Below are 72,089 nucleotides of genomic sequence, written 5' to 3' on the forward strand. Positions count from 1 at the left end.
TCACAGATATAGAAAAATATTGGTATTGTTACAGATTTAAACCTCCACTAAATGCTTCCTACTGACTGGTGGAACCCATGGCCTCAGGAGCAAAGGGGAACACAGTAAGTGGCCTCCATCTCTCTCGACCTCACACAAGAAATGTGCAAGTCCCTTGACTGAACTTATGGGATGCTGGGTTAGAAAGCCTTCCAAGGGGGAAACCCATACCACTAAGACATTGAAGAAATTGCTTTTGCTTCAGGGTCTTCATCACAAGAGAGCAAGAGTGAGGAAGCTCTTTAGTTTCATTGCTTGTCCTGGACAATTTTCTTTCATGCTCATGAGGACTTGGACATGAGAAAACTCACCAGGCTACATGTCTGCATCTCTGCACAGATGGGTGCTGTGGCCTGAGTCACACCTTACACTACACATGAGAAGACTGAAGTGTGATCCTGGGGTGAGCTTCAGTCTTACTGAATGTGAGCTCATTTCATAAAGGAAAGCCCAATGTTCATTAGGAATTGAGAAAGTAACAACCAACTGGTTAACATTTTTCAAGCTAAAAATAGATCTCAACCATAGAGGGTATAACCTGAAAATGGAAATTTCAACAATACAGCTGGACACTGTAGTCTACCAGCAGCAGGGACCTGCATCCTCCTCAAGGCATCTCCAGGGCTGGGGGAGGACAGCTATGGTGAGGAGCACCGTGCTGTGCAGGTGGATGGGCTGAGACAAAGAGACCCATGGGAGGCTTTGAGAGGAAGGACATTCCCAGGGTGACTGTGCTCTGGAAGGCATCAGCTGTGAAATCTCTGGGTCTTTTAGCTGCTTTTAGACGTGGAACTCAGTGAAGTGAGGAACAATTGGGAACACGCAGGAGGAAGGGGAAACTCCACATCAATCTGGAGGCCAGAATGGATTATCCTGGGGAAAAACAGCCCTGCTGTCAGTGCATGTCAGTTCTGTTTCTTGTGAGGCTCCTGATGTGACCACCCTGTGAAGGGCAGAAACCAATGGCCAGCTGTGAAACTCAGTGTGTCAGGCACTGTGGTCTCTTCTATCTACACTGTCTTGCCTGGAGCTAAGAGACACCATAACCACCACATTCATGGCACTGCTCTGCATTGGTGAAAACTGAGCCAAGGGATGGGAACCCCTAGTCTGAAACCCACAGCCAGACCCTTGTCCATGAGGAGACCAGAGGCTCAGGGGGCTCCTGGGAACAGAGGACTTGCTCAGGCAACATGGCAAACCTCTCACATGGAACTCTCTTCCAGAGCTGGGTCTGGGTCTCAGGACCCCAGTGCAGGCAGGTGATCATGTCCGCAGCTGCCCTTGGTCCCTCCTCCTGCTGGGACAAGAGGCCAACCCTGGCCAGTGGGACTGGAGCACAGCAGGTGTGGGCTGGTCCTGGAAAGTCTGGAGAGTTCTGGGGCTGAGTGCAGGGATCTGAGGAGAGGAAGAAGGTTCTGAAAGCTAGCTGTGATTTCCCTGCAGGCACAGTGCCCAAATCCAGGCTCTGGGCTGAGCCAAGATCTGTGATATTCTGGGGTAAGCCTGTGTCCCTCTGGTGTGAAGTGAATGTGGGAGCCCATATATTTGGTCTGTACAAAGAGGGAAGCCAAGATCCCTGGACAAGACAAACATTACCGGAACTCAAGAACATGGCCATGTTCTCCATCCTGTTCGTGACAAAGAGTAATGCAGGGCTACATCGCTGCTACTATGACACTCTTTCTGGCTACTCAGAGCTCAGTGAGCCCCTGGAGATGGTGGTGACAGGTAAGAGGACACTCAGGGTCATAGAATCCAGCTCTGCCTTCAGGAATGGGCCTACTCTCATGGGGGACCCCCCCCTCACAGCCCAGCACTGGAGACAGTGTGGTAAACAGTGTGATTCCATACCACACACTGCCTCCTTCTCTCCTAGGAGTCTACAGCAAAGCCAGCTTCTCAGCCCTGCCCAGCCCTGTGGTGACTTCAGGGGGACCATGACCCTCCAGTGTCGGGCACAGCTGGGATATGACAGGTTTATTCTGACCAAGGAAGGAGAAAACAAGCTCTCCTGGACCCTGGACTCAGAGCAAGGCCCTAGTGGGCAGGCCAAGGCCCTGTTCCATGTGGGCCCTGTAACCCCCAGACAAAAGTGGATGTTCAGATTCTATGGTTGTTATTGGAATCAATCCCAGCTGTGGTCAGAGCCCAGGGACCCCTTGCAGATCCAGATCTCAGGTGAGGAAACCCCAACTTTTTCCTTTCATGACTGAGGACCTGAACTAGAGACCTTGGAAGCAGCTGGGGGTGAGATAGGTGAGGCACCCAGGGATGCTGAACTCAGTGACGGAGTTGGGGACAGTGAGACTAGAGATATCAGAACCAGGATGAGACAGGGAAAGTTCACATCATAGTGTCCAGAAGGGCACTATGTCTACAAGGGGCTCCTCAGGTGTCTTGCTCATCACAGATCAGCCTAAAACTTTTCTCCATGTAGGGCTTACTGTGAATAGTGAGAACACATCACCCCCTTTCACCTGCTTCCTTGCAGGTATCCTCCCAAAACCCAAGCTCCAGGCTCATCCAGGCTCTATGATACCCTCGGGGATTCCTGTGACCCTCCGGTGTGAGAGGACCTTGGGGGCCCAGCTATCCATCTGTACAGAGAGGATGGCCCAGAATTTTCAGACACACAGATGTCACCTGAACCAGGGAACAAGGCCAAGTTCTCCATCCCATACATGACAGAGGACAATGCAGGGCGATATCACTGTTACCATTGCAGCCCTGCTGGCTGGTCTGAACCCAGTGATGCCCTGGAGCTGGTGGTGACGGGTGAGAGGACACTCAGGGTCCCAGCCCCAGGCTCTGCCCTCAGGAAGGGGTCTGCTCTCAGGGGTGTCCTCCTCTCCCAACCCAGCCCTGGGGACAGTGTGGGAGGTGTGAGTCCATTTAACATGCTGCCTCCTTGTCTCATAGGAGTCTACAGCAAACCCAGCCTCTCAGCCCTGCTCAGCCCTGTGGTGACCTCAGAGGAGAATGTGATCCTGAAGTGTGGCTCATGGAAGGGATTTGACAGGTTCTTTGTGACTAAGGAAGGAGAAGACAATCTGTACTGGAAGCTGAACTCACAACCAGGCCCAAATAAACAGATGGTGGCCCTGTTCCCTATGGGCACTTTGAACCCCATGGAGAGATGGACGTTCAGGTGCTATGGCTGTTATGCTACCAAACCACAGGTGTGGTCGAGCCCAGTGATACCCTGGAGCTCCTGGTCTCAGGTGAGGAAGTCCTTTCTTTAACCCAATCATGTTTGAGTCCCCAAATAATTGACAGAGACCATTTTATGGATCATCTCTAGGAGGAGGTTGGATCAGGATATCTGGGCTTAATGAGGTGGTTTCAAACCTAAGAGAGATGTTGGGGTCCAGCCTCGAAGAGAAGCAGCACCAGAAGTGAGGAGCAGGGAGCCTGGGCCCTGACCTCCCCATTCTTTCTAGGAAGCCCTGAGTGTTAGTCCCGCACACCAGAGTCCAGAACTTGGGTGTTGAGTGAAGGCCCTGATGGGAAGGGTCCAGGGCAGGGACTGAGCTGAGGGGCTACGGTAGACTCCTTTGCAGATGCTGACTCAGACCAGCTCCTCTTGTGTAGGCCTCAGTTTCTCCAGGTTTAAAGAGAAGCCTGGCCCTGACCTTCAAATTCTTCTCAGTGCTGACCTTGCTGTGAGCCTTGGAGAGGCAGCTTCCCAGGAGAGCTCCAAGATGTGACTGCAGAAGTCCTGTCCCTCTGTGCAGTGACAGTGGCAGTGACAGTGCAGAGGGCGCCAGGCCGAGCATTAGCATTCAGATTCTCTCCCTGCAGCTCAGGAGCTCAGCTCTGGTGGGAGAAGGAGCTTGGAAGCCAGACTCCCTGGGCTCAGTCCCCAGATGCCCCATCCTTCTATATCACCCAGGACCCAAAACTGACCTGAAATGGCACCAACAGTTCTTCCTCAGGACCCCATGTCCCAGTGAGGCTCTCTGTCCCACAAAGTCACTTTGTGTCATGTCCCCAGCACTGGTCTGCCACCCCAAAACACAGTGCTGATGGAGGGGAGGGTCCACAGATGAGCATCTCCCGATGAGGAGGCTGATGCAGGCTGGAGCTCCTTGCCTAGACTCCCATACTGACGTCTCCCACAGAGCTAAAGGTCATGGAGTGACGCGAGGGGACACAAGTGAAATAGCAGAAAGTGGGACTGAACTGAGGGAGAGGATAGGGCCCAGCCCTCTCTTCCTGATGTCTCTCCCACAGAATGATCTGCTCTGCTGTCCCAGAGCCTCAGTCATGGCCCTGACATGTGAATGGAGAAGACACTGTCACCTGACCTCCAAGAGTCCTAGAAGCACTGCAGCACTGTGTGTGATTTTTCAGGGCAGAATTAGTCTCCAGAGGAGACAGGAGGGGGACACTGAGGGAGACCGGTGGCTTCCTGGAGTTCTGAGGACAGAGTGCCTGCTGCCCTGTGGTCAGCAGGGTGAATGCATCTGAGGTCCAGGCAGGAACCAGGGCCCTGGAGGACAGAGAGCAGCCTTAATGGGATCAGACTGCGAGTGAGGCTGAGCCCCCAGCACAGCTTCTCCTGCAGAGAGAAGCACCAGGCTGCAGACACTGCTGGGCACAGCCACTCCTGAGTCCTGGGGCCTCTGTGCTCTGTGCTCACCTGAGACTGAGGTGGGCCTGCACTGTTCTCCAGGTCACTGGGATCCCCCACGGGGCTTCTGGGCAATCCTGTTTGAGTCATTGTGCATTATCTGTTTGCACTCCTGTGCTGTTGCTCTGTCTTTTCAATTCTAAATAGATACTTTTCTGTGGAAATAGATTTACAGACATATGGAATTATATTTTAACTGACAATTGCCTGCATTTCTGTTTTCATAGGAATAGATTAGTTTTGTGTATCAGTTGTAAGGAATAGCTTCTTAATATCACATGTTATCTAAGATGCTTGAGTTGAGCTTTATTAATGAACTTTAGAAACATTTCAAAGTTGTATTCACAAGAATTATTAACATTTCTAAATAATGCTTAAATTGATCAAGTACTTTAATTATTTGAAAATAAATTCATTAATTTATATTTTCTGAATAATAACACTATAAACAGAATATTAGGTTAAAACCTTTTATTCTACACTACATTTATTTATTTATTTATTTATTTATTTATTTATTTATGGAACTGCAAATCAGGACCTTGCACTTGCCAGGAAGGTGCTGTGCCTCTGAGCCACATCCCCAGCCTCCATACTGATTTTTTATTCTCCCTTCTCTTCTCGTTATTCAAACAATGTATTCAGATTACTGATAAAATTTGTGTCCAGTTCACTACAATGGAAATTATATTTCTTAAAATCTCACTGGTCCACCAAAGTTCTTGCTTCAACTATGCATGCACATGGTTATACCTGTCTCCATCATAATCTAAATAGGTACTAATGCATAATTTTTCATGGATCCAGCTGTATTTATGTTTGTTATCTACAGCTTTTCATCTGTATTCTCAATGTTGCTCCATCAATACATTTTTTCTTGTTTATTATCAGTCATCCAACATAGATTTTCATTCTGAAAAGCAGAAGCACTGTTTCCATGGAGCAGTGATGCTACTGCCATGTGGAACACACACACACACACACACACACACACACACACACACACACACACTAAGTTGCACACGCGAGAATCTTTGTGCATGCATTGCACTGAGGGTGTTTCTAACTATGTGATGCTGAGTCGTAGAAGCCACAGGGAGGAGGAGGCACCAGGGGACCTGGCTGGCTGGGGAAGGGGTCCCCCAGACTTCACCTCTTGTGCTCATGATGCTCTGGAGCCCTGAGGACCAGTCCTCACACCTACACCCTGGATCCTCAGTTGATGGTGAGGAAACTCCTCTCCAGGGAGAAGTCACTCACAGCATCCTGTGTCCCACACTGAGCACAGAGCTCAAAGGGCTTCATGATTTAGGAATTAGAGATCAGACTTCCGGAGAACATGGCGGACAGATAGCAGCAGCTACGGAGGCTCTCTGAAACACCCAGCTTAAAATTCAGGAATGGTGCGGAGTAAGGAATCATAAGCAAGAGGAGATATGCTCTGGTGACCCAAGAATGATCTGGGCTGAGAGAAACCAACTGGGAATGCAATCCTGGTGCTATAACAGGAACAGATAAAGCCTCAGTGTGGAAGCTGGAGCTCACGCCATTGGAAGCCGCAATTTGGGTTTCCCGCCGCCGCTGCTGCGTCTGCATCAGCTCAGCAGGGAGAGAGACATGCAGAAGCTCTGAGAATGGGAATTGGTGAACGGAGTTGAGAGCGGGATGGGCGGGGAGCAGTGCATCCACCTCCGGTGAGTGAGGGAAAACTGGGACTCTCCCACGGTCCAGGAGACTCCAACAGAGGACATTCTGGGACCGGGCAGACTTGCGGGAACAGGGCACTGCAGTGACTTCAGTCACCAATCCCCCTCTCAAGCGGGATTAGTGAGCAGTGCCTAGCCCACGTGACACTGCTGACTGAGACCCAGTAGGCTAGCACAGCCCAGGTCCCAGCTCCTGAAGGTAGATTGACCTGGAGGGGCGGGCCCCACATAGGCTGCCTGGTCTGCAACTTCCTGATGCACCTCGGTGGGTGAGAACACTTAGCCGGTGCAATTCAATCAGACTGTGGCTGACAGGGAAGGAAGTTGGGCCTCCTATATATGCTTGCATATATAAAGAAAAAAGAATATGGGAAGAGGCAGCAACAAGAAAGGGTCCTTGGCCCCCAATCCTGAGAAAGAGACAACAGCAGACACAGCACCAATAGACATAAAGCGCTATCTCGAGAGCCTCATAGAAAAGTTCAGGAATAAAGTTATTAATGACCTGAAGCTAGACATAAGCAGAATAGTTAGAGAAATGCTAAGGACCACCCAAGAAAAAACAGATGGTGGAATGGAAGAACAGAAAAAGAGGGGATAATTGTTTAATGGAGAAAATAGAGAAAGCATAGAATATGTGAAGCAGGTTCAAAGAGACTACCAGGAAACTAAAAAGTCTATCAAAAACTGGCATAACAGCTTGAAAGAAACTAAGGACAGATTATCTGAACTGGAGGGCAGATGTGTAATATGGGAGCATGAAATGAAAAACTTCTTAAAAATAACAAAGAAACAAACAGCAATAATACAAAGACTAGAAGATGATAAGAGGGTCTATAACTTAAGAATTAAGAACATAAAAAAAGAAGTAGGGACACAAACAAATGAACTACAAAAGCTACTCACAGAAATAATCCAGGAGAATTTTCCTAATTTAGCAAAAGGTAAAGATACTCAGTTGTATGAAGCATACAGGACCCCAGCCACCTACAACCCAAACAGAGCAACACCCAGGAATATATAATAATTAAAATTCCAGAAATCCAATACAAGAACAGAATACTAAAAGCTGTCAGAGACAAGAAACAGATCACTTACAAGGGAACACCCATCAGAATTACAGCAGACTTCTCGGCACAAACCATCAAATCATGAAGAGCGTGGGGGGAAATAACTCAAGCTTTGAAAGATAATAATCTCCAGCCAAGATTGATATATCCTGCACAACTATCCCTGAAAATTGATGGAAAAACAAGGTGCTCCCAGGATAAAGAGGAACTAGGGAAATATGCAACCACCAATTCAACTCTACAGAGAATACTGCAAGATATTCTAAAAAAGAAAAATACGAAAAATCCAGAAGTAGTGGCAGAGAGGCCACAATGAATGGATCAGAAAACAAAATGAAGAAGACAAACTGACAACTAATGACAGAAAAAGAGCTCAACAGAAATGAGGCAGAGAAGATTGGATGATAGGATCAGCTATTTTGGAGAAAATGACATCTTAAGAGGTAATACTGATTTAGTATCATCTTGTTTTGAAGTCTCATCAAGCTTTTGTTCTTCTGTCTCCATTGGTCTAAACAGGTGGTATCTTATTGGATTTTATTATATATGATAGTATAAGCAAAACCTTTTATAGACAAGGAGATTATACAGAAACCATTGTTCATTTTCTGTTAGTTGATTCTAAATACCCTGTAATACTGTCATTCTCTTAAATTGTTTTACATTGTTTTGATATATTTGATGCTACAGTATACGAAGTTATACTCAAAGATTTCAAGGAAAGAGACAATATGGTAACTACTTTTATGTCGAGATAATCTTGTGGTGAAACACTATTTTGCTTAAATGGTTATGTTTTGATCTGCACTGATTTGCTGTTATGCCCTCTTTTATCTCAATCTCCATTTTATTATTTACTTTTTTTATCCTTTTAATTAAGGGAAAGATAAATTTAAAATAGCAGGATATATTATAGTAACCCACTTTGACTTTCCATTATCTTGATTTAAAGCCCTGTATTGCTCTCACCATCTTGTTTTGACTGATGTTCCTCTATTCTGTTTTGCTTGATAGCATCAGGTTCGAAAGTTTAGACAACAGCTGTGAAGATAGTGGGATTCATTATGACGCCCATTCTGGCTGACTATTATCTACTTTTGAAGACCTATAATGTCTCCAAAATTTTGGTTTTGTTCTTTACTGTTTTGTTCAAATTTTATTATAGCTAATGATATAGGCAATTCTATTAGAGATAGCGGGAGGCATTATGGTAACCATTGTTGATCACCTAGTATTATGCTTTTACATTATCTATTACGTCCACCCTTTTGATTTGACTGACTGTTCTGTTATGTCACTTTTGGTTCTACACTCTTCCAAAAAAGTAATCAGAACTGTGGGAGCAACAAAACCCAAAATGTGTAATTGTCATTGTACAAAAGAGAGGAAAAGAAAGTGCTCTAAATGATATAACTGCGTGTATATTTAAGTGTATAAGATAGAAAATGATATTACTGAGTTTTGTTGGATCGTTGAACAGAACTGTTTGTAGTCTCACTGTTGGAATGTCCACTTTATAAGCTTCAATTTTGTAACTTGAACAATTATTTCTAAGATGACAAAATGTAATCCATTCACTAGTGATTCCCTACTGTTTATTTTTTTCTGTAAATCTGTATAACTTGTACCCTTTCTCTGCTTTTTTTTCTTTTTCTCCTTAAATAAAAAATTTTTTTAAAAAAATTAGAGACCATTTTCCTCATGAATCTTAAGCTTTGTGAAATCAACTAAACTTTGCTCCTAAGGGACTCAGACACAAGTCCTGAGCTCATGCAGCAGTGAGGTTGATGAGTCTAAGTGACCAGAGGTGACACTGCTGCAGCTGCAAAGGCTAAGAGTCTGCATCACGTTTGTCATGATATTGAGACACAAGGATGTGGAGGTGGGGAGAGGCTCACGTCTGTCTGTTCAAAGCTTTACACATCCCACTCATCTTCCTTGGTTCCCAGGAGCAGCTAAGACCATCAGCCCATCACAGAACAGCTCAGAGCCCAAGACAGGAGAGAAGGAGAATTCTGTTATGGAGCTGGATAACGGGTCAGGTCATGTTCAGGTGCGTAGGTGGACATGCAGGGACAAGGGACTACTCTGTCCTAACCTTTGTGACCTCTTTGTCCCCATCTCAGCCTCAAAGCACCAGGATTACACAGTGGGGAATTTCATCCAGATGGGCCTGGCTGGCCTGGTCCTGGTGGCCCTCGGGATTCTGCTCTTCCAAGATTATTACAGCCAGAGAAGGTCCCAAGATGAAGCCAGGATGTTGAAAATTGATATTGAAAATTCTATAGTTCACTTATGAACTATAGAAATATTTCAGATTTGTCTGAAAATCTTGTATTCACAAAAATTTTGTAACATGACCCGATATTTTAAAAATATATGTTAAGAAATGGTGATTTTATGTTTTCTGAATAATGATTTGTTATACAACAAAGCTGTTGGTTTGCATGTATTACTAGTACTTCATATTATTTTCAGATTGTCTTCCAATAACTTTTTAATGATCACTTATGATTCACTGATAAAATATATATCAAATTAATTAGGAGTTAGTGACAAAAGAGGATATTGGTCTTTTCTGCCCTGTTTGCCACTAAGTCCTAATTAATTAAAATTAATTTCTCAATTGCATGATTACCTCAATTTTTATTACATATTGTGATATATATTATTATAGCTAGTTCTACATAGTTCATATTAAAGAATATTTATTCATATTCTCCCTCTTTTCATTTTTACTGCACTGGAGTAAGGACTTTACTGCACAGATTGAATGTTAAATCCTGTGTTTATATTTTCTGTAACACAAAGAATGTAAGAGATCACTTGTTCAGAAAAATCTTGGAGGCAGAGACTCAGAAGTCAGGAAATTAACATGAGATGAGTATCCTAGGAGCACCTATATAAGAATTGTGCTCATTGTGTAAGTTTTATCCCTAACTGTCTTTTCCCTTTTAACCCTATTATTTATTTATTCCACTTGCATCTTTTTGCATGTTTAGTTTAGGTCATTCTACATGAATTACACATCTATAAACTAGTTACACTAATCTTATGAACCCCTGACATTCCTACCACATAAAATACAGAAATGTGTGTGTGTGTGTGTGTGTGTGTGTGTGTGTGTGTGTGTAACACTGTAGGTATTTCAAACCATGAGATGATCAGTTAGGATGAGATTATAGGGACAGTGCCCCCAGGCTTGGCCACAGCCCTTGACATTCACCTTCATGAACCTGAATTTCCATTGTTCTATGGATCAGAGTTTCATATATGGTCAATAAATGAAGAGAAATTTGGAGACTTCCAGAAGAACATGGCAGATAGATAGCAGCAGCTATGGAGAGGCTCTGTGAGATACCCCACTTACAGTCTAGGAATGGTGCAGTGCGAGGAGCCCTAAGCAAGGGGAGATACACCCTGCTGACCCAGGAAGGACCTAAGCTAAGAGAAACAAACTGGATATCCAATCCTGGTGCTATAACAGATAAAATCTCAGTGTGGAAGCTAGAACCTTTGCCACTGAAAGCTGTGATTTGAATTTCTTACTGCCACTGCTGTGTCCAAATCTGCAGGGCAGGGAGAGAGATATGTGAAAGCTCTGAGAATGGGAATCCATGAACAGAGTTGAGAGTGGGACTATCAGGGAACCCTACAGCATCTTGCAGTGAATGAGCAGAATGGGGACCCTTTCATAGAGTATGAGGTTCCAGCAAAGGACATACTGAGCTGGGCAGACTTGCCGGAACAGGGCGCTGCAGTGACATAAGTCGCATATTCCCCTCTCAAGTGGGATTGGTGGGGAGTGCGTGACCTGATTGACGCCACTGACTAAGACCCAGTAGGCTAGCACAAACCAGGTCCCAGCACCTGGAGGTGCACCCCAGCAGTGAAGCCTTCGGTAGGTTGACCTGGAGGGGCGGGCCCAGTAGAGGCTGCCCACCTCTGTGTCTCCTTAGTACACTGCAGTGGGTGGGAACACCTAGCTGGCACAATTCAAACAAACTGTAACCAAAAAAGAGAAAAAAATTGGGCCTCCTACATTCGCTTGTATGGAAGGAACAAAAAGTATGGGAATAGGAAGCAACAAGAAAGGGTCCTCAGGATTGGGGACACTGATCCAGGAAAGGGAAACCCAAAGGAAGACAGAAAAAATGCAATATCAGACACGGCACCAATAGACATAAAGTGATATCTCCAGAACCTCATAGACGAGTTTAACAATGAACTATTTAACAAAATAAAGCAAGATATAAGTAGAATAGTTAGAGAAATGCTAAGCACCACCCAAGACAAAACAGATGGTGGAATGGAAGAACAGAAAAAAAGGGGAGAATTGTTTGATGGAGAAAATAGAGAAAACATAAAATATGTGAAGCAGGTTCAAAGAGATTACCAGGAAACTAAAAACTCTATCAAAAACTGGCATAACAGCTTGAAAGAAACTAAGGATAGTTTATCTGAATTGGAGGGCAGACTTGTAATATGGGAGCATGAAATGAAAAACTTCTTAAAAATAACAAAAAAGCAAATAGCAATAATACAAGCCTAGAAGATGATAAGAAGATCTATAACTTAAGAATTAAGAACATAAAAGAAGAAGTAGGGACACAAACAAATGGACTACAAAAGCTATTCGCAAAAGTAATCCAAAAGAATTTCCCTTAATTTCGCAAAAGGTAAAGATACTCAGATGTATGAGGCCTACAGGACCCCAGCCACCTACAACCAAAACAGAGCTACACCAAGGCATATAATAATCAAAATTCCAGAAATACAATATAAGAACAGAATACTAAAAGCTGTCAGAGACAAGAAACAGATCACTTACAAGGGAACACCCATCAGAGTTACAGCAGACTTCTTGGCACAAACCATCAAATCATGAAGAGTGTGGGGGGAAATAATTCAAGCTTTAAAAGATAACAACCTCCAACCAAGATTGATATATCCTGCACAACTCTCCCTAGAAATTGATGGAAAAACAAGGTGCTTTCAGGATAAAGAGGAACTAGGGGAATTTGCAACCACAAATTCAACTCTACAGAGAATACTGCAGGATATTCTTAAAAAGGAAAATACCAAGACTTCAGAAACACTGGCAGAGAGGCCACAATGAATGGGGCAGAAAGCAAAATGAAGAAGACAAACTGACAGCTAATGACAGAAAAAGAGCTCAACAGAAATGAGGCAGAGAAGATTGGATGATAGGAACAGCTATTTTGGAGAAAACAAGACATCATAATAGCTAGTGCTGATTTAGTATCATCTTGCTTTAAAGTCCCATCAAGCTTTTATTCTTCTCTCTCCATCGGTCTTAACAGGTTGTATCTTATTGGATTTTATTACATGTGATAATATAAGCAAAAACTTTTATAGACAAGGAGATTATACAGAAACCATTGTTCATTTTCTGATAGTTGGTTCTAAATACCCTGTAATGCTGTCATTCTCTTGAATGGTTTTACATTGTTTTGATATATTTGATGCTACAGTATACGAAGTTATACTCAAAGATTTCAAGGAAAGAGACAATATGGTAACTACTTTTATGTCGGGATTATCTTGTGGTGAAACACTATTTTGCTTAAATGGTTATGCTCTGACCTGTGCTGTTTTGTTGTTATGCCCTCTTTTATCTCAGTCTCCTTTTTTAAATTATTTACTTTTTTATTTTTATCTTTTTAATTAAGGGAAAAATAAAAATAGCAGGATACATTACAGTAACCCACTTTGATTTCCTATTAACTTGATTTGAAATCCTATATAGCCCTCACCATCTTGCTTTGACTGATTTTCCTCTATTCTGCTTTGCTTAATAGTACCAATTTGAAAGTGTAGACAACAACTGTAAAGACAATAGGATTCATTATGATGCCCATTCTGGTTGATTATTATCTTCTTTTAAAGTCCTGTAATGTCTCCAATGTTTTGGCTTTATTCTTTACTGTTTTTCTCAATTTTATTATAACTGATGATATAAGCAATTCTTTTTAAGATAGCAAGAGGCAGTATGGTAATCATTGTTGATCACCTAATATTTTGTTTTTACATTATCTATTATGTCCATCCTTTTGATTTGACTGACTCTGTCGTGTTATGTCACATTTAGTTTTACTCTCTTCAAAAAAAAAGTAATAAGAACTGTGGGAATAATAAAACCCAAAATGTGTAATTGTCATTGTACAAAAGAAAGGTAAAGAAAGTGCTCTTGGGGCTGGGGGTTTAGCTCAGAGACATAAGCGCCTGTGTTGCAAGCAGGCAGTCATGAGTTCAATCCCCGGTACTGATAAAAAGGAAAAAAGACCAAAAAAAAAAAAAAAAAAAAAGACAGAAAGAAAGAAAGAAAAGAAAAGAAAGTGCTCTAAAGAATATAACTGCATATATATTTAAGTGTATAAAGTACATAACCATATTACTGAGTTTTGTTGGATCATTGAACAAAAGTTTTTCCAGTCTCACTGTTTGAAAGTTCACTTTATATGCTTTAATTTTGTAACTTGGACAACTGTTTCTAAGATAACAATATGTAATCTATTGACTAGTGACTTCCTATTTTTTATTCTTTCTGAAATTCTGTGTAAATTGTACCCTTTTTCTGTTTTTTTTTTTTCTTTCTTTTTCTCCTTAAATAAAAAAAAGAGAGAGAGAAATTCACCTCCAGGAAAATGAGTGTACATTGTCCTTTGTTCCAGATAAATCAAAAGTGCTCAGTTATTTTCCAACTTGAAATCTTCTTTGTCATCAGTTCTGAGCTCTTTGAACTCAGGCAATCTTTATTTCAAAGTGACTTCTACTCAAGTTCTCAAATTACAGAGTGCAGTGAGGTGAAGACTCCATTGAGAAAGGGCCCCTATGGATGATCACGAAATCCTATCATGATGGTAAGACATAAGCCTGTGGAACCCAGAATAAATACCCTGGTCCTTCAGTTGTTCACATCTTTTTTTTTTCTTTCTTGATTCTCAGGAAAAGTGGAGACCCTCAGTCCACTACAAACCCAGTCAAACTCCAAATCAGGGAAGCAAAAACTTCTCAGTTATGAAGCTGCATTCACAAAGTGAAATTTTCTGTAGGGAAGCAGGTGCCCCTGGGGAATGTTTAGGAATCCTGGGAGAATATTGGTCTTTTCTGACCTCTTTGTCACTAACTCCTCCTGCAAACCTCAGGATCACACAGTGGACAATCTCATCTCAATGGGCCTGGCTGACCTGGTCCTGGTGGTGCTCAGAATTCCACTATTCCAGGATGGCACAGCTAGAGAAGGATTCACATGTAGCCACACGCAGTTCACATGTGCAGAACACATGAGACAGAGAACACTGAGTACTCATAGTGGTGGAGACTTGGAAATAACCGTGTATTCCTGGAACATCTTTTGAGTTTCATTATGCACGTGAGTTAAAACTCATGTTCAATCTATTCAGCACAACATTTGAGGGGTTTCATAGCATCTAACACTCTGATGGAGATTTGATCCCCACTATCACACAGAGAAGAGAAAACAACTGCACTACTGTTTCTGAAGCAAAGACCATTATTAGCCTACAATGAAAACCATTGAACAGGGCTATCATACTACTAGTAGCAATATGAAGGGGACCAGTGAAAATAATAGAGCCTAAACTACTCATGTATTGACATGTCACAAGAATGAATAAAAGCAATATCTGTACCACTCTAAAACCTAGAAAATGGATCTACTGAGACATGTGGGTGCAAAGTTAAAACAAATTTTGACATTCAACAAATATATATTCAATACCTTAACTATAGCATCAACAATAGAGAAGAATTCAGAAAGCTAGATAAGGAGATAAGAAATATAACGTAAAATATCCAGTTGAAGAATAACAGAAGTTAGTATTATTAGGGTACGAGTATTTAAAAAAATCAAAAAAGAAAACAAAAGACTAAAACAATAAAATAAAAAACAAAATAAAAACAAAGCAAACAACAACATCAAAGAAATTCCCCTTTGTGTTTGGGTGGGTGGTTTCTTCCCAAGGTCAGTAGGATGGAATACACAGATACTGGGAGAGCAGAGAGTCACAGCAAGAGCATATTCTTTTCTACCCACTTCTGTGTGTGTGTGTGTGTGTGTGTGTGTGTGTGTGTGTGTGTGCTGAGTCCTGCCCCACACTTCCTACTGGGCAGTGTCAATCAATGATGTGTTGTCTTCTTTATGACTGTAATCATTCTAGCAGCTCAGAGTGTTTATGATCCTCTGTGCCCCAAGTCCCTGCCCCAAGTATCTTCACCTAGCTTCATGGTCTGTGGTCCTGTGAACCCCCATTGCCCCAGAGCTCTCTCTGTCCATACACCCCAGTATGTGGCAACTATTCAAGATGAAACATGTTGTTGATCACATTGGCATGTGTGAAAAACAAACAGGTCTCCAAGTTCTGTGCCTTCCACTTTCACATGTGCACTTCTCAGAAAATCACATGCAAATAGCATGTCTTATCACAAAAGGCACAGACCACTAAGTCACACCTGATCTGAGGTCACCCTACTTACACTTCTCAGGAAGTCTATGTCTGTGCCTATCTTTTCTGGCTGTCTCCCACCCATAGGTATGGAAGGGGATCCAGAAACTCTGAATGTAGTTAAATTGTGACTTCTCATTCCTGGAACTGTTTAGTCCTAAACAATTAACCTGTTCCCCAAATGTGCCATGATTAATCACTCTCAAAGATCTCAGAGTCTACAATGAGTTTCTTCTCTAACTCTAGCTACTCGTGTGAAAGAAGTCACTTTCAAAGTAAATCACAGTACTGTATTCATAGCGCACAACAAACACAAGATGTCCTTGAGGTAACACTGCAGGTTCATTCCATTGTTTCTCCCTGAGACCTCCAAACCTGTTCAGATTTACCTCGTGTTCAGAGACAGGATCCCTTCTCAGGAGTCAGAGTTAGCATTCCCGGCAGCTTTCTTCTTTCCTCTGCATTATGTTCAGGTTTCCCAGTTTCTTTGTGATTTCCAGTTTTCTTTGATTGCTCTTCCTTGATTCCCATGGTTCTATGTCCTTTTCACTTCTATGAGTCTTTGTTTTCCAAGAGTCTGGCTTTCTGGTTCAGGAGGGTCTATGGTATGCTCTTGAGTTTTATTCTACCATCATTCAGGTTGTTTTTTGTTTGTTTGTTTGTTTTCATACACTAACATCTTGAAATCAAATACAGTGCACAATTTGTAGAAACAGTGTCATTAAGCTTCAACTTCAATCAAATAAGTTGGCATAGAAAGTCATGACCAGATTGGACTATTTGAATGCAGATGGTACAAAACACTCTGAAAATAATTTCTACTTCTGAATCATCTTGGTGGATAGGAACATTGAAATGTGCTTTTCACGCATGAGAAGTCCTTGTCCAAAAATAGTTCAAGGGGTGCAAGCAGTCACCTGAGCCATCACTAGACACAGAGAGATCCTGGCTGGGTGCTCATAATACCAAATCCCAGAAGGGAGAGAGGAGGATGAGTCAGGCACAGCTGATGTGTTAGGGCCCAGGACTGCACTGCCTGGGGAAGAAATGTGGGTGCCAAGAGCGAGGATCGCTGTAATCACAAAGTGACACCTGTCATGGCTTTTACTGAAACAAACACAAATTAGTAACAATTATACATATGTATATATCAGGCTGTCTTTAAGGCACAATTCAAGCTCTATAACATGGTCCAAAACTAAAATTTAACACCACCATAAGAGGAAAGGACTCGCTCACTGAAGGAAAACCCCAGACCCTCATTTGATAGAAACATTTAATATAATATTTACATTTTATGAATATTGAATGATGAAAGCTAAAGAGAAGTTCATCTTGAGATCCTCTGATTGAAGTGACATATTGTCCAGCTTTACTGTGAGCCTTATTACCACATTACTGAGGAGACGCTGGTGTATTTGAGATACAGAATTTGATGTCTTTCATGTAAGCACAGTGTAAAATATTACCACCATCTAGCTGATTGACACATTTAGAGCAACAAACGTGCAGACAGCATTTGTGTTTTTTCTTCTCTTTTTTCTGCGTTTATTTACTGTTTGTTAAATGTAATAGAAAGAAATTTTAAAGTGGGATAATATAGGAGTAAAATTGGTTAATAAATTGAGTGCTGTTATCTTTAAATTAGTTACTTAGAGTGCAAGATATAGGTATTTATTTGTCCATGTCATATTAGCACAAATCATTCTTTTCAATGGACAAACAAAAATTAGTATCATAGCTATCTTAATTATCATATATATATATATATATATATATATATATATATATATATATGCTGTTCCCTTCCTTTTCTTCTTTCTCTCTTCCAGTTTTTTTGGCTTTCAACAGTTTATTTCCATCTTGTATTTTTCCCTGCTATGAAAACACTGACTCTCAGTTTCTTTGACGATCACAAGTGTGCAGTACCATTTTGGTAACTACAGTAAAGCAGAGCTGTGATGGGGAAGTGGAGAGATGTAGGTCACAAGTCCTAATGTAGATGCGGGAGGAATGAGTCATGGAGATCTGTCCACACCGTGAGGACCACACCTCACACAGCTGTGGATGAGGAAGTTTTCTTTCTTCTTTTGAGCAAAGTATGTTCTCTTTCAAGACAAGGAGACTGATGAACAATTCTGCACTAGGCAGAAAAAAATTCTGAAGAGACGCACTGTGTGTCTTCCCCTGGTTGAAGACAGGAGAATTTCACTGCCTGCTGTGCTACCTGCCCCATGCTCTCATCTTCAGAGCAGCTCTCCTTTGTTAAAAGTGAAAAACCTTGATGATTAAGCAGAATTTAAACTTCTCTAGTACCATTAAAAATTAAAACCTTGGGCCAGAGATTGTGTTAGTGGCAGAGCACCTGACTGGAAAACACAAAGTCGTGAGTTCTATTGTTGGACCAAAAACACAAAACCCTCCCCAAAACAAAAATGAACTCTGATAAAGTAACTGGTCATAAGAATAGGGATTAATCAGAATAACCTATGAAAGCCTCTGAGCAATTAGATGCGTCATGATTTTCTCTGAAAATGGAACAGTGCACAACAAAAACATTTGCAAAATATTACTTGTTCGTAGGAGATATTTCACTCATTTTACAAGCATCACAAGCAAAGTGAGCAGAAAGTAGTTTTCAAAGATTTTAAAGGAATGCTAACCCAGTAAATCATACAAAAGAACATGGAACCAGGCTTAAAGGGTTGACAGAGTAGAGGGGAAGGCTGGAAATATACAAATAATTAAAAATAGTGACCCAGAATAAGATGGAAATGGAAGACAAATCAATACCAAAAGCCTCTACTGAACTGCAAACTTTGAGAAGATGCATGTAATAAATAAAGCACTTTTATTTGATATCTTGTCAGTATTTGTATACTGATCACTGTGCTCATGTGGCAGGGGATGCTGCCTAGTGGAGCAGAATCACATCTGGGTCTCTCAGGGCAGTGAGGACACAGCAATGTCTCCCCGTGGTTCCGGGTGCAGAAGTACGGGATGTGCAGTGTGCATGCACTAGGATTGTTTGGCAGGGGGTTCACTGAGGCTTTGGTTAGAGCTGTTGAACCTTGGGCCTCATATGAAAGTTTCCCAACTCCATGCCCCCAGTGTGTTATGGTGAAAAGGAGCTGGTCCTCTTCCTATGTGGGCAGCAAGCCATGAACTTTTTGCAGAGTGTGAACTGGAGCTGAGACAATCACACCCTGTTTGTTTTCTACCTCTCCTCAATTTCTGCCTCCTGTTCTCCAGGAGAAACAGCATGCACCAAACCAGTCAGCCTCCCATGTCCTATAAATCCTAGAAGCTAAGGCAACTGAGGGTAATGGTGGAAAATTCTGTCCTGAGACATCTGGTCCACAGGACCCAGGCTGGAGGAGAAGGCTTGAGAGACTGTTTCTGCACTGTTGGTGACCAGCATTATCAGCCCATGTCAACACTTAAGACCAGGCAGTCATGTAGTGTGGAGTCCATATAGGCACGGGTCATCTCTGGTGTGATTGTCTCTCCAGGTTGTTGTCTGGCCCAGATTCTCTGTGCCACATGCTGTGCCCCCAACTCTACTCACTCTTCAGACACAAGGGGGTGTCATTTTGGGCTCTTATCCCCTTCCTCCTGTCCATGTGGAAGATACGGGGTGGGAACAAGTGATACAGGAGCTTTCCAAGTAAATTTTCTGCAGCACACATGCTAGGTGCTCCAGTACCTGAGGGTCTAATTCTGTTCGGGAGCTGAAATTTCTTTACCTTGTGCTAAGCCAATCACCTGCTGGAGCCTGTGGTACCCAGAGTCTGGGTCTCTGCAGTGTGTTGGAGTCACCTCTGTGAGGAGTAATCCCCTCCACATTTCCTTTCTAAGCATGGTCCCCATGCTTTCCTACCAGGTTACAACAGTCTTTCTCCTAGCTTGGCAAAGTCCTGGTTTCCCTGGGATGGTGATGCTATGTGGTCTGCCATGCTCACACAGGTTGGACCATGATCTCTGATCTCTACAGTGGATTTCTAAAGAACAAGATCACTGAGCACTGTTCGGTATATGACACCGCAACATAAATAGGAACAAATGGTGGATGGGACAGGAGCTCCCTGAGCAGACAGCTCTCCCACCAGGTGCCAACCCATGCACACCCCATGGTGCTTCCTTTAGGGGTGCAGTCTTGGGTTCTTATGCCTTCCCTTACTCCTGTCAAGGCCCTGAAGCCAAAGACTCACAGAAGGTGACAAAGAAGTTAAAACCTACACCCCTCACAGAAGAGCCCAGCATTACCTGGAACTCAGCATCCACCAAGCCTATGTGGGAGACAGGCTACCACAGACACTGAGCCCACAGAGCACCTTGGGCAAGGACCTGGACCTCTCCTGGGAAGGTTTCCTCCACAGTGACACTGCTCTTCTTGAGGTGACAGCAGCATAATCAGCACAGGATTTGACCATATTAAAAACTGTAGAGTCCCTTAGTAATATCCAAACTCCAGTGACTGCATTAGTGATGGTAGATGTGTGAGGATATGATCCACACTCAAGTTTTCTCTGCTGGTGGCTAAATTTACTGAAACTCTCCTGTAATAATCCAAAACTGCCTGATGCAGATGTCTTCCTACAAATTATCTAAGAACAAATTATCCAAGAACACTTTAGATGAAGTGTATTCTGTACCTGAGCTATAGAATATCTCAATGCCCAGTGATGGATACAAAGTACTTTAAGATTAGAATAAATGAAAAAACCTAAAATTCAGTTCTGTGTCCAAATCCACCAGAACTCAGGTGATCACATTAGCACGTGGGAGTGTAGGCTGAGATATAGAAAGGCAGAAATTCTACTCCTTTCCTTGGTAGCATCTTCCCTCCTGCTCTAGGTCAAAGGTGGGAATTTAGAATTGGAGGTCCATTTCTTCACAGATCTGGGTCTCACATACAAGACTCACAGGCCTGAATATTTGATGCTGATGGCAGGATGACTTTGTCTCTTGGCATCAGACAATAAGCAGAATCCCTTGTGCCTTGTCTCACACCTCCTGTGCTCCTGGAAATGCTAAAGATAGAGACTTTGTCCCAGTGCTGAACCTGTGAACATGTTCTGAGCCCAGCATCTTTTGGACAGGGAGCCACAGCCGTTCTCTGCACCCTGTGTCCTCTGAAAGCAGGTTTCTGCTGACTGCCTGAGGCTCTCTTCATCCCTCTTCTTCCCAGGAATCACTGTCTGTGAAGAACATGTTCTAGCTTGCTACTCTGAACTCAAGGTTTTCTAGTTGTTTCTTTTAGCACATGGTTCCCTTCCCCTAGAATTTCCCATATTTCTGGGACACTCAATGTGGAAATACGGTTTTCCTTGATCTTTCAGCTTCAGTGAGGAGGGGCAGTGGATCCCACGGTGTCTGTTGCCCTCAGGGCACAATTCACTGTTTAGTACTCGATCTCCCTGGCCTCTCACACCTGGAACATTAGTGTTCTGAGGCCCAGATTCCCATTCACCTCTCTGAGCCAGGTGTCCTCCACAGGAGGGTTCAGGAACACATTCTGGGGAATTGCCCTGATATCCACCCCTGAGAGAGGAAGACTTCATGGACCCCAGGACCATTTAATGTGACCCAGTCACTCTTGTCTCCCTCGGCAGTAGGGAGATGGTGCTTCCTCTGCTGTCTGAGGCCTGTGGCTGAGGGGCACACACTGGTCAGTGGGCAAAGAGGAGTCCACACACAGTGAGCCTGCTGTGTGTAGGTAGGCCATACATGCTACAGGACACACAGCCTAGGCTGCAGAGGAAAGGGTGAGGAGGGACAGACAGACATCCACACCATTTCTCTCCCAGACCCTGTATGGAGCTGGGCCTGCTGAAGCTTAAGTGGTGCTAAAAGGAAGCTGCACCAGCAGCAAACACTCTCAGCTTTGAGGTACCACGCAGCCAACCTCTCAGAGGTACATGTTGTACATTCTATTCTTTGAGAGGATTGAGAATAGATTACAGATTAAATCTTAAAAACATCTTTACGTTTTTGTGCTCAACATTTCTGCTGCATGCTCAAGTGTAACTGCCAATCATTGTATATGGGGAAAACATGTTAACCAGTATTCCTCTGGTAGAAGTTTCACAACTCTTGCCTTCCTCTCTGTAAGCAACAATAACCTTACCCAAAATTACAATGGTCAAATCTATTTCTGGAGGGAATTCTCTCCACAGCCTGTTTCAGTGTTCTCTGTAGGTTCTTTCCCCTAAGTTTCTTGACATTCTTCTCATACTATGTTAGATTTTCCTTAGGATTTCTGGAGTGCTTGCAATTATTGGCAGATATGAGCTGTTTAAATCTTAGTTTGGCAAAAAGTCAACAGATTTCCAAACTAATGAAAAAGCAGCCTTTGATCCACTTCCTCACACAGTCCCTGTTTCCATCTGAAGCCTCCTGAGCATCACATTCACTGTCTCCACTTCTGTCCCGGTTCTGATCCTCTAAACTCTCTCCAGAACCCTAGGTAAACTCCCCACCCCCCACCACTCTAGGCTGTCTTCTGCCTGCTCCTCCTGACTTTTCCAGATTCCACTCCTAGACCAGTTCCACAGCCAATCCCAGTGCTGCCCTTCGCTCATGTGACTCCGGACCACTCCTGATCTATCCACTAGGTGATGCTGTTCCCACTTCAGGTCTGTTTCCTGCTTCTGTGCAGTCTGCTCACAGTGCTCTGGTCACAGGTCACCTCTGCCAGGATATCTAGCAGCTCTGGACCGTGTGAAGATTTAGACTTGAACACAGGGCCCATGGGCCCATGTGTCCCTGCGCTTCCTGGTGTGAGGACCCTGAGCCTCCTGTCAGGGGAGCAGTCACCATGCTCACCCAAGTGCACTTGATATCTCAGAGTTGAGAGCTCCAGCCAACTCTCACCACTGTCCCAGTGAGCAGAGTCCCTTCATGCACCAAGCGCCAAGAGAGGCTCAGTGGAAGCCTCACTGCTTGACACTCTGCTTGACTGATGGTGCGTTGCAGAGTCAAGGAACAGCATTTGTCACTGTCTACCTGCTGCAGAGCCCAGAGCATCAGGACTCCCAGAAAGTGACCTACACATAAGTGCAGGCCTCCAGATGTAGGTGTGGGGGGGATCTCCCCTTGTTCCCCAAGTCAAGGCATTTCCTGGACCTGAGGGACAGACCTTCAGCAGAGAACAGGCAGAGGGATAGATGGGTGAGTTCCATCACAGGCAGCTTCCTAGGCTTTTCCAGCCTGCACCTCATTCTCATCCCCACTCTTTCTTTCCCCAGACAGCTGACTCAAGGTCCCCATAGACTGACCTATGCCCAGGTAGGGGCCAACCAGAGCCCCTTTCTTCCAGGAAAAGGAGCCTATAGCTGTGCCCAATGTGTACACCTGCCTGGTCTTCCATCAGTGAGACCCCAGTGTGCAAGGTTTAGCACATCAGGGCCTCCGGAGGGACAGGAGCTGCCCCGTGCACACTCAGCTAAAGACCATGAGCAGCCACAGGTTGTGGTGTGGGACACTGAGGTGTTCTAGACATCACCTCATGCTGTCGTCCGAGGTGGCTACACCAACACATCTGAGTATTTAACAAGTTAATTTTTACACTAACTAAGACTCAGCCAAGGACATAACAAAGTGATCACATTTATTATAAGATTAAAAACATACACCAAATTCATGATATAACTATAATTTAAAGTAAATGAAAGTCTTAAATAAATTGAAATAGAAAAATACAAAACATTCAATCATTTTTGTTTCCATAATGATGGCATTAATTTTGACAAAGAAGTAAATAATGATCAAAGCAGCCAATAGAAATTGAATTCACACAGTATAAATACAAAAGTTTCATAAAATCTAATAAAGTTTATGAAACCATTGAAAAGAAAACAAATAATGCAGAAATAATAAATGCAGAAGGAACATGTCTCAGCTTAGGCAGTAGGGGAAGATAATTTTACCACAAGTAACTGTCCCTCACTTTTCATTAGAGGAAAATGAGAGCACAGGACTTCCTGGGTTAAACACTAGCAAACAATGTACTCTTGTGTCTAAAAACATGAGCGAGGTAGGGTTGGCCCAAGGTGCATGAGTACTTTAGATGACTGGTGTATTTTACTGCATATACCGGAAAAGTGTACTGCATGTTCATCTGTGCTAACGTGAACAGATGATTTAAAAATTTCTATTGAATTTCAATAGGGGATCACAATTTCAAATAATAGGGTAATCCCTCAATTGAGCTAGAAAGAAATGCAAAAAGCTTTGGAAGAAGCTTCCTGATTACTAAAGAAAAATTGGTATATTTGCCTCAAGAATTAGGAAGGAGAGAAGGAACTGTGCTGCCTGGTGTGCGGGACCTGGGAGTTGAGGTCATAGAGTAAAGGGCTCCAGTCCACAGGCAGAGTAGCATTGGCTCCTGCCACAGCTGCTCTTGTACCACATGGACGGCTTTCTCACCATTCTTTTTCCCTGAGAGATTTTGCCTGAATTGCAGGGTGCCATCCAGGTAAGAGAGATCTCTTACCCAGTGCCCAGCTCCAGTGGTCTCAGTGTGGGCTCCATCTTCTCAGCCCATCCACTGTCACCATGAGTGCAGGAAGTAAAGGTGTCCCTGGTTGTGTTGAGGGCCCACGGCTTCTGCTGTGAGATGTTCCTGAACTAGGGCTGCATTTGCTCTGTCAGCAGGTGACATATGTGTCCAGTTAGTTCCATTTTATACTGATCAACTAAGAGCCAGTATGCAGCAAACTTCAAAAAATGCTAGAGTCCTCCCTGGCCCAACATGAAGATCATCTATAGAACCCAGTGCAGGTGCCAGCAAAGCACCACTTCTCATGCCTGGTGGGATAGGCTGGTTGCTCCTGCAGTAAGAACCACATCCTGCTTGTACTGCAGCATCCTTAGACCTGAGAGAAGGTGAGGTTTAAATTGGGTGGATGAGGAGCACTGTCCAGTGAAGGAGCTGATATTGACCTTTTACTCAGTGCACATAAACCATCACCACACTGAGTGATCCTCTGTGTCCACTCTAGGAGCACTGTGCTTCATTCACCACCAACACTGACCCTGGGAGTCATGTGTCCCTAAGAGTTGCTCCATGCTAGATTCAGTAATCAGCCAGCCTGACTGGAGCAGGTGAGCTCTGTCACTTTTCCTGAATCTGCACAACTTTCAAGTTGGTGTACAGAACCTCATCCGCTGGAAGAGAGTCTGCACACATCTCAATCTCAGGTCAGGGTGATGATCATCAAAGACTCAGGCAGTGTAAGTGTGGCTTTGGGGAGGAGCCTGGATCATGGTACTGGATCATGGCTGTGTGACCTAGAGTCTTCCACAGATGGGTTTACAGCCAGATGTCTTGTTGGAAGTTGAAGCCTGATGGGAAGATGTGGTCACCATGTGCATGGGCTATAATCACATATTCTCCCCAAACCCCTCACCACATTTGCTGCTTTCTGCCAGGCACACCATGGACTGTTGTTCCTCTCCGGAATCACTTGGCCTTGGAATCAGATGACCATGAACTGAAACTTGTATACCAGAAGTAAAATAAACATTTTTCCCTTAACTTGTGGGTGTGAGTTATTTTGTCCAAGCACAAAAAAATAACAATGAAGAAAACCAGCAGGGGGGCTGCAAATCTTCCTCACTGGATATGATGTCTTTGATGAGTATGGGATGGCTGACCTCACAGCACCTCTGTCTGAGGACTCATGATGTCTGACTGACTTACTTGGAAAATCCTACCTCTGGTTCTCAGGTCAGGGAAACCAGCTCCCCATGAACTCAGAGGGGATGGGAGCATGGGGCCATGTGATACAGTGTGAAGGCCAGATTGGGGGCTATGTCAGAGCAGCAGGAGGTGCTGATGGGCTGATAGACATGGGAAAGTCCCCTCAGAAATGCTGGGACAAGGAGCAGGGACAGCTCTGCAGGTCGGGTATGTTTCTTGGAATAATGGGTGCAGGTGTAGAAGACATAACCGCGGATGTTAAAGATATAGATAAATGTTGATATTGCTACAGATTTAAGCCACCACTATATGCTGCCTATTGGCTGGTGGAACCCAAGGCCTCAGGAGCAAAGGGGAGCACAGTAAGTGGCCTCCATCACCCTCAACCTCACACATGAAATGTGCAAGTCCTGGGCCTGACCTTAGGGCATGCTGGGTTAGAAAGCCTTCCTAGTGGGAAGACCCACACCACTAATAAAGTAAAGTCATTACTTTTGCCTTCGCTTCTTCATTAGTAGGAGAGGAAAATACTTAGTGTATTCCTGTGTTCTGGACAGTTTTCTTTCATGGTCAAGAGGACTTGGAGCTCAGATAACTCACTGACTCTGTGTCTGGATCTCTCGACAGATGGGGGCTGAGGCAGGAGGATCACCATGAGCTCCAGTGAACCTGGGTTACATAAATAAGTTAAATTCCAAGGTAAATTACATAGTGAGACTATGTCTCAAAAAAATTAAACAACAAAATAAACTTTAAAAAACCATAGCTATAAAATGTTGTAGCAGATAAGTGACTTAAAGTAGGTAACTAAGCAATAACACAGTGTATGACCAGGAATAAAAGACAGACTCTCCTGAAGCAGACTTCTGAGAGTGGAATGGACTAGTTACAGTGCAGCAGGTCTGCTGTGAGTCTCACAGCAACCGCAAAGGAAAAATCTAAAAAGACCTGTGAGAGGAGAGGAGGCAGGGTCGTCCTGGGCATCTTAGAGAAAAGCTGCACCAACATAAAACTTAACAGGGATTGGGGTGCAGCTCAGCTCCAGGGTACCTTCCTAGGGGCCTGAGTTAAATCCATGGCAAACAAGTTATAACAAAATAGAAATGCATGCAATGAACCAAAAGTAGTAATTAAAAAACAAGTTTAAAGTCATAAAATTGTATCTTTTAGATTTGTTAAAATTAGGAATGATTTCAAATAAACAATTTATCGGGGAACTAGAAAAATTCAAAAGAAGCAAGTTCATACTTGTAAGAGTTGATTTTCAGTCACATTAATGCAACTGACTTCCTTCTCCCGTGAGAAATCTTGTCTCACTGCTGCTAAGCACCTGAGTCTCCCTAATGCCCTGCACCCTGTCTGGTGTTGTGGGCATCTCTCCTCCCTGTCCCTGACCTGCATGGAGGTTCCTTCTGTGAAGACTCAGTGTGCCTCTGCTCTCCTCTACCTGCAGCAGGAACCTGCACCTTAGCTGTATCATCTCCATGGCTGGGGAGGGTGATTGCTTCAAGGATGACTTTGCCATGCAGGTGGAAGGACTGAGGGATGGACGAGATCCTTGGGAGACTCTGAAAGGAAGGCCCAACCCAGGGTGACTGTGGCCTGGAGCAGTTCAGCAGTGAAAGGTCTGGGTGTATTGGCTGCTGTGTTCTGGCCCTCAGTGAGGAGAGGATCATTGAGGAACACGTGGAAAGGATGCAAAACCCCACATCAGTCTGGAGCCCAGCCTGGATGAGACCTGGGAAAAAGCAGTCCAGGTGTCAGTGGATGTCAGTTCTGCTTCCTTCGGGGCTCCTGACGTGCCCACTCAATGAAGGGCAGAAACCAGGGCAGCTGTGAAACATAGTGTGTCAAGCACTGTGGTTTCCACACACTCTCATCTCGAGGTAGGAGAGACCATGACCACCACACTCACAACCCTGCTTTGCATCGGTGAGAATGGAATGTGGAGATGGGAACCCCTAGTCTGCAACCTGCAGTCCAGTCACAGTCCATCAGAACAGGGGTGGAGGAGGCTCCTGGGAGAAGAGGACCTGATCAGGCTCCAAGGCAAACCTCAACTCTCTTCCAGGGCTGAGTCTGGGCACCAGGATCCCAGTGCATGCAGGTGAGAGTGTCCCCAGCTGTCAGGGTATCTCCTTCTCCTCCTGTAGACAAGGGCACCCCAGGCACTGAGGATGGAGCACAGCAGGTGTGAGATGTTGCTGGGAGGTCTGGAGGATACTGGGGCTAAGAGCTGGGATCTGAGGGGAAGAGGAAGGTGCTGGGACCCAGCTGTGATTTTCCAGCAGGGACCCTGCCCAAACCCAGGCTCTGGGCTAGGACAGGATCTATGATCACATGGGGAGACAGGGTGACCCTCTGGTGTAAGGGAATCCTGGGAGCTCAGGAATATTGGCTGTACAAAGAGGGAAAGTGAGTGCCCTGTACAAGAAAAACATCACTAAAACTCAAGGATGTGGCCAAGTTCTCCATCCTATCTGTGAAAGAGCACCACACAGGGTTATATCACTATTACTACAGAGCCCCTTTTGGCCAGTCAGAGCACAGTGATGCCCTGGAACTGGTGGTGAAAGGTGAGAGGACCCTCAGAGTCCCCTCCCTATCCTCTGCCCTCAGGAAGGGGTCTGCTCTCAGGGGTGTCCCCTCACTGTCCAGCCCTGGAGACAGTGTGGGAGGTGTGAGTCCATTTCACACGCTGCCTCCTTGTCTCCTAGGAATCTACAGCAAACCCAGGCTCTCAGCCCTGCCCAGCCCTGTGGTGACCTCAGGAGGGAGTGTCACCCTCCAGTGTAGCTCAAAGCTGGGATTTGACAGGTTCATTCTGACTAAAAAAGGAGGAGACAAGCTCTCCTAGACCCTGGACTCACAAAGGGGCCCCAGAGAGCAAGTCTAGGCCCTGTTCCACGTGGGTTCTGTGACTCCAAGCCACAGGTGGACGTTCAGATGCTACACCAGTTACTGGAACCAATTCTAGGTGTTATCAGAGCCAAGTGATGCCCTGGAACTCCTGGTATCAGGTAAGGAAGTCTCTACTTTGATCCAATAATAATTTACTCCTAAATAATTGTCAGGGACCCCACTACAGAGGATTCCTAGAAGAAAGTTTTGGTCAGGACATCCACAGAGTTAGAAACCTAAATATGACTCACAGGGCAGCACAGGAGGGCAGGGCTGTGGCAGGAAGCAGCCCTTCAGCCCGGCTCCTCCTCCCTCTAGTGCTGTCCAGGAAGCCCTCTCTTCTGACCCAGCAGGGCTCTGTGCTGCACCCTGAAAACAGCCTGACCCTCAGGCTTCGCTCTGACCCCGGTTGTTTCAGATTCACTCTGTCTAACAAAGGGGCAGACATTCTCACACAGTGCCCTGGCCAGCAGCCCCAGCCTGGGCACATTCAGGCTGACTTCCCCCTGGGTCCTGGGAGTGTCTTTCATGGGGTCCACTATGTTGCTATGGTGGACAGAGCCTGTCCTTTGAATCCTTGGTCCTTTTTTACCCCTTGGACATTCTGATTGCAGGTGAGGAACACAGGGCTTGGTCAGGGACCCAGACTTTGCACAGATACTGCTAGGGGAGTCCAGGAGGTGACGACCAAGGTGAGGCTGCAGTGTTGGGGTAGAGAGACAGGGAGGGTAGGAGGGACAGAGTCAGAGGAAACAGAGCCAGACAGAGAGCAAGGGTCCTCAGAGACAGCTCTGCTGAGGCCTCAGCTCAGAACAAGCTGGAGCAGCCCCTCACCACCTCATTCTCTCCAGGACAGCTCCCTGCCACACCCTCCCTCTTGGTGTAGCCTGGACCCACGGTGTCCTCAGGAGAGAACGTGACCCTGCTGTGTCAGTCATGGATTCCTTCTGTCCAAGGAGGGGGCAACTGATGCCCCACTGTGTCTGAAATCAGAGCCCCGGGCTCAGCAGTCTCAGGCAGAATTCTCCATGGGAGGTGCAAGCTCAGCCCTCGGGGGGACCTACAGGTGCTATGGCTCTCCAGACTCAGATCCATATCTGTTGTCACAGCCCAGTGAACCCCTGGAGCTTCTAGTCTCAGGTGAGCCTCCTGTGACTCCTGAGTGACTGAACTCAGGGTCACTTTGGTGGTTTCTCAGCACAGCCCTGGACTGGTTTGGTGTGAGGGACTCTGGGAAAAGTAGACAAAGTTGGACTCTTCCTAGAAAAATGATTTCTTATACACCATGCTCTATGAGCAGAAGCTTGTCTGGAGAGGCTGCAACACAGGCAGAGGAGAGGGCAGAGGTCCATCCTGGTGCAGCCCTGCCCCACAGCCCCTGGAGTCCTCATTCCTAGGATAAGCCCCTTCTCCATCCTCAGTGCCCAGCTCCATATCAGGAGTCCCAGGCCCTGTCCCAGTGTCCTGTGTCCAGGCTGCAGGCAGCTGCTCAGCCCATTTCAGTACTGGTTCCAGTCTTGGCTCCGCTGCTATCAAGGGACAGAGAAGAGGGACAGAAATGCAGATTCCCAGAGGCTCAGAATCAGGGCTGCATGGAGTGGTTTCAAAACTGAGGGGGATGTTGAGGTCCAGCCTGAAAAAGAGCAGCAGCTGAAGTGGGGAGCCAGGAGCCCAGCCTCTCACCTCCCCATCCCTCCTAGGAGGCCCTGAGGATCAGCCCCTCACTCCATGGAGCCAAGACCCTAGTATGGAGAGTGAGGGTGCTGCTGGGAGGGGTCCTGGGCAGGAGCTGAGCTGTGGGGCAGCTGCAGCCTCCTCTGGAGATGCTGACTGGGGCCAGCCCCTCCTGTGTGGGCCTCCAGGTATGAAGGAGTGGCCTGACCCCCATCTAAGTTCCTCTAAGTTCTGACTTTGCTGTGAGTCCTAGAGAGGCAGCCTGCCAGGGGAGACTCCAGGATGTGACCCTGCAGGGGTCTTATCCCTCTGTGCAGTGACAGTGGCAGTGACAGTGGCACAGGGTGCCAGGCAGAGCAGCAGCAGTCAGATTTTTTCCCTGCAGCTCAGGGCACTCAGTTCTTGTGGGAGAAGGAGGCTGGAGCCAGACTCCCCAGGCTCAGTGCCCATATGCCCCTTCCTTCTGTATCACCTGGGACCCAAAGCTGACCTGAAGTGGTACCACCAGTTCTTCCTCAGGACCTCATGGCCCAGTAAGGCTCTCTGCCCCACAAAGTCACTCTATGTCCTGTCCCCAGCACTGGTCTGAGACCCCAGAGCACAATGATGGAGGAGAGGGTCTACAGGGAGTGTCCTCCCATGAGGAGGCTGATGCAGGCTGGAGCTCCCTGCCTGGGATCTCACTCTGATGTCTCCTATGAAGCTAATGGGCAAGGAGGGATGCAAGGGGACACAGGTGAGATGAGAGGAAGTGGGACTAGACTGAGGGAGAGGACAGGGCCCAGCCCACTCCTTCTGATGCCCCCATCCCAGAGTCAGCTGCTCTGCCATGGTTCTGTCTGCATGGGTGGGGGTGACACTGTCTCTGTTCTGTTTTTGTAAATGCAAAACAATACTTTTCTGTGGAAAAAGATTTACAGACATGGGGAATTATACATTCAATAACAATTACCTGCATTTCTGTTTGCCTAGGAATAGATTATATTTGTATATCAATTATACAACAATATAACAATGTCACACATTATCTAAGATGCTTTACTTGAGCTTTATTAATGAACTTTAGAAATATTTCAAGGTTGTATTCATAAGAGTTATTAACATTTATAAGAAATGTTTAAAACAATCAAGCATTTTAATTATTTGAAAGTAAATTCTGTGATTTCTATTTTATGAATAATAACACTATAAACAAAACGGGTATCATGTTTAATATTTTTATTCTATACCGTATTTTTCTTTCTCCCTTTCTTTTTTTCTTTGTTTGTTTGTTTCTTTCTTTCTTTCTTTCTTTCTTTTCTTTTCTTTCTTTCTTTCCTTCTGATACTAGGAATTGAAATCAGAACCTTGCACTTGCCAGGAAGGTGGTATGCTACTGAGCTACAGCCCCGGTCTCCTGATTTTTATTCTCTCCTCCCCTCCAGTTTTTCAAACCATGTGTTCAGGTTACTGCCGAGTACACTAAAATAGAAATTATATTTCTTATAATCTCACTTGGCCACCAATGCTCTTGATTGAAATATGCATGCATGTGGCCATACATGTCTCCACCACAATCTAAATAGGTACTAATGCATAATTTGCCATGTATACAGCTGTGTTTATATTTGATATCTATCGCTTTTGATCCATATTCTCAATGTTGTTTCATCAATACATTCTTCATTGTTTATTATTGGTCATTCAACATAGATTGCCATTCTGTTTCCATGAAGCACTGACACTACTGCCATGTGCAACACACACAAACACACACTAAGTTACACACATGAGTATCTTTGTGTGTGCATCGCACTGAAGGTGTTTCTAACTATGTGATGCTGAGTTAGCAGAAGTCACAGGGAGGAGGAGGAGGCACCAGGGGACCTGGCTGGGTGGGGAAGGGGGTCCCCCAGACTTCACCCCTTGTGCTCCTGATGCTCTGGGGTCCTGAGGATCAGTCCTCACCCCTGAACCCTGGGTTCTCAGTGGTGGTCAGGAAACTCCTCTCCAGGGGAGGTCACTCACATCATCCTGTGTCCCACACTGAGCACTGAGCTCACCAGCGTGCCTATTTAGGAATTGGAGATCACTTTTCTCATGAATTCTAGCCTTTGTGAAATCAGCTGAACTTTGCTCCAAAGTGATTCAGATGCAAGTCCTGAGCTCATGCAGGCTGATGAGTCTAAGTGACCAGAGGTGACACTGCTGCAGCAGCAAAGGCTCATTAAGAGTCTGCATCACGCTTGTTATGGTATTGAGACACAAGGATGTGGAGGTAGGGAGAGGCTCATGTCTGTCCAAAGCTTCACATGTCCCAGTTGTCTTCCTTGGTTCCTAGGAGCAGCTGAGACCATCAGCCCATCACAGAACAGCTCAGAGCCCAAGACAGGTGAGGAAGGAGAATTTTGTTATGAGGCTGGACACAGGTATCAGGTCATGTCCAGGAGTGCAGTGGACATGCAGAGACCAGGGGAGTTTCTGCTCTGTCCTGACCTGTGTGACCTCTTTGTCCCCATCCCAGCCTCACAGCCCCAGGATTACACAGTGGGGAATCTCATCCAGATTGGCCTGTCTGGCCTGGTCCTGGTGGCCCTCAGGATTCTGCTCTTCCAGGCTCACTGCAGTCAGAGAAGGACCCAAGATGCAGCCAGGATGTGAGCACAAGAAAGAGCCATCAGTGCAGGCAGTGCGTGGGCCTTTGACATGAATTCTATATCCCGGGGTGGTTCTAAGAGAAAGTTCTGAACCCAAGTTGGGTGACTCATCCACTGGGAAGGTCATAAGGTTTGGGTGCAGAGAAGTCTGGTGTGGTCTGGAGAGAACTCTCTCTCCATTAAATGGCTCTCCTAGGGTGGTTTCTTCCCCCCTCGTGCCTGATCACCTCTGCACTCCTCACTCTCTGCTGCAGGCCCTCCCCATAGCTGGGTTCCCAGAGCCCTGTGTGACACAAACAGGAGGCTGCTCAGCCTCTCTGGGTCTGACTGCAGGGCAGTGCAACTGCTCCTGCAGAGAGAAGCACCAGGCTAAGGGCATCATAGGGCACAGCCCCTCCTGTTTCCTATGGGGCCTCTATGCTCAGTGCACACCTGCGACTGGGGAGAGGTCAGCACTGCTCCTCACGTCTCTTGGTTTTCTGCCCAAGAGGTCTGTAGTACAGTGCTATTTAGTTCTGTTATGCATTTGGGTTTAATAATTGTGTATCATTGTTTTCTTTTTTTCATACAACATAACAATTTTTGTCAAAACTGAAAGACATTTGAAATTTCCCTCAAAAAACATAAGTAATTATACCCCTGATTTCAGAGAATTTTATAACATTTATGCAATAATTACAGAGAATAAATTTTTAGTGTCAAATCTTTCTATTCAAGATGCTGAAAATTGATGAACTTTACAAATATTTCAAAGTTTTATAAATTTGAACATTTCATATTCACAAGAAGATTGTACTATGATTCCATATTTTATAGACTTTGTAAGTTAAGATTTGATGATTTTATGTTTTCTGAATAATAATTTGTTATACAGTGAAGGTACTGGTTTTTGTGTATCACTAGTACTTCATATTATATTATCTTCCAAAAACGTTTTAATGTTCTCCCTAGGATTTACTGATGAAATATATATCAAGCCCAATTAATTTTCAGTTGCATACCCACCTTAATTATTATTATATATAGAGATGCATGTTATTATATCAAGATCTACATAGTTTATATCAAAGAATGTTTGTGCATATTCTCTCTTTTTTTGTTTTTACTGCACTAGAGTAAGGACTTTACTGCACAGATTGAATTTTAAGTCCTGACTCAGTTCATATATTTTATAACACGCAAAGCATGAAAGATCATTTGTTCAAGTAAATCATGTTGGCAGAGACTCAGAAGTCAGGAAATTACATGGTATGTGTGTCCTAGGAGCACATATATAATGACTGTGCTCAAAGTATATATATTTTATATGTTTGAATTTCTATCCACGTTTTTCACATTATTCACTAATTCTACTTTTACATGTTTATTATAGTTTTCTACATGGATTTATACATCTATAAACTAGATATGCTAAATTTAGGAATCCTAATATTTCTATCATGTAAAATACAGATGTGTGTGTGTGTGTGTGTGTGTGTGTGTGTGTGTGTGTGTAGCAGTGTATGTGTTTCAAATCATGAGTTGATCACTTAAAATGAGGTTACACGGATAATGGACACCAGGACCCAGGCTTGGTTGCAGGCCCTAATGTTCACCCTCCATGAACCTAAATTTTAGGAGCCCTGAGGACCAGAGTTTCATATTTGGACCATGGGTTTTCAACTAGTGAATGAGGAAATTTACCTCCAGAAGTATCAGGAACCCTACCAAGAGTCCTGATTGTCTGTCTTAAGAGTATGGCAAGGAAAATAAAATGCAAGGACAAATTTAATAATACTTATGGGTGGGAAGTCAGTGCCTCCTGATGGGTTCTCTTGTGACACTCCAGAACAGCCACTATTTATGAGGTGTTTGTAGTGATAGCCAGGGCTAGTGAAAGATTCCAATTCGGTTGGAGACTCAGACTGAAGACAGCATAGATGATGAAATGTAAGAATAACCTGTCCTGGAGTATAATCCCAGGATGACTCAAGAGGGCATATATGATCCTACCCTTAGAAGAGTCAATGGGAAATCTCAGATGGGTGGTAGCAGTAATCCCAAATTTCCATCTTATCCCATAGGAAACTATTCAAAATGAGCCATGTGAATTTGTGGTCCCCAGCACAGGACAACCAGTGTGCATTGTCCTGTTTCACAGGAAGCAAGAGCTCCTAGTGCTCAGTTATTTCCAGATATGAAAACACATTCATTGCCAGTTCTGGGCTCGTTGAACTCAGCCAACCTTTATTGCAAGGTGACTAAGACCCAAGTTCTAAATTTACAGAGTGCAGTGAGGCTGAAGATGCCACTGAGAAAGGGCTCCTATGGATGGCCGTGGAGTTGTGTCATGATGGTAAGATGTGAGGCTGTGGAACCCAGAAGAAAGGCTCTGGTCCTTCAGTGATTTACACATTTTTTTCTCTGTCTTGAGAAATGGAGACCCTCAGTCTATCACAAATCCAGTCAGACTCCAAGTCTGGGGAGTAAGAGAATTCTCAGTTATGGAGCTGCATCACAAGGTAAAATCTTCTTTAGGGAAGCAGGTGCCCTGTGTGGATTTTCAGGAATCCTGGGGTGATATTTGTATTTTCTGACCTCTTTGTCACTAACTCCTATCTTCAAACCTCAGGATTGCACAGTGGAAAATCTCATCTGCATGAACTTAAGTCACCTGGTCTCGCTGGCCCTCAGAATTCCACTATTCCAGGCTCCACACAGCTAGAGAAGGATCCACATGCAGCGGGGAACTGAACTGGTGAGAGAGAACACTCACTGCATACTCATAGTGGCGAAGACTTGGAAATAAATATGCTTTCCTGAGATGTGTTTTGATTTTCAATATGCATATGGGTTAATACACATGTTCAAACTATTCAGCCAAATATTTGAAGAGTTTCATAATGTCCAGCCCTCTGATGGAGGTTTGATCCTCACCATCACACAGAGAAGACAGAACAACTGCACTATTGTTTCTGATACAAAGATCATTATTAAACTACAGTAAAAACCATTGAACAGGATTATCATGCCACCCTTAGCAATAAGGAACTCAGTGAAAATAATACAGCCTAAACTACTCATGTATTAACGTGTCACAGAATGAATAAAAGCCATACCTAAGCCATCATGAACCCTAGAAAACTGAACTATCATAGCAATATAGACACAAAGAGGAACCAAATTTGACATTCAGAAAAAATCTAGTCAATGCATCAACTCTAGCATCATTAACTGTGGAAAGAATTCAAAAAGCTTGATAAGAAGGAGATGAGAAATGTAAGATAAAATACCAAATTGGAGAATAAAAGAAATAGTATTCTTAGGGTAAATGTACTACAAAAAATAAAGAAATAAAGAAAAAAGTGTAAAAATAATGACAAAAGAAAAACAAAACAACAATAACAACAAACAAATTCCCCTTTGTGTTTGGGTGGGTGGTTTCTTCCCAAGGTCAGTAGGATGGAATACACAGATACTGAGGGAGCAGTGAGTCACAGCATGAGCTTATTCTTTCCTACCCTCTTCTCCTGTGTGTGTGCTGAGTCCTGCCCCACACTTCCTACTGGGCAGTGTCAATCAATGATGTAGTATCTTGTTTAATGACTGTATTCATCCTAACAACTCTTAGTGTTTGTGACCCTTTGTGCCCCAAGTCACTGCTATCTTCACCCAGCTTCATGCTCTGTAGTCCTGTGAACCCCCTTGCCCCAGAGTTCTCTCTGTCCATACACCCAAGTAAATGGCCACTGTCCAAGATGAAGCATGTCCTTGACCATATTGGCATATGGGAAACACAAACAGGTCTCCAAGTTCTGTACCTTCTTAGGTTGCAAGGGGTGGGATCAGGGACTCTGCTGGGCTTAATGCCAGCACTTTGACAGGTGAATCACTTAGAAAATTGCATGCAAACAGCACATCTTTTCATGAAAGGCACACACCACTAAGTCATACCTGAACAGAGCTCAGCTTTGCTTAAACTTCTCAAGGAGTCCATATCTGTGATTGACACTTCTGGGTATTTCCCACCCAGCAGGTATGGGAGGGTGACCCAGAAACCCTGAATGTAGTTACATCATAGCTTTTCATTTCTGGAACTGTTTAGTCCTAAGCAATTAACCTGTTCCCCAAATACATCATGATTAGTAACTTTTACATATGATAGAGGCTACAATGGATTTCTATTTCAACTCTAACAAACCACATGGAAGAAGTTATTTTCAGAGTAAATCCCAACATTGTATTAACAGTTCGCAATAGCCAAAGAATTTTCTTGGGGTAGCATTGCCAGTTCAGTCCATTATTTCTCCCTGAGACCTTCAAACCTGGCCAGATTTACCTCGTGATTGCAAAGACAGGATTCCTTCTCAGAGGTTGGAGTTAGCATTCCAGGCTGCCTTCTTTTTTTCTCTGCACTGTGTTTAGCTTGTCCAGTTTCTCTGTGACTGCCAGTTTTCTTTGATTGCTTTTCTTTGATTCCCATGGCTGTGTTTCCTTTTCACTTCTGTAAGTCATTGTATTCTAGGCGTCTGGCTTTCTGGTCCTGGAGAGGCTGTGTTACGCTCCTGAGTTTTAATCTACCATCTTCTAGGCTTTTTTTTTTTTTTGGTACACTAACATCTTTGAAAACAACACCGTGCACAAATTGTAGAAGCAGTGTCAGTAGACTTCAACTTCAATAAAATAAGTTGACAGAGGAACTCATGGCAATGTTGGGCTATTTGGATCCTGGTGGGAGAAAATGTTCTGGAGATATTTTCTACTTGTCAATCACCTCAGCTGATGGGAACATTTAGATGTGCTTTGCACAATGTCATTGTTTATATCAGTGGTCTCCTGGCCTCATGCATTTGCATTATGCATTTGTGATTGGTCCATTGTATGGTGCTTGGATTGATGGTGTCATTACTACACTCACATAAGGGTGGAGCCAGATGTGATGTAATGGCAGGAAGAAGGTGTGTCTTGCTCTCTTTTGCCTGTTTCCTCCTTGCTGTTTGCAGGCCATGAACTGCGGCCCAGCCAGGCCAGCCTGCCTTGGAGCCAACTGAGTATGGACTGAAACCTCCAAAAACTGTAAGAAATAAACCTTTCCTTCCCAACTTTGGGCTTCAGGTATTTTGTCCCAGCAATGAGTAAAAAGCAACTAAGACACACAACATGAGAGGTCCTTCTCCCAAAACATGGCAATGGGTGCACAGCAGTCACCTGAGCCATCACTAGACACAAGGAGATCGTGGCTGGGTGCCAATAGCACCAGTGCCCAGAAGAGAGAGAGGAGGATGAATCAGGCACAGCTGATGTGTTAGGGCCCAGGACTGCACCGCCTGGGGAGGAGATGTAGGTGTCAAAGGACAGGATAGCTCTAACCACAAAGTGACACCTGTCATAGCTTTTATTTATCAAATAAAAATAAACAATTATACATATGTGTACATCAGGCTGTCTGTAAGCACAATTTAAACTTCCCTAACATGGTCCCTTAATGAATTCCTTGAACACACCATAAGGGTAAAACACTCTCTCACTGCAAGAGATGCCCGTCCCTCATTTGATGTAAACATTTAGTACAATATTTACACATTAAGAATATTAAATGAAGGAAGTTAAAGAGCAATTCACCTTGAGATTTTATAATTGAAGTGACATATTGTCCAGCTTCATTGTGAGCCTTATTACCATATTACTGACGAGACTTTAGTGTAACTGAGGTACAGAAGTTGTCATTCATACAACTACAGGGTAAAAACTGCCATCTAGCTGATTGACACACGTTAGAGTAACACACCTGTAGATAGCATTTGTGTCTTTTCTTTTTCTGCTGTGTCTTTTTATTGCTTTTTTAAAAAAAAATTTCAGTGTAAAGAGAAAATAACAAAATATCAAAATGAGGTAAAAGAGGAGTAAAGATGGTTAATAATTTGAATGTTATTATCTTTAAATTAGTCACTTACAGTACAAGATATAAGCATTTAATTGTCCAAGCCATATTAGCTCAAATCATGCTTTTCAGTGAACTAAAAGAAATTAGTAGTATAACTATCTTAACTATCTTGCGTATGTGTATGTATTAGCTTTTCCCTTATTTTCTCCTCTCTCTTCCCAGTTTCTCTTTCTTTTTCAACAGTTACTTCCCGTTTTATGTTTTTTCCCCTTCTTTGAAAACACTGACTCTCAGGCTCTTTGCAGATCTCAAGTGTGCAGCACCATTTTGGTGACTGCTGTAAAGCAGAGCTGTGTTGGGGAAGTAGAGAGATGTAGGTCACGGGTCCTAATGTAGTTGCAGGAGGAATGAGTCATGGAGATCTGTTCACACCATGCGGACCACACCTCACACAGCTATGGATGAGGAGGGTTTCTTTTTTCTTTTGAGCAAAGAATGTTCTTTCAAGATAAGGAGGTTGATGAAGAAATTCTCCACTGGACACAAAGAAGATCTGAAGAGATGCACTGTGTGTGTCTCCCTCTGGCGGAAGACAGGAGAATTTCACTGCTAAGCATGTTACCTGTCTCATGCTGTCATCTTCAGAGTAGCTTTCCTTTGAAAAAAGTGAAAAATCAGGATGATCAAACAGAATTTAAACTTCTCTACTACTGTCAAAAATGAAAACTTTGTCCAATGATATACGACTTCAGCAGAGCACCTGTCTGGCAAATTTGAGGTTGTGACTTTGATCATTGGTAGCAGAAAAAAAAATGAAGATGATGTTTAATGACTATAGTAAATAACTTTCTATAAGAATAGGAATTGTTTGTAAAACAACAGACAATAAAAATGTATTAAAACCTCTGAGAAATTACACACACCATTATTTTCTGTAAAAGGTGAAACCATGAGAAAGAAACCAAATTCACAAAAATATTAGATGTCCATTGAAGATATTTTATTCACTTTACTGACACCACAAGTAAAGTGGACAGAAATAGTTTCAAAGATTTTTAGGAAATCCTAACATATTAAGTCCTGAAAAACACAGGGTAACGAAGGCTGAAATCTTTGACATAGTAAGAAAATAGGGCTGGAAATGTACAAAACCATAAAAATAGTGACCCACGATAAAATGGGAATGGAAGACGGATCAATACTTAACTGCAAACTTTGAGAAGATGCATGTAATGAATAAAGCATATTTATTTGACAAATCATTAACATTTGTATATTCATCACTGTGCTCATGTGGCAGGGGCTGCTGCCTAGAGAAGCAGAATCTTATCTGGGTCTCTCAGGGCAGTGAGTACACAGCAATGTCTCCCTGTGGTTCCGGGTGCAGAGTACGGGATGTGCAGTGTGCACACAATGGGATTGTCTGTCCCTGGGTTCAGTGTGGTCTTGGTTAGAACTGTTGAACCCTGGGCCTCATCTGAAAGTTTCCATGCACCTGACCTCCACTATGCTGTGGTGAGAAGGAGCTGGTCAGCTTCCTGTGTGGGCAGCAGGCAGTGAACTTTGCAGAGTGTGACCTGGAGCTGAGACAATCATATCCTGTTTGTTTTCTAGCTTTTTTAAAACCTCTTTTAAAATATTTTACCTTAATTTTATTTTTTATTTTAAAGAGATTTAGACAATTTAAGCAACACAGTATTTCACCAGAAGACAACCCATAATTAACAGTGACTACCATAATGTCTCTTTCTTTGAAATAGTTGAGCATAACTTCATATATGATAGTATCAAACATAACAAAACAGTATAAAACCATTCAAGAGAATGAAAGTATTACAGGCTTTCAGAGCCAAATAACAGAACGAACAATAGCTACTATATTATCTCATTTTTCATAGAAAATTTGTTCATACTATCTCACATAATAAAATCCAATAAGATACAATATGTTAGAACCAGTGAAAACAGAAGAGCAAAAGCATGGTAGGACTTCAGAGTAAGATGATACTAAATCATAACTGGCCATTATAATGTCTTGTTTTCTTCAAAATAGCCGTTCATACTATCACAGATAATAAAATCAAACAAATCAGGATAAAACCATTCCAACTAATGAATGCCAACATTGTAAGGCTTCAAAGCAATGTAATGGGGAATCATGATTACCATAAACTCCTATGTACTCTTACCATTTCTTACTTTAGGGAGACTATACGGTATTTATACATGTGAGTTTGATTTATTTTGCTCAGGAGTATGGTGTATTCTAACTTTTATCAGTTCCTACCTCCTGTCTTGCACAAGAAACATCATGCCCCAAATCAGTCAGGCTTCCATGTCCTGTAAATCCTGGAAGGGAAGGCAGCAGAGGATCATGGTGGAGAAGCCTGTGCTGAAACATGGGGTCTATAGGACCCAGGCTGGAGGAGGAGCCTTGAGAGGCTGAGCTAATGCACTGTTCCTGCCCAGCCTGATTGGCCGAGGTCAACACCCAAGACCTGGCACATTCATGGCGGGCAGGGTCCACATGGTCATGGGTCACCTCCTGATCAATTATCTCCAGGATATTTTTTGAGCTTAATGCCACATGCTGTCCCAGATTACCCCTTGAATATAAAGGTATGGACAGGTGCCCTTGAATATAAGGGAAGTATGGGACAGGTGCAAGTGATATAGGAGACTTTACAGTGCATCCTTTAGCAGCTCATATGCAAGGTGTCCCACGGTCTGAGGGTCTCATTCTCTTCAGGAACTGAAATATCTCTGCCTTGTGCTAAGCCAGTCTCCTGCAGGAACCTGTGATGCTCAGAGACTGGGGTCCGGGCGAGATGGAATCACCTCTGTGAGGAGGAAGCGCCAGTGCTGGCAACTAAAAGCCCTGTGAAGACCAGGAGCTGCCTGCTCTTCTCCAGCCTGTCCAGGATGCGGAGATAAAGGGTTTTCCTGCTGCAGAGTCTGAGAGGAACCTCTGTGAGTGAACTGTGATAAATAATTCCACATTTGTGCTCTATTGTGTGAATCTTGTTGATATCAAAATATTTTCCCACACATACAATATTATTAATGAAGACCTAGTCCTAGACAGGAGCCAACCACAGATCCTTTCTCCCAGGAACTGGGGCCCATAGCTGGGCCTAGTGTGTACACCCATCTGGTCTTCCTCCAGGTCAGGCGAAATCTCAGACCCCACAGTTCAAGGATTGGCACATGGGAGCCTTAGGAGGGACAGGAGCTGCCCCATGGACACTTAGCTAAAGACTGGGCATCCTGGGGTTGTGGTGTGGGACCCTGTAGTGTGCTGGACATCACCTCACCCTGTGGTCTCAGGTAGCTACACTAACACATCTGAGTATATAACAAATTAATTTTGACAGTAGCTAAGACTCAGCCAAGGACATCACAAGGTGATCGTTTTTTTATAAAATTAAAAACATATCAAGCTCATGATGTATCTATAGTTTAGAGTAAATGAAACACTTAAATACATTGAAATAGAAAAACACAAAACAATGATTTATGTTTGCATAATAATTAACCCTTAATTTTGACAAAGAAGTAAATAGTGATCAAAGCAGCTAGTAGTAACTTGAATTCACACAATATAAATACAAACTTGTCAGTAAAATCTAATCAAGTTTATGAAACCATTGAAAAGGAAAACAAATAATGCAGAAATAATAAATGCAGAAGGAACATGTCTCAGCTTAGGCAGTAGGGGAAGATGATGTCACCACAAGTAACTGTCCCTCACTGTTTATTAGAGGAAAATGACAGCACAGGACCCCTGAGTTAAACAGTACCAAACAACACAATCTAGAGTCTAAAAATGTGAGCAAGGCAGGGTTGGCCCAAAGGCCACAGCTGCACGGGTAATTTATATCATTAGTTATTTTACTGCACTGACAGGGAAAAGGCCAAACGTGCTCACCTGAGCAGCTGAATAAAAAAATTCTATTGTATTTTAACAGGTGTTCACAGTTTCAAATAATACCATATCATCCATTTAATTGGAAGGAACTTTATAAAGACCTAGAAGAAGCTTCCTGATTCCTAAGGAAAAACTGGTATATTTGCCTCAAGAATTAGGAAAGAGAGAAGGAACTGTGCTGCCTGGTATGCAGGACATGGGAGGAAGGTCACAGGGCTGAAGGCTTCAGTTCAAGGGCAGAGCAGTGTTGGCTGCTGCCACAGCCACCCCTCCACCACATGGACAGCTTTCCCACCATGGTCTTTCCCTGAGAGATCTTTTCTGTGCTTCCAGGTGCCACCCTGGGTTTGTGAGATCTCCGTGCCCAGCTCCAGTAGTCACAGTGTGGACTCTATCTGCTCCTCAGCCCATCCACTGTCACCATATTTGCAGGAAGTAGAGGTGATCCTGGGTGTGTTGAGGTCTCACAGATCCTGGTGTAAGATGTTCCTGAACCAGGGCTGCATTCGCACTGTGAGGCTTTCCAGCAGGAGACGTGTGTGTCCACTCAGTTCCATTTTACACTGATCACCTAGAGTCGTTTTGTGCCAGACCTTAAAAAATGCTAGAGTCCTTGACTCAGCATGAAGATCATCCTTAGGACCTAGTGCAGGTACCAACAAAGCACCACTCCTCATGCCTGGTGGAGACGGGCTGGTGGCTCCTTCAGTAAGAACCACACCCTGATTTTACTGCAGCATCGTTAGACCTAAGGGAAGGTGAGGTTTAAATTGGGTGGATGAGGAGCACTATCCAGTGAAGAAGCCGATATTAACCTTTCCCTCGTACACATAAGCCAACACCACACTGGGTGATCCTCTATGTCCACTCTAGGAGCACTGTGCTCTCTGTTCACCACCAGCACTGATCCTGGCAGTCATTGTCCCTGGGTGTCACTCAGTGCTGAGTTCAGTAATAAGCCAGACTGACTGGAACAGGTGAGCTCTGTCACTTGTCCTGAACCTGCACAGTTTGCAAGTTGGTGTACAGAAGCCTCATGTGCTGGAAGAGGGTTTGCACACACCTCAGCCTCAGGTCCGAGTGATAATCCCAAAGGCTCAGGCATAATAAATGTGGCTTTGGGGAGGAGCCTGGATCACGTACTGGATAATGGCTGTGTGACCCTGTAGTCATCCACTGAAGGGTTTACAGCCAGGTGACTTATTGGAAGGTTAATTCTGGTAGGAAGAGGTGGCCACCATGAGCATGGGCTGGAAGCTTATGTCCTCCCCAAACTTCTGACCCCACTCAATGTTTCCAGGCCACCATACCATGGCCTGCTTCTCTTCTCCCACACAACCTTGCTTTGAATCAGCTGACTGTGAACTGAGTTCTGCACCAGAAATAAAATAACCTTTTGTTTCCTTAACTTGTGGGTATGCGTTATTTTGTCCCACCACAAAAAAGAACAATGAAACCAAGTATGAGGTGGGCAGCAAATCTTCCTCACAGGGTCTGATGCCCATGTTAAGTATGGGATGACTGAGTTCACAGCACCTCTGTCTGAGGACTCATGATGTCTGACTGACTTGCCTGGAAAAACCTACCTCCTGTTCTCAGGTCAGGGAACCCAGCTCCCCATGAACTCAGAGGGGAAGGGAGCACAGGCCATGTGATACAAGGTGAAGGCCGGATGAAGGGCTATGCCCAGGGCAGCAGTGGGTGCTGACGGGCTGACAGACATGGGAAAGTCCCCTCAGAAATGCTGGAGCAAGGAGGTGGGACAGCCCTTTCCGTATTGTCTATGGTTTTTCTAAAGCGTGCTGGCCAGGGGATTGCTACCTTCTCCAGTTTACTGTTGATCTGAGATGCACACAGGGAAGATGTGGGCTGGCCCCTCTCTTCTGAGCCAGTCAATTAGTGAGTGTCTTCAGCATGTTAGTCTGTAATGTGCAGATGTCACAGGTTCAAGACGGTTTCATCCCTAACTATTGTGTCCTGACCAGAGACATGGCACTGCCCAAGCAGATCCACCATTCCTCTTTGGGCTAGAGGTGGCTGACTGAGGTCACTGTGGTTCCTGGTTCAGGCCCATCCTGCCCATCTCCAATATGCCATCCAGCATGCCACTCCCTCTGTGGGACCCAATTCTTAGCACTCATGGATTAATACAGCTCTCCACATTGGTTCCACTCTCTGTTTCACTGCATCTTCCTGCCAGAGGCCCTGAATTCACCAACTCCTGATTTAGGTGCTACTGCGACTTCAGTGCAACAATGAATCTTTTGACTGCAAGATGTGCCCAGCTCAGCATGAGACTGGCCCCAGTGAGAGCATTGGGTTCCAGCCTTTTGTCCACATTTTCCCTTCCTTTTTTTCTTTTTTGTTTTCTTTTTCATTTTCCTCTGTTTCTTCCTTGGTCATGAGAATTCCTCTCATTTCGTCTGGTCTTCTGCATGGTGTTAAGTTCTAGCATATGAATTGTTTTTCTCAGAGAGGCTCTCTACCCTGCTTCCTATTAAGCCACCATCTTCCCAAAACTCTTCCAGTCATCTGTTAATGGAACTATCTTATTTCTCCATCAATTTTCAAAGATAGTTTTGCAGGTTACATCAATTTGGGTTGAAAGTTGTTTACATTCAGGAGTTGAAATTCTTCACTCCAATTTCTTCCTGACTTGAAGGTTTGTGCTAAGAAATGTACCATGATTTTGATAGGCTTTCCTTCATAGGTGATCTATTTCTCATCTCTGATGGCTTTTAGTATTCTATTCTACTGAATTTCTCATATCCTGATTACTATATGTCTGGGTGAAGATTTATTTTGATTATTGATAACTGGAGTGCTATATGCTTCAGTTATGTGTATATCAGATTCTTTTCTTATGTTTGGAAATTTTTCTGCTATTATTTCTATAAATAATCTTTATATGTCTTATGTATTTACCCCTGCTTTTTTCATTGGTAATTATCATTCTTACACTGTTTTTCTTTACATCATCTTGCAGCTCTTGAATTGTTGTTTCCTGGATCTTTGTTATTTTTTAACAGATATTTTCAACTTCTGTTCTGTATTAAAGGTCTGAGAGTCTCTCTTCAGTTTCATTCAAGTGGTTTTGCCAGCTTTGAATGGAATTTTGAATTTCCCGAATATCCCTTGAATCTGTTTCATGCATTCTAATTCTGTTTTATATTGTTCAATCAAGGTTTTCATCATTATCTTATGTTCTGCTATTTTTTTTTATCTAGATCTTGTTTAGATACACTCAAAATATCTTCCATAATGCTTGTCATTTCTATTTTCACCTGAGAAATTATTTCTGATGTGGTTTCCTCTACAAAACTGCAATCTTTTAGGGAGAAACTGTATGTAGTAAATAGATCACACTTATTCAGAAAATTGTCAATATTTGGATATCGATCAGTATGTTGATGCTACAAAGAGTGCTGCTTGGAGGAACAGAATCACATCTGGGTCCCTCAGAGGCCAGTGAATATATATAAATGTCACCTTGTGGTTCCAGGCACAGCACTATGTGATGCATACATTGGGATTCATTGGTAATGGGTTAAGTGTGGCTTTGGTTAGAGTTGTTGCACCCTGGGCCTCATCTGAAAGTTTCTGTGAACCTACCCTCACTATGCTGTGGTGAGAAGGAGTTGGTCATCTTCCTGTGTGGTCAGTAAGCAGTGAACATATCACAGTGTGATCTGGAGCTGAGACAATCACATCCTGTTTGTTTACTAGCTTTTATCAGTTTCTATCTCCTGCTTGCAGAAGAAACATCATGCTCCAAATCAGTTAGCCTCCTGAGTCCTGGAAATCCTCAAAGGAAAAGCAGTAGAGTGGCACAGAGGGGTAGCCTGTCCAGAGACACAGGATCCTTGGTACCTTTGGCAGGCTGCATTTATGCTCTGTTGGGCCCGAATCCAATCAGATCAAGCACAGTCATGAAGGACAGGGTCTGCATATGCACAGGTCACCTCCTGAGAGATTGTCTCTCCAGGATATTATTTGCTCAGGATCCTGTGTGTGATGTGCTGTGTCCTCCTTGTCCCTGTTCACCACTCAAACATGAAGGGCTTCCCAGGTCGGAGTTATGGGCCAGGTGCTGGTGACATAGTAGCTGTTCCAGTGAATCCTCTGACAGCTCAAAGGCAAGTGGTCCCAGTGACTGAGGGTCCCCTTCTATTCAGGAGCTGAAATGGCTCTGCCTTGTGCTAAGCCAGTCTTTTGCAAGAACCTCTGATTTTCAGAGTCTGGTCTCTGGTGTGAGCTGGAATCACTCACTGGGGAGAAAGCCCCAGTGCTATAAACTAAGATGCCTGTGAAAACCAGGATCTGCCTGCTCTTCTCCAGCTTATCCAGGATGAGGAGATAAAGAGCTATCCTGCTGCAGAGTCTAAGAGGAACCTTTGTGGGAGATTTGTGATAACTAATCCCACATTTTTGTCCTATTGTTTGAATCTTGGAGATTTTGGCCTATTCTACTGTACACACAGTATTATTTTCACACAAAATTTCAAGAGAGACTTTGCTCAGGTTTGACCATTGCCCTGAGTGAAATCTGAATTCTGGGAGACCTGTTGTGTCCATGCTGATGTGAGCTGTACATTGCTCAAACACAAGGCAACCCTGGACATAAGGAGGCTTTGAGTTGGGGAAAAACCTCACAGGAATGTAAATGAAGAAACAATGGATGGGAGAGGGAGAATGGTTCTATACTTCCTCTTTAAGCCTGATCTCCTGCTCTCTCATGAAGTCATGACAGTCTATCTGCCACCTTGGCTAAGCCTTGTTTTCCCTGGGATGATGTGTGGTCAGCCATGCTCACACAAGTAGGGACCCTGTTCTCTGAGCTCCACTGTGGATTTATAAACAACTGTCTCACTGATAGCTCTTCTATATCTGACACCACAGCACAAAGAGCACCAATTGGTGGGTGGGACAGGATCTCCTTGAGCAGACAGCCTCCCTGCAGTTGCCAACCCCTGCAATCCCAAGGTGCCGAATTCAAGGATGCAGCCTTGGGCTCTTATCTCTCCCCCTTCCTCCTGCCAGGAATCTACAGCCAAAGACTGCCCTGTGCACACAGGATTGTGAGCAGAGCCCAGGACCACGTGAAACTCAGCACCCATCAAACCCATGTGGAGGCCAGGCTGTCCCATTCACTGAGTCCACAGAGCACCTCAAGCAAAGACCTGGGCTCCTCCTGGGCAGGATTCCTCAATGATGATGTTGCTCCTTCTCAAAATAGCTCTAGATGAATCTTCAGAGCGTGGGGCCATGTTTCAATCTCCAGTCTCTGAGCATTACTCAGGCTCCCGTGACTCCATCAGTGACCTCAGATGTGTGGCAATGAGTCACACTCAAGACCTCACTACTGGAGGCTAAATTTGCTGAGCCTCTCCTGTAATAATACCTTAGTACTTAGTGCAGATGTCCAGCCCACTTTCTTGGAATTATGTAGTAAAGTTTCACAGTGAGAAAGTACATTCTGTATTTGATCTATCAAAAAGGGCAGTGCCTAGCCATGAATATAACTTAGATTAAAATTAGAATAAAAAGTAAATGCTAAACTTCATGTCATTGCCCACATCTTCCAGAATTCAGGAGCTCATAGGGTATGAGGAGTGGAAGCTGTGATGCAGGAAAGCAGGAATTTATCTCTGTTCCTTTGCTGCAACTTTCTCCCTTCTCTAGGTCAATGGTGGGAATTGAGATTCACAGGTCCATTTTGTCAGGAAGCCTCACAGAGAGCCTCGCAGAGACTCACAAACCATAATATGTGATATGGATGGCAAATTACTTGGACTTCTGGCATCAGATAACAAGCAGAATCCCTCCCACACTGTCTCACACATCCTGCCCTCCTGGAATTGCTGGGATAGAGACTTTGCCCCAGCACTGAGAGTGTAAACTTATCCTGAGCCCATCTCCTGTGGACAGGGAGCCATCAAAACTCTATTCACTCTGTGTGCTCTGGAAGAGGGTTCCTGCCAACCACCCAAGGCTCCCTTCATCCCACTTCTTCCTTAGAATCAGTGTCTGTGCAGAATAAGCTCTAGCCCACTGCTGTGAACTAGTGGCTTCCTAATTGTTGGAATTAGAGCACACTGTTCCTTGCTATAGAATTCTCCATACTTCTAGGGCACTCAGTGTGCACACACAGTTTCCCTTCATCTCTCAGCCCCAGTTAGGAGAGCCTGTGTTCCCCATGGTGTCTGTGGCCCTTGGTGAATAATTCATTGTTTAGTACCTGCTCTCACTGGCCTGTCATACTGGAACATCAGTGCTCTAAGGCCCAGGTGATTCCCATTCACCTCTCTGAGCCAGGTGTCCTACAAGGATCCTGTCCACAGGAGGGTTCAGCACCACCTGACAGGGAATTGCGCTGTTGTCCACCTTTGAGAGAGGAAGACTTTATGAACCCCAGGACACTCTAATGTGACCCAGTGACTCTTTTCTCCCTGGCACAGTAGGCTGATGGTGCTTCTTCTGCTGCCTGAGGCCTGTGGCTCAGGGACACATGCTGTTCAGTGAGTGAGAGGAGTCCACAAACACTGTAGACCTGCTGTGTGCAGGTGGTCTGCCACCCACGCTGCAGGACACACATGGTATAAGCTTCAGAGGATGGGGCATGGAGGGACAGACAGACATCTACAACCTTTCTCTCCCCGGACCCTGCATGGAGCTGGGCCTGGTGCAGCTCAACAGGTGCTAAGAGGAAGCTGCACCAGAAGAAAAAACACTCCTAGTTTTGTAGTACAACACATCCAACTCTCAGAGATACATTTTGTGTATTTCTTCAAGAGTGGTTGATCACAGCTTACAAATCAGGCCTTAAAAAGGTTTTACACTTTGTGGTCATCATTTCCTCTATATACTCAAGTATTGCTGCCAACCATTTTTTGTGGAGAAAACATGTTAACCAACTTTCCAATGGTAGATGTTTTGCAGCTGTTATCTTCCTCCCTAAAAGCAATGATCACCTGACCTGAAAATACAATGGTCAAATCTATTTGAGCAGAGGAATTTTTTACTGTCTGTTCCAGTGTTCTCTGTTGGTCCTTTCTCCTAATTTTTGTAGAATATAGTTTTGATCCTATGTGAGGTTTTTTCATAGATTTTCTGTGTTACTTTACGTTCTTGAGAGACAAGAGATGTTTAAACTTTAGTACGCAACAAGGATAAAAGCTCCCTCAAACTATTAAAGAGCCACCCTTGATCTACTTGCTGAGACTGTCCCTGACTTCATCTGACTCTTCTTGAGCATCACATTCACTGTCTCCACTTGTCTCCATGTTCTGATGCTCTAAGCTCTCTCCATAACCCTAGGTAAAAACCCCATCCCCTTGCACTCTAAGATATCTCCTGCCTGCTGCTCCCCACTTTCCCAAATTGCACTCCTAGACCAATTCTCGAGCCACTCCCAGTAGTGCCCATAGCTCCTGTGACTCGGGACCATTCTTGATCAATCCACGGGAGATGCTGCTCCTATTTGGCTCTAGTCACACTGTTCTGGTCAGACGTCACCTCTCTCTGCATCTCTGGAAAATGTGGAGACTCAGGATTGAATACAGTGACCAAGGGCCCACTGTATCCCTGCACTTCTTGACATGAAGATGCTGAGCCTCCTGTCGGGGGAACATTCAGTATGCTCCCCCCAAGTGTACAAGAGGTGTCACAGTAATGACCTCCTTTCAGCTCAGTCTTTGTAAGCTCCATGTTCTTCAGCACTGTCATCTTTCATGGTGCTTTCTTCACTCAGGACAAGGAGGGGCTCACTGCTCCCCAGATGCTGTGAGCTAAACAATGTTGTTCTGCAAGCCACAGTGAAGCCCTGCAGCCCTTCTCTTTCTCTTTGGTCTAACACAGAGAACTGGGCAGATGGAGCCTCTGTATCCCCAGAAGAGCCCTCAGCCCTGGAAGAAATATCAGGGAGCAACAGGAGCAGCCGCTGTCCCTGGATGGTCACAGCACCAACTGTCACTGTCCTCACACACAGGTAAACATCCCAATGGTAAAGCACACACAGAAAACAAAGAAGTGCACTTAAGGCTCGGCCTGCCCCCTCCTATCCATGCAGGCCCATACTCTCTTCCAGGACAGCCCAGACTCTGGGGACAGCGAGCCGAGCTGAGCTGTCAGGCCACTGCACTGGTGTGGTGACAGCTCCAGTGACTCGCTCTGGAGCAGCTGACATCTTCAGGTCCTTTAGGTCCCTAGAAGGAAAGCCATGAACATGGGAAATAGGAATTGGAGTTCAGGAAGCAGCAAGTTTATTTCAGCTACTAGTTTATTTCAGTCAGTGTGTGATTACTACAGTGAAATCCTGGAGGCAGTCACTATAGAGAGAGGAAAACTTGATAAGGGGAGAAGTCCCCTCCACCTCCTGTTCCTGCAGGATGAGTAATCAGACGCTGGGTCCCCACTGAAGATCTCCCTCTCAGCACACAGGTGCTATTGTGGACCGCGAGGTATTTCTGGAGTCTGGGATAACTCTCGTAAGTAAACACCCATTTAAAAACAGCCCAAGAGTGACAGTACAGAGGAGGCTCTCCAAAAGTGAGTGTCCTGATTGGAGTCCAGCTTCTGAGGCCATGAAAGACGGAGCCTAGGTGCTTCCTCTGATGAGTGGGCTCTAGCCCTGTGGGTAGGTCTGAGACTAAGGAGAACTCAGAGCTAGGCTGATATTCTCCACAGAGCTTTGGATCCTTAGCCTGCGGAAGCCAGAGCCTGGCCAAGGGAGGAGCTCTGTCCCCACTGGGTGTGTCTACAGAGCTGGGGACAAGAGACTACAGAATGGCATTTTCCACTTCAGTTCATCTGCGTGTCCTACAGCACTAGAGTCTCCTTGGCATAGATGGGGCAGTCAGAGTAGGCCAAATGAAGTGCACCATGCCTGTTCTGCTCTGCCTAGGTCAGGGCTGGGAGGAGAAAGGCACCAGGCTAGGGTAGAGAGGGGGATCATGTGAGGTATGAGATGGAACCTCTTCCAGGGCGGAGTCTGCACATGGTGCAGCAAGGACCCATAGGTGAGTCCTCCCCAGCACTCTGTGTCCCACCCCAGCTTCACCTCCTGGCCTTCAGCTGGTTCAACAGAGGCTTAGGCTGAGGTTTAGTAACAGGGAGATGCCTTGGAATGATCTAGAGGAAAAAGAAGGTCCTGGATTCAGGTTCTGATTTCCTTGCAGTGACCTTCCCAAAACACTCTCTCTGGGCCCTTCGAGGCTCTGTGATCCTCTGGGGGAGTTCTGTGAGTCTTTGGTGTCAAGGGACCCTAGGATTCCAGAACTGTATTCTGAACAGAGAAGGAAGATCAAAGTCCTTGGAAAAACCAAATCTACTTGGAAACAAGGCCAAGTTCTCCATCCTATCTATTGATGCAGGGCGATACCACAGCTACTATCACAGCCATGCTGGCTGGTTAGAGCCCAGTGATGCCCTGGCACTGGTGGTGACAGGTGAGAGGACACTCAGGGTCCAAGCCCAATCCTCTTGCCTCAGGAAGGGGTCTACTCTCAGGGGGTCCCGTTCTCACAACCAAGCCTTGGGGACACTGTGGGGGGACACTGCGGGAGGTGTGGGACCATTTCACATGCTACTTCCTTCTCTCCTAAGAATCTACAGAAAATCCAGTCTATCAGCCCTGCCCAGGCCTGTGGTGAAAACAGGAGCCAATGTAACCCTCCAATGTGTCACAGGACAACTATGTGACAGGTTCATTATGACTAAGGAAGGAGAAGCCAAGCTGTCTTGGAACCTAGAATCCTGATGTCTTCCCAATGAACAGTTCTGGACCCTGTTCCCAGTAGGCCCAGTGATACTTGGTCCCAGGTGGTCATTTAGATGCTACAGCTATGACAAGGAATTTCCCCATGTGTGGTCCATACTCTCTGCTCAAAATGTTACTCAGACCCTTAAACGAGGGGCCATCTTTTTTGCAGTTGGAGTGAGGATGATCTGGGAATTCCAGTCAGGAAGGGTCCTTCCTCTAAGACAACAGGGCTTCTTCGAGGTGAGCTCACCCCAGCCCTTTGATTTGAATTTTAAAATTGCCACATGGTCAGGGGAAGGTGTTGGAGCAGCCTCGGGGTTCATTTTGGACAGTGAGCAGTGGCAGGGTGCTCAGGGACATGCTTTGACATCACATTTTCCTATTTTCATTGGCAGAATCATGTACTCTCAGTCCCCCATGCTCAGGGTCCAGAGTGCTCTGGGAATCCCATCTCCCCACCCTCTGCTCCCAGCTCCACAGTAGGTGAGTCGTGGGCTCCATCTCAAACATCCTATGTCCAGGCTGCCTGGAGACTCTCTGCCCATCTCAGCTCTTCTCACAGCCTCAACTCCTCTTGTGTCCAGAGACCTGCACTTCAAGTGGAGGTGTGGACAGGACCTGGGCAGGACAGTGTCTTCTCTGGTCATTGATTTTCTTCTGTATGCATTTCCTGGGTGGGAAAAGCAGTGCCATGTTGCTGGACTCTAAGAGTTTGTGGTGATGAATATAAACCCCGCACAGAGCAGGGTCATCAATTAAGCAAATCACTTCATGATCTAGATGTCACTCATGGCCATGGTCTGAGAAGGAACCTGAAAGTTGTGGTTGCGATCTCGGTGACTTTTCTCATCCTGCTCAACGTCCTTGTGCTCTTGCAATTCCAGCATCAGGACCACTGCAGGAAGGCAGGTGAGGAGGGAGAGGATAACCCGGACCGCACCTAGGGAGGTATCAGCAGCTGGGCTGAAGACCCCAAAATCTAGAGAATCCCAGGTCTGACACCAATGATGATAAGTCTTAGTAGATGCAACAAGGGCTCCACGTGGGTGTCACAGGCCTGCCTCCTTCTCATCACCAGGACCTGGCTCTGCTGGGCAACTACCCAGAGGACTCCCACAGCCACCAGGTAAATCATCTTCCTTCCACGCATCGCCTCTCACCCCACAGTTCCCAATTCTCTCCGACCGAGTGGTTTCCTTGCTTAAATCTGTGCCCCCTGAGCTCCCTGAGGGCAAGGACCCTCTTCTGTGTCTCCCCCCTGCACCTCACCAAGCTCCCTACAGGCTGCTGCCCACGGAGTGAGGAGCAATGTGCTGCAGCTTGATCTCTCCCTGCTGTCTCCACAGCCAGCCCCACAGAAAGCACTGCCTCCTTGGGGGTTCATTGTCTGTGAGGCTGGTAGTGTGGCTGACTCCCACCGCTAACAAGCAGTCTTGTTCTCAGAGCCACCAAGCAGTCTTGTTTTCAGAGCATACCAGAGCAGGGGACAGACAAACAGTGATGACAGAGCACAGGCCAGTCACGAAGACCCAGGCAGTGCACAGTGCTGTGAGCCACACAGGGCAGGGAAGGTTGAGTGCCTGTGGGAAGAGAAGGAAAGGCTCTAGGGAACAGTGCAGAGAGGACCCTCTGAGCACGTGTGTCATCAGAGACCTGAACACATGGCTGGCCTGAGATGGCCTGGAAACAGGAAGAAGCATTCCTGAAAGGGAACAAGATCTGTGAGGTCAAATGGGGACATGGTGCCTTGTCCAGGAGCAGACTGAGGCCCAGTGTCACTTGAGGTTCGGGATAAAGGACAAATGCAGAGCTCAGAGGGTTCAGTCCCATGGGTCTCTGGGCTCTGATGGGCCTCGTGAAGCCAATGAAGTTTGCTCAGTGAGTTTGCTCTTAGTTGACTGCCATCACAGTGTTCACTCTGGAGTTCCTGTGGGACCCAGTGATGGTGCAGAACAAATTCAAGGTACAACCTTTGTCACTGTCTCCCTGTGCTTGAGGACCCCAAGAAGTGACCTACACTCAGGGGCAGCTTTCCAGGCAGGGATGTGGTGAGGTCACCCCTGCTTCCCCCATGTCAAACTCATTCCAGGACCTGAGTGACAGTTCCCCAGGAGACAGGCAGAGGACAGGAAATTGGGTGCCATCTACTGCAGGTCCCCCAGCTTTCCCAGGCTACACCCTCATTCCAGTCCCCACCCTCTTTCCCTCCAGGCAGCTGACTCTGAAGGCAACCAGGGAGTGACCTATGCTCAGCTGAACAGCTTCAAGCTCAAAGAGGAGCCAACCACAACCTTTTCCTCCCAGAAAGAGAAGTTCCCAGCTGTGCCCAGTGTGTATGCCTGCCTGCCTGTCCATCAGAACAAGAGAGACTTTAGACCCCAAAGTGCAAGAATTGGCACATAAAGGCCTCAGAGGGACAGGAGCAACCCCATGCACACTCAGCTAAGGACTGTGGGCAGGCTGGGCCCCAGTGCGGGACCCTGAGTTGTTGTAGAGGTTGCCTGACTGTGAAATCCAAGGCAGCTACATTAATACATCTGAATATTTAACAAGTTAGTTTTTCAAATAACTAAGACTCAGTGAAGGACATTACAAACTCTTCAAATTTATCATAAGATTAAAAATATGCATCAAGGTCATGAAGTATCTGTACTTTATAGTAAATGAAAACCTAAATAAACCGAAATAGAAAAACAAAAAATTCTATGTTTTCCAGGTGCAGGAAAATTGCATTAATTTTGACAAAGTAAGAAAGTAGGAAATAATGACCATAGCAACCATCAGTAATTTAAATTAAAACTATATATGTATGTGTGTGTATATATATATATATATATATATGGCCTTAAAAGCTAATAAAGTTTATGAAACCCAGAGAACATCTCAAAGGAAAACAAAGTTCACAAAAGAAATACAGAAGGAAGGCATCTCAGCTTGCCACCAGAAACTCTTCCTCACAGCAAACACACAACCTGGAGTCTAAAAATATGAGCAAGTTAGGGTTCACCCAAGAATCAGGGCTGTATGAGTCATTTAGGTCATCAGTGTATTTTACTGCATTTACAGGAAAAAGGATAAATGTGTTCACCTGGGCAGATGAAGAAAACCAGTCTATGGAAAGCCAGCAGGTGTTCATTGAAAGAGTTTTGGCCTAGACAGAACACTGTAGCCAGTAAAGCCAAGGAGCTCCTAACTCCCCCACCCCTAGGAATTTACCTATGGCACCAAACAAAGACCAATGGGCTACCTGTGCATCCCTAATGCCCCCTTAGGTTCCACCTTAAATCAAGGCTACTTATATGCCTCCACTGCACGTGTTCCACAGAAAGATCGCTGGCCCTGGGGTGAGATGTCGTGCCCCAGGGGATCAGGGGTGTTTCTCCCCTCATTCTCAAAAATAAAAGATGGTAGCAGGGCCAGCACTGCAGCAGAAGCCAGACTTAAACCTTTTCCCAGTCTATCTGCACTGCTAAACTCATAAACACCCTGTTAGTTATATTTAACTCCTGCATACTGACTTAATTCTACAGATACCTTCTACTGTAGTCCAGATCCCACAACAAAAAGGCAAAACTTGACCTTCAAACCTCATAGAGATTTTAACATGACTTTTCATATTTTCAACAACAGAAATAACACTTGTGACACTTGGAGTTCTGAGACAGGTAAACCAACACAAGGTGGAGCTGCCTGGGCTCCCCCATGGACCATGCTCAAATGCAGCAGAAGACATTGGGCAAGAGAGTGCCCCATCCTGGCATTCTTTGAGACCTTACTCCAGGGCTACTAGACTGTCCTAGCCATCAGAGAGTGGGTAAGCCATTCTAACTTCTAGCCCTCAAAGGAAATGTCAACACTGCCAGATTCATTGCTGAAACTTGCTGCCAAAGACTCACAGAGCTCAGGGCCAATGACAACTCCCTTTAAGGTGTCTGTCTCAGAGTCCAAGTCCCACTAAAAGTCTCAAGTAAGACATTCTCTATACTTGTGGACATAGAGGCCATATGCATGGAGTTCTTCCTGAGTTTTCAGGCTGCTATAGTAAGTCCTCAATCTCTATGATGGGGTATTGGTGGTCAACCTATGCCATTTACAAACAGGGCCTATTTCATACAGGTCCCAGTCCTAAATCTTAAAATGCCTTTTATTCCCTTGTGTTTATACAGGCTAACCCAGACACTGAGGTCTCAAGAGCTTACACCTGTTATCACTAGTAAAACTCTCCTCAGTGATATAAGACCACCTCTGTCCTTTCTTATTCACCAATTTCTCAGGCAACCTCATCAAGACTGACAGATACATTTTGTTTTCTCACTTTGTTTATACTTTTTCAGGATATATGAGAGCCTTTCCCACAACCAGGGAAACTGCTGATATACTTGCTAAAGTTCTGTTACAGCAAATCATTCCAAGGACTACAACCAGGTTACAGTGACCCATACCTGATATTCTTGGCAACCTCAACAGTGATCAAAGTTGCTAGACTGCCATTCTGGTTTCGCCTCACTCAGGCCCTAGATCTAACCATCCTATTGCCTACTCATCTCTGCCTTACCAAGACCTCATAGCCATGACTCTCAGGCTGTCAGGTTTTGTTATCCAATTTGGTTTCTAATTTCTTATTCTTTTTACAGCAGGACTCTTAACAGTATTTCCTAAAGACTGCAACATCATTCATACCAGAGACAAGCCTTACCTACATATCCTTTTAACTTTTACCCTTTCAGATGGGGAAGTAATCACCTCTCATAATTTCACTCCTCCTAACCCCATGTTTAATTTTCAGAATTCTGCCTTACCGTGGAAATGTTTCTACCTCAGCATGGTCCTGATATAATGACATATCTAAATCAAAGGCACCTCCCCTTATACCTCACCTGGGTCCTTAAATATGACAGTGCCATATCTCCTCATAACATCTTGTCTCTTTGTTTTTCCAGTCTAACATATGTACATTCATCAGTGAAGTTGTCCTGGCTAAAATATCTGACACCAGCTTCTACCTGGGCATCAACTATTGACTCCCCTAGACCCCAGTACAGTGCTCTCTGCCAGCAGGAAGCAGTTAAAGAGAGAAATATTTGCCCCTTTTCATAATAATAATCATAAGATGGGATATGAAAGAGTTTTGGCCCAGACAGGACACTGTAGCCAGTAAAGCCAAGGAGCTCCTATCTCCCCCACCCCTAGGAATTTACCTATGGCACCAAATAAAGACCAGTGGGCTATCTGTGCATCCCTAATGCCCCCTTAGGTTCCACTCCAAACCGAGGCTACTTATATGCCTCCACTCCACTTGTTCCACCGAGAGATCACCAACCCTTGGGGAAGATGCCATGCCCCAGGGGATCGGGGTGTCTCTCCCTGCATTTTCAAAATAAAGGTCATTTATATTTCATACTTCTTATCTTTTCAGCCACCACCGGTCCCCCACAGTTCTATCATTAACAATTTCAAATATTAGGAAAAGTGATCTATTGAATTGGATGGAAATTTACACAGCACCTGGAAGAAGCTTCCTACTTACAGAGAAACTTCATATCTTTACCCCACAAATTAGGAAGGAGAGAAGGAACTTTGTCACTGGGCTCCTGTTCAACATTTCTCTGGAGGGCCAAGCAAGGATTGAAGGCAAGATGAGGACAGCAAACAGCAATGACACTGAGGACAGAAAAGCTAAAGAAGGGGCTGTGACTCTTAAAAATGATAAGAGTCATCATATGAAGGCAGCTTGATTCTGTTCCTATAAAACAGAAATTTATTAAGAGGAAGATAATAAACATATCAAAATAAAACTTTTGCAAAATGAAAATTAATGTCTCCAGATATTTGTGGATACCGGGAACGCAGATAGACCTGAATCAACATGGGGAACAAAGGAGCCCTCAGCCTGTGCTCCCAGGAAATCCAGGCGGTGAGAACGCACACACCGTGATGTGTTAGGAAGTGTTTCCGGGGTGGGACGGAGAGCCTCGGGATGGATTAGGAAAACAGAAGGGAAAGTTAGACTCAGAGGAGGCAGAGTGTCACCCAACTCCCAGGAGGTAATCTAGGACAGTTTCTCAGAGGACAATGACAGATGGACAGTTCACCTCCAGTAGTGTCCCCAGCAGGGCATTCATGTGCAGGACACAGGGACCTCACTGTAGACTGGCCTTGCCTGTGATACTGGGTATGTGGGGCTCAGGAGGACTCCTCTCAGGGTGGATGGCTCTATTACTAGGGCAGAGCATCTTGAGCTCCTGCCATGGCCACCTCTCAGGGAAGTGAGAAATGGACAGTTCAGTTCCTGTGGTGTCTATGAGAGCAGGACATAGGGACCTCATTGCTACCAAACCATGCAGGTGCTGTCAGGTGCGTGGAACCTGGGAGGAGTGGTGACAGGTGGACGGCTCCATTCTGATGGCAGAGCAGGGAAGGTTCCTGGTACAGTGCCCTTGTATGATGTTTTCAGCTTTCCCATCATGGTCTTTCCCTGGAGAGATCTTTCCTGTACTGCAGGGTGCCACTCCAGGTAAGAGAGATCTCCATGCCCAGCTCCAGTGATAACACTGTGGTCTCCATCTGCTCCTCAGCCCATCCACTGGCACCATGTGTGCAGGAAGCAGAGGTGACCCTGGGAATGTTGAGGGCCCATGGCTCCTGCTGTGAGATGTTCCTGAACCAGGGCTGCATTTGCACTGTGAGGCTTTCTAACAGGTAACAATATATGTCCACTCAGTTCCATTTTACACTGATCACCTAAGAGCCAGTGTGCACCAAACCTCAAAAAAACCCTAGAGTCCTCTTTGACTCAGCATGAGGATCACCCATAGGACCCAGTGCAGGTGCCAGCAAAGTACCATACTTTGTGCCTGGTGAGGATGGGCAGTTTGCTCCTTTATTAAGAATCACACACATTTTTATTGCAGGGTCTTTTGACCTGATGGAAGGTGAGGTTTAAATTAGATGGATTATGGTCACTGTCCAATGAAGGAGCTGATATTAACTTTTTCCTCAGGACACATAGACCATCTGCACAGTGAGTGATCCTGAGTCCACTTTAGGAGCACTGTGCTCCATTCACTATCAACACTGATCCTAGCAATCATGTGTCCTTAGGCCTCATTTCATGCTGGGTTCAGTAATGAGCCCACCTGATTGCAGTGGGTGAGCTCTATCACTTGTCCTGAACCTGCACAACACAACTTCAGGTCTGAGTAATGACCCCTAAAGCCTCATTCACTCATAAGTGCAACTTTGGGGAGGAGCCTGGATCATGTGACTGGATCAGAGCTGTCTGACACCTGAATCCTCCTCCAATGAGTTTACAGTTAAAGTGTGGTGCTGGCAGGTGAAACTCGTTGGGAAGAGGTGGTCACCGTGAGCATGGGCTGGAAGCTCTTATCCTCCACAATCCCTTCACCCAGCTCACTGCTTCCTGCCCGCCACACTATGGACTCTTTCTCCTCTCCCACACCACAGAGCCCATAAGCCAGCCAAATAGAGACTGAAAACTCTACAAGCTGAGCCAAAATAACACTTTCCTCCTTTAAATTGTGGGTGCCTGGAACTTTGTCACAGAAACAGGACAGCAACTAAGACAAGGAGAGGTCAGCAAATCTTCCTTATTGGATCTGATGCCTGTGTTGAGTATGGAATGACTGAGCTCATAGTACCTCTGTCTGAGGACTGAGAATGTCTGGTTCATCTGCATGAAATATTTCATGTCCTGTTCTCAGGTCAGAGCAACCAGCTGCCCATCAACTCACAGGGAAAAGGAGCACGGGGCCATGTGATACAGGGTGAAGGCTAGATGGGGGGCTATGCCCAGTGCAGCAGTGGGTGCTGATGGGCTGGACGTGGGAAAGTCCCCTCAGAAATTCTGGGAAAAGGAGCTGGGATAGCACTGCAGTTTGGGTGTGTTTCCTGGCGTAATGGATGCAGGTGTAGAGGATATAACCACAGATGTTACAGATACAGAAAATTTTGGTGTTAAACAGCCACCAGATGCTGCCTATTGGCTGGTGGAACCCACAGCCTCAGAAGCAAAGGGGAGCACAGTAAGTGGCCTCCATTACTCTTGAAATCACATAGGAAATGTGCAAGTCCTGGGCCTGACCTTAGGGGATGCTAGATTAGAAAGCTTTCCCAGTGGGGAGACCCACACCACTAATAATAAGAAATTACACTTGCTTTGCTTCCTTATCACTGCAGATCTGTAGGTGAGGGAAATGTTTAGTGCAATCCTCTGTCCTGGGCTATTTACTTTCATGATCAGGATTTGGAGCTGAGGTGGCTCACCAGGCCCCATGTCTGGATCTCTGCACAGATGGGTGCTGTGGGCTGAGTTCCTGTCCTCAGCTGTGGTCCCTGTGAATGTGAGCTCGTGTCATAAAGGAAAGCACAGTGTTTATTAGTAATTGAGAAATACACATTCTTCTTGAGAATACACATTCTTCTCAGTAGTACATGGGTCATTATCTAAAATAGACCACATATTAATTCACAGAACATATTTAAATAAATGCAAAAGGATTGAAATTATTCTTTGCATGCTATCGGACCATAGCGCCATGAAATTAGTAATTAACAATAAAAGATACTGCAAGAATCCCACAAACACATGTAAACTGAATAACACACTCCTGAGTAATCAGTGGGTAACAGAGGAAATTAAAAAAGAAATTAAGCAATACCTACAAACAAATGAATATACAGATACAACTTACCGGAATCTATGGGATGCAATGAAAGCCATCCTCAGAGGAAAATTTATTGCATTGAGCTCCCACATCAGGAAAACAGAACGAATACAAATAAATAACATAATGCTACACATCAAAGAGCTAGAAAAAGAAGAGCAAGTCAATCCCAAAGCCAAAAAAAGAGAGGAAATTATAAAAATCAGAGCAGAAATCAACACAATAGAGACTAAGAAAACAATCCAAGGAATCAACCAATCAAAAAGTTGGTTCTTGGAAAGAATAAATAAAATCAATAAGACTCTAGCCAACCTTATTAAAAGAAGGGAAGAAAGAGCTCAAATCCATGCAATAAGAAAGGAAAAGGGTTAAGCCACTACAGAGTCAATAGAAATACAGAAGATCATCAACACCTATTTCGAAAACCTCTACTCTCAAAGGTTTGATAACACAGAAGAAATAGACAGATTCTTAGAAACATATGAAGTACCAAAGCCAGATCAAGAGGATGTAAAGCTGCTGAATAACCCAATCTCTATCAATGAAATTGAACATGTAATTAATTCCTTACCTACAAAGAAGAGCCCAGGCCCAGATGGATTCACTGCAGAATTCTACAAGAAATAAAAACAAGACCTAATACCGACACTCCTCAAACTCTTCAATGAAATTGAAAGGGAAGCAATCCTTCCCAAGTCATTCGTGGAAGCAAATATTACTCTAGTACCAAAACCTGGGAAAGACCCAACCGAAAAAGAGAACTACAGACCAATCTCCCTAATGAAAACAGAGGCAAAAATCCTCAATAAAATATTGGCAAATAGGATGCAGCAAATCATCAAGAAGATTATACACCACGCAGGGATGGTTCAACATACGTAAATCAATAAAGCCAAAAGTAAGAATCACATGATCATTTCCATAGATGCAGAAAAAGCCCTCGATAAGGTCCAACATTCATTCATGATAAGACCTTTACAGAAAATTGGAATAGATGGTCTTTACCTCAATATAATAAACACTGTCTATGACAAACCAACAGCCAGTATCATACTAAATGGCCAAAAATTGAAAGCCTTTACTTTAAAATCAGGCACAAGACAAGGATGTCCTTTATCACCTCTCCTATTTAATATAGTACTGGAAGTACTAGCCAGAGCATTTAGACAAAGAGAGAAAAATAAAAGGGGTAAAGATAGGAAAAGAAGAAGTTAAATTGTCATTATTTGCAGATGACATGATACTCTACATAGAAGACCCCCTAAACTCCATTGAAAAACTCTTAGATATAATAAATAAATTCAGTAATGTAGCTGGGTACAAAATCAATGCTCAGAAATCAATAGCATTCTTATACACTACCAACAAAATCACAGAGAGAGAAATAAGAGAAGCCACACTCTTAACACTAGCAACCAAAAAATGAAATATTTAGGAATTACTCTTACAAAAGAAGTGAAAGACCTGTACAGGGAAAATTATAATACACTGAAAGAAGAAACTAAAGTTGATGTCAGAAAATTGAAAGACATCCCATGTTCATGGATAGGAAGAATAAACATTGTGAAAATGGCCATTCTCCCAAAACTGTTATACAGATTCAATGCAATCCCAATAAAAATACCATCAACATACCTTATAGATCTAGAGAAATCACTCCTAAATTTCATCTGGAGCCAGAAGAGACCTAGAATCGCAAAGGCAATTCTAAGCAGCAAAGACAAAGCAGGGGGCATCACAATCCCTGACTTGAAGTTATACTACAAAGCAACAGTAGTAAAATCAACATGGTACTGGAATCAAAACAGAGCAGAGGATCAATGGAATAGATTAGAAGATACAACCACAACTACAAACACACTCAACCACCTTATCTTCGATGAAGGAGCCAAGCAGGTTCACTGGAAGAACGACAGTCTTTTTAATAAATGGTGTTGGAAAAACTGCCTCTACATTTGCCAAAAATTAAAACTCGACCCAAGCCTATCACCATGTACTAAATTAAAATCTAAATGGATTAAAGATCTGAATATTAAAACTGAAACACTAAATCTATTGGAAGACAAATTAGGTAGAAACCCTGAAGACATAGGGGTAGGTAGAGTATTCATGAACAGGACTCAAACTGCATGGGAAATACTTTCCAGAATCAATAACTTGGACTACCTCTTATTAAAAAGTTTCTGTAAGTAAAAAAAAATCTCCAGCATAGTGAAAAGAAAACCCACAAATTGGGAAAAGATCTTAGTGAACTCCCCCTCAGACAGAGGACTTTTGTCTAAAATATATAAAGAATTAAAAACAATCAGACCCCCAAAATTTAAAGACCCAATCCAAAAATGCATCTGAGATGAATACACACTTCTCAGAGGAAGAAATACAATGGCAAATAAATACATGAAAAAATGTTCATCATCATTGGTTATTAGGGAAATGCAAATTAAAACCACACTGGGATTCCATCTCACCCCTGAAAGGATGGCCAGGATCAAGAAAACCAACAACAACCAGTGCTGGAGAGGCTGTGGGGGAAAAGGAACTCTCCTACACTGTTGGTGGGAGTGTAGATTGGTACAACCTTTGTGGAGGTCATTCTGGAGATTTCTCAAAAAGCTGGGAATGGAAGTCCCATTTGTTACAGCTATTCCACTACTAGGCATCTTCCCAGAAGAACTGAAAGCATCATACCAAAATGATATATGTGCACCTATGTTTATAGCAGCACAATTTGTAACTGCCAGATCTTGGAAACAACCCAAATGTCCATCAACCAAGGAATGGATAAAAAAGCTGTGGTACTTCTATACAATGGAGTACTACTCAGCTATAAAGAAGGATCACATTGAGGTATTTATCAACAAATGGGCGCAGCTTGAAACCATCTTCATAAGTGAACTGAATCAAACTCGCATCTGTGAACTCCAAATAGTTTCCCTAGTGTAGGAAAAGGATCAAATATATAAAAGTATGTGATAACCATGATTCCCCATTATATAGCCTTGAAGCCTTATAAAATCTTCACTCATTAATTGGAATGGCTTTATTCTGGGCTGTTTGATATTATGGCCGGTGATGCAATGAACAGCTACTTTGAAGAAAATAAGACATAACAGCTAGTGCCGATTTAATACCATCTTGTCTTAAAGCTGCACCAAACTATGGTTCTTCTGTCTCCATTGATTTTATCATGTTGTAACTTGCTGTATTTTATCGTATGTGGTAATATAAACAAAAATTGTTATAGGCAAAGAGATAATATTGAAACCATTGATCATTTTTTCTGTTACCTGGTTCTAAATACTCTACAATACTTTCATCTACTTGAATGGTGTTACACAGTCTTGATATGTTTGATGCTATACATATGAAGTTATATTCAAATATTTCAAAGAAAAAACACTATGGTAACTACTATTAAGTCGGGTTATTTGGTGGTGAAGCACTAGGTTGCTGAAAGTGTCATGCTTTAACCTGTATTGTTATGTTGTTATGCCCCCTTTTATCTCATCCTCTCCCTTATTCATTAAAAAATTATTTAATTTTTAAAAAAAAATATCAACCAATAAAAAATGCTGCTGGGTCTGTAGGGAAAAAGAAACCCTTTACAACTGTTGGTTAGAGAGTAGACTAGTACAAACACTGTGGAAATCAGTGTGGAGATTCCTCAAAAAATTAGGATTAGATGTCCCATTCAACCCAAGTATCCCCTTCTGTGTATCTTCCCAGAAGGATTGAAAAACATCACACCACAGTGACATATGTGCAACCATAAAGTTCAAAATATACAATAGTCACTGTGAAATGGGAGGAAACTGTTCAGTAAAAAGAAGAAACTGAGATAGGGGAAAAGAGAAAAGATAGAAGGGAAAAGAAAAAATGCAAGTTAGTTATACCATTAGCGTCACTTAGTTTACTGAATAGGAAAGGTTGTGCTAATATTGATTGAAGAAATTTTTATGCCCATATTTTGTACTTGAGTGACTAAAGATAATGATGTGTAACTTATCAACAATTGTTACTTTTTCATTATTTTGTTGTGAAAATTTGTTTTACCTTTTCTTCTTAATATTAATAAATAAAGTAAAAACAAAAAAGAAAGTGACAACCAATGGGTTCTCCTTTTTTAAGCTGTGAACATGCCTCATCCTGGGGGTTGAAAATGGGAATGTCAACAATACACATGGACTTACACTTCTTAGGAGTGTCTGCGAAACTGTGGAATGTGTCTCCCTACCCAAGCCCAGTGCTGTGATGACCTGCACTTCACAGAAAAATCTGCAGATGAGGAAGAGGTGAGGGAGTGACACTGGGTATGGAGAGGGCACACAGGTGTCTGATGGCCTGGAGCACACACTCAGGAAGGGGTCAGTTCAGACAGCATTGGAAAGAGAGCAGGGGGCAAGGAGAGAGATGCTTAGTAAATGAAAAGGAGACCCAGAGAGGGAGGGAGAGGGAGGAGAAGGGGAATAAAAGACTTAAAATGTGCTAAATACCTGCATCTACCTACATAGTGAATCAAACCATTATTTCATGCAAATTTGCACTAGTGAAATATTTTTTGAAGACAGCAAAAAAATAAAAACTATAAAAATGAAAGCATGGGTAGTGTTTCTCTGTCTCTGTCTCTCTGTCTCTTTGTCTCTCTCCCTCTCTCCCTCTTCCTCCTCCCCATCCCTGCTGCTGTGACCCTCTTTCCCTGACCTTTTGCTGTGCTGTTTCTGTCTCCCTGTGGCCCTATAGCAGTGGAGCTGGTGACTGTGCACTGCAGTCCCTGGAACAATCAGTGGAAATGAACCTTTCCTCCTCTAAGACTCCTCAGGTGTTTCCCACACCCACAGGAAGCTCACACAACTGCCTGACAGCGCTGGAGGGAGGTCTTCCCATTTAGACCAAAGGTACTGAACAACAGCACAGGGCCAGGATGTAGCTCAGTGAAAGGTACTTGTTCAACAGCATCCCTGATGCCCTGGGTGTGGTCAGTGAGAACTCACAAACAAAATGACCACAAAACTCAGCAGCATGAAAGCCTTTCACACTGCGGGCCTCATGGTGAAGGTGAGTATATAAGGAAATACAGAATACTGCGGCTCCCTCCCTGCGGGGTGTGAATCACATTAACTCTGGGGTGGAAGTTATACATGGCACAGCTGGGGTGGAGCTCACCTATACAGCACTTGTCTACTATGTGCAGGTCCCCAAGTTTCATTCACAGCACACCAGAAATATTTAAAAGATGAAACTACATCAACTATAGATGCTGGGCATTGTGGCACACATCTGTAATACCAGCTCTCAGGAGGCTGGTACAGGTGGATTATCCTGAATTCCTGACAACTTGGGGTACATAAGCAAATTCAAGGCCAGCCTGAGCTACACAGGGAGACTCTGCCTCAAAAATGAAACAAAACAGCTTTTTAAAAACTATAACTCTATGATATGTTAGTAGATAACTGATTTAAAGCACACCCATTAAGCAATGACACAATGTGTGGCGAGGAGTAACTGATAGACCCTTGGTATAGCCTTGAGGTGAACTCAGGAGAATAGAATGGGCAAGATAAAGAGCAGCGTGTCTTCTGCAAACCTCAAAGGAACCACAAAGTACAACTCCGGCATTTCAGAAAAACGCTGTAGGGATAAAAATTTTGGAAAGGGATTGGGATGTAGCTCAGTGTTGGAGCACTTTCCTAGGATGCCTCAGGCCTGAGTTCAATCCATGGCAATTAAGTTAAAGTAAAATAAAAGCACAAGCAGTAAAGCCAAAGAAGTAGTAAAAAGGAAGTTTATAGTCAGAAATTTGTATATTTCAAATAAACCAGGACTAGAAAAATGGAACTAGAAAAATGGAAAGGAAGCTCACACTCACAAGAGTTGGTTTTCAATCATATTAATACAATTGATCTCTTTCTCCCTCGAGAATCCCTGCCTCACTCCTGCTAATCACCCGAGTCTCCCTAATGCCCTGAACACTGTCGTGTGTTGTGGATGTCTCTGCTTGCTGCCCCTGACCTGCATGGAGGTTCCTCCAGTCATGGCTCAGTGCAATTCTATGTTTGTTCATCTGCAGCAGGAACATGCATCTTTCCTGGAGCTTGTCCAAGCCTGAGAGAGGACGGCCATGGAAAGGACAACAATGGTGGGCAGGAAGATAGGCTAAGAAAGAGAGGAGACCCATGAGAGGCTATGAGAGGAACAACCAGACCAGGGTGACTGGATCCAGCTAAGGAAGACTCCTGGTCTGTTGGCTGCTATGTCCTACACATCAGTGAGATGAGGATCAGTCAGGATAAATAGAAGGAAGGGGAACCTGTACATCAGCCTGGAGCCCAGCCTGGTTCAGCCCTGGGAAAAAACAGCCCAGGTGTCAGTGGATGTCAGTTCCGCTTCCTGTGGGGCTTCTGACGTGATCACCCTATCAAGGGCAGAAACCCGTGCCCAGCTACAAAACTCAGTGTGTCAGGCACTGTGGTCTCATCTATGCACACAGTCTCACCTGGACGTAGGAGATACCATGCCCGCCACACTCACAGCCCTGCTCTGCATTGGTGAGAACTGAGCGAGAGGACAGGAACCCCCTAGTCTGGAACCCACAGGCAGGCCCTGGTCCAGCAAGAGAACAGGGCCTCAGGAGGCTCTGGGGAGCAGAGGAGCTGCTCAGGCTCCAGGGCAAACCTCTCACAAGGAACTCTCTTCCAGGGCTGAATCTGGGCACCAGAACCCAAGTGCAATCAGGTGAGTGTGTCCCCAAGTTTCCTGGGTCCTTCCTCTTCCAGGGGACAAGGTGCCAGCCCTGGGCAGTGCGAATGGAGCACAGCAGGTGTGGGCTGGTGCTAGGAGGTCTGGAGGGTCCTGGAGCTGAGAGCAGGGATGTGAGGGCAGGAAGAATGTCCTGGGACCTAACTGTGATTTCCCTGTAGGGACACTCCCCAAGCCCAGGCTTGGGTCTAAGTCAGGATCTGTGATACCACAAGGGAAACCTGTGACCCTCTGGTGTGAGTGGACGCTGGGGGCCCAGGAATATGGTCTGTATAAAAAGGGAAGCCAGGAGCCCTGGATAAAAAACACGTCACTGGAACTCAAGAACTCGGCCCTGTTCTTCATCTCATCCATGACCCAGCAACATGCAGGGCTACATCGCTGTTACTACCGAGTCCCTTTCGGTTTGTCAGAGGGCAGTGAACCTCTGGAGCTGGTGGTGACAGGTGAGAGGACACTCAGGGGCCCAGACCCATCCTCTGCTCTCAGGAAGGGGTCTGTGCTCAAGGGTGTCTCCCTCTCACAGCTCAGCCCTGGGGACAGTGTGGAATGTGTGAGTCCATTTCACGCGCTGCCTCCTTCTCTCTTAGGAATCTACAGCAAGCCCAGCCTCTCAGCCCTGCCCAGCCCTGTGGTGAACTCAGGAGGGTCTGTGACCCTGCAGTGTGGCTCACAGCTGGGATTTGACAGGTTCATTCTGACTAAGGAAGGAGGAGATAAGCACTCCTGGACCCAGGACTCACAAAAAGACTCTAGTGGGCAATTCCAGGCTCTGTTCCCTGTGGACCCTGTGACCCCCAGCCACGGGTGGAGCTTCAGATGTTATGGCTGTTACTGGAATCAGCCCCAGGTATGGTCAGAGCCCAGTGACCCCCTGGAGCTCCATATCTCAGGTGAGGAAACCCCAGCTTTTTCCGCCTGACCTGACCCAGCCACCTGGGAAACGCCTAGTGATGAAATGGGTGAGGGACCCAGGGATGCTGAACTCAGTAAGAGTGTGGGGGCAGTGAGTCCAGAGCTATTAGAACCAGAATGACACAAGGAAAGTACAAGTCACAGGGTCTAAAGGGAGCTCTGTCTGTAGGCAGCTCCTCTGGTGTCTTCTGCTCTTGCAGATTGGTCTTAATGCCTTCTCCATGCAGGGCTCACTGTGCACAGTCAGAACACATGGACCACTCTTGCCTTCTTCCTCGCAGGGTCTCTCCCAAAACCCAAGCTCCAGGCTCAGCCAGGCTCTGTGATACCATGGAGGAGTCCTGTGACCCTCTGGTGTGAAGGGACCCTGGAGGCCCAACAATACTATGTGTTCAGAGAGGGCAGCCCAGCATTCTCAGAAACAAAGATGTCTCCTGGGCCCAGGAACAAGGCCATGTTCTTCATCCCATCCATGAAAGAAGATGATGCAGGGAGATATCACTGCTACTATCACAGTACTGAAGGCTGGTCAGAGCTCAGTGATGCCCTGGAGCTGGTGGTGACGGGTAAGAGGACACTCAGGGTCCCAGCCCTCAGGAAAGGGTCTGCTCACATAGGTGTCTGCCTCTCACAGCCCATCCCTGAGAACAGTGTGGGAGTTATGAGTCCATTTCACATGCTACCTCATTCTCTCCTAGGAGTCTACAGCAGACCCAGTCTCTCAGCCCTGTTTGGCCCTGTGGTGACCTCAGGAGGGAACATGACCCTGAAGTGTGTCTCATGGGAGCAATTTGACAGGTTCATTCTGACTAAGGAAGGAGGAGACAAGCTGTGCTGGACCCTGAACTCACAGCGAGGCCCCAGTGGGCAGGTCCATGCCCTGTTCACTGTGAGTCCTGTTATCCCCAGGCAGAGGTGGATGTTCAGATGCTATGGCTGTTATAATACGAACACCCAGGTGTGGTCAAAGCCCAGTGATGTCATGGAGCCTCTGATGTCAGGTGAGGAAGTCCTTTCTTTGAACAAATCGTGTTTGAGACCTAAATAATTGACAGCTCTACTACAGAGAATCCCTAGAAGACAGCTTGGAGCAGGACATCTACAGAGCTAGAAACCTCAGTATGACAGTCAGCGCAACCCACAATGCAAGGCAGGAGGGCAGGGATGTGGCAGGAAGCTGCCCTTCAGCCTAGCCTCCCTCAAGGGCTGTCCAGGAAGCCTTCCCTCCTGAACAAGGTGGGTCCTTTCCTTGCCTCTGGGCATAATCTTATCCTCCAGTGTCACTCTGACCTCAGCTAGGGCAAACTCACTCTGTCTAAGGATGGGGCAAGTGACCTCCCACAGTACCCTCTCTGGTGCCCCAGGCTGGGCTCTCTCATGCTGACTTGCCCTTGGGCCCTGAGAGTGGCTCCCACCTGGGTCACTCAGATGCTATGGGGGGCACAGCCTCTCCTCTGAGTGGTCTGTCCCCAGTGAGCCCCTGGACATCCTAATCACAGGGGAGAAGCCCAGGGCTCAGTCAGGGACCCAGACTCTGCAGAGTCCGTGCTGCAGAGCCCAGGAAGTGATGGTCAGGGTGAGGCTGGAATGTCAGGAAGGGAGAGAAAAAAAGAGACGGGAGGGCAGAAGGGGAAGATTCAGAGGAAACAGAGACAGACAGAGAGGGAGAGTCCTCAGAGACAGCTCTGCTGAGACCCAAGCTCAGAACAAGCAGGAGTAGCTCCTCGCCACCTCCTCTCCAGGACAGCTGTGTGCCACACCCTCCCTCTCAGTGCAGCTGGGACCCATGGTGTCCTTAGGAGATATGACCCCGCTGTGTCAGTCATGGATCTCGATGGGCACTTTCCTTTTGTCCAAGAAAGGAGAAGCTGATGCCTGCCTGCATCTAAGATCAGAGTCCTAAGTTCAGCAGTCCCAGGCAGAATTCTCCATCGGAGCTGCAAGCTCAGCCCTTGGGGGGACCTACAGGTGCTATTGCTCTCAGGACTCAGCTTCATATCTGTTGTCACAGCCCAGAAAACACCTGGAGCTCATGGTCTCAGGTGTGTACCCTGTGACCCCAGCATGGCTGAGCACAGGGTCCCTTCAAGGATCTCTCAGCACAGCCCTGGACTGGTTTGGTGTGAGGCACTCTGGGAGAAGCAGACAGAGGTGGACTTTTCTGAGGCATGTCATTGCCTCCTATTTCCTATCTAGAATGTTCCCTGTGCTCAGAAGCTGATATGGGGAGGCCACAGCACAGGCAAAAGAGAGGGTAGAGGTCCATCCTGGGGCAGCACCACTCTACATGCCCTGGAGTCCTCATCCCCAGGATGAGCCCTGTCACCACCCTCAGCTCCCTGCTCCACAGCAGGTGTCTTGCAGTCTGTCGCAGTGTCCTGTGTCCAGGCTGCCTGGCGGTGCTCAACCCATCTCAGGTTCCAGTCTGAGCTCCACTGCTGTCCAGGTGCAGAAAAGAGGGACAGGAGACCAGATGGCCAGAGGCTCAGAATTGGGGCTGCATGGGGTGGTTTCAAAGCTGATGGAGACAGTGAAGTCCAGCCTGGAAAAGGAGCAACAGCTGAAGTGGGAAACAGGGAGCACAGGACCTCATCTCTCCATCCTTCCTAGGAGGCCCTAAGGATCGGCCCCTCACCTTCACAAAACCAGGGCCCCAGTGTTAAATATCTGACTTTATCAATGTTTTTGGAACATTGAACACAGCTGTTTGCAGTCTCCCTGTTTGAATGTCCACCTTGTGTTCTTTGATACTGTGATTTGAGGAACTATTTTCAAGAAAATAGTGTGTAATCTACTAGCAGGTAATTTCTTACTGTTATGGTTTTTTGTTTTGTTTTGTTTTGTTTTGTTTTGTAGTTCTGTATTGCGTGTACCCTTACGCCGCTTTGGTTTGTTTTGTGTTTTTCTCTTTTTCCTCTTAAATAAAAAAAAAAAAAAAAAAAACAGGGCCCCAGGATGGTAAGTGAGGGCACTGCTGGTAGGAGTCCAGGGCAGGGGCTGAACTGGGGGCTGCTGCAGCCTCCTCTGCAGATACAGACTTAGACCAGCCTCTCCTGTGTGGGGCTTAGTTTCTCCAGGTGTAAAGAGAGGCCTGGCCCCGACCTTTAAGTTCTTCTCAGTGACGACCTTGTTGTGAGCCTTAGAGAGACAGCTTCCCAGAGGAGATCCAGGATGTGACTGCAGGGGTCCTGTCCGTCTCTGCAGTGACAGTGACAGTGACAGTGACACTGGGGAGGATGCCAGGCAGAGCAGCAACACTCAGATTCTCTCCCTGCAGCTCAGGAGCTTAGCTCTGGTGGGAGAAGGAGCTTGGAAGTCAGACTTCC

At 44.9% G+C, this 72,089-nt stretch overlaps 1 protein-coding gene and 1 pseudogene across 2 annotated transcripts in view; both read left to right on the forward strand.

Moving 5' to 3' along the window:
• Window positions 1–1,307: 1,307 nt before the first annotated feature.
• On the forward strand, window positions 1,308–33,262 carry LOC100718841 (leukocyte immunoglobulin-like receptor subfamily A member 6; annotated as a pseudogene).
• A 34,242-nt stretch (window positions 33,263–67,504) lies between these two features.
• LOC100718571 (leukocyte immunoglobulin-like receptor subfamily A member 5) overlaps window positions 67,505–72,089 on the forward strand; it is a 10,256-nt gene continuing 5,671 nt past the window's right edge. The window contains exons 1-6 of one of the 2 annotated variants that reach the window (XM_063253295.1): window positions 67,505–67,637; window positions 67,789–67,824; window positions 68,010–68,294; window positions 68,439–68,741; window positions 68,991–69,329; window positions 69,462–69,764. In XM_063253295.1, the coding sequence (XP_063109365.1) occupies window positions 67,604–67,637; window positions 67,789–67,824; window positions 68,010–68,294; window positions 68,439–68,741; window positions 68,991–69,329; window positions 69,462–69,764 (1,300 nt within the window). In that variant the 5' untranslated portion in view covers window positions 67,505–67,603. The remainder of the gene's footprint in view (window positions 67,638–67,788; window positions 67,825–68,009; window positions 68,295–68,438; window positions 68,742–68,990; window positions 69,330–69,461; window positions 69,765–72,089) is intronic. The other variant, XM_005001794.3, reaches the window with a different exon arrangement.

Source organism: Cavia porcellus, unplaced genomic scaffold, assembly GCF_034190915.1.
Source record: "Cavia porcellus strain 051 isolate PalLab524CR breed Dunkin Hartley unplaced genomic scaffold, mCavPor4.1 scaffold_7, whole genome shotgun sequence".
NCBI classification, from domain to species: Eukaryota; Metazoa; Chordata; class Mammalia; order Rodentia; family Caviidae; genus Cavia; species Cavia porcellus.